The sequence below is a fragment of the Lepidothrix coronata genome, unplaced genomic scaffold (genome assembly GCF_001604755.1).
Source record: "Lepidothrix coronata isolate B3197 unplaced genomic scaffold, Lepidothrix_coronata-1.0 Scaffold5, whole genome shotgun sequence".
In the NCBI taxonomy this organism is placed as follows: Eukaryota; Metazoa; Chordata; class Aves; order Passeriformes; family Pipridae; genus Lepidothrix; species Lepidothrix coronata.
In genome coordinates, this window is record NW_016690185.1 from 11,674,108 (window position 1) to 11,735,055 (window position 60,948).

General features: G+C 38.8%; 1 protein-coding gene across 2 annotated transcripts; it reads right to left on the reverse strand.

Moving 5' to 3' along the window:
• Positions 1–22,372: 22,372 nt before the first annotated feature.
• On the reverse strand, positions 22,373–59,601 carry MED23 (mediator complex subunit 23). Of its 2 annotated transcripts, XM_017829214.1 has the most exons (30): positions 59,464–59,601; positions 57,889–57,920; positions 57,697–57,784; positions 56,788–56,912; positions 56,538–56,649; positions 55,670–55,768; positions 55,012–55,113; positions 54,187–54,256; positions 52,493–52,605; positions 51,320–51,415; positions 50,751–50,768; positions 44,154–44,354; positions 42,531–42,674; positions 40,922–41,067; positions 40,112–40,357; positions 39,790–39,932; positions 39,082–39,256; positions 37,617–37,780; positions 36,373–36,497; positions 35,690–35,895; positions 34,586–34,766; positions 32,312–32,482; positions 30,966–31,182; positions 29,901–30,137; positions 28,070–28,235; positions 27,023–27,095; positions 25,637–25,851; positions 24,983–25,103; positions 24,149–24,280; positions 22,373–23,486 (listed from the first exon to the last, which is right to left on the reverse strand). In XM_017829214.1, exons 1-30 carry the CDS (start codon positions 59,521–59,523, stop codon positions 23,313–23,315), a joined length of 4,152 nt encoding a protein of 1,383 aa, XP_017684703.1. In that variant the 5' UTR covers positions 59,524–59,601; the 3' UTR covers positions 22,373–23,312. The 2 variants fall into 2 exon arrangements, with proteins under 2 accessions (XP_017684703.1, XP_017684713.1); XM_017829224.1 differs by lacking the exon at positions 50,751–50,768.
• Positions 59,602–60,948: the final 1,347 nt, after the last annotated feature.

Here is a 60,948-nt window from a genome sequence, read left to right on the forward strand (position 1 = left end):
TAAGGAATTTAATGGCCTAGAGAGAAACCTGATTAAAAATTAAATATTACAATGTCCTGTTGTCTAGGAATACTTGTAGATGCAAAAACTTCACCTGGGTTCTTACACAGAGCTGTGCCTAAAAGTATGATACTACTGCCTTCTAAAAGGCTCATGAGGGCCACATGGATCTGAATGTTGAATCAGATATGAAAGCCTCAAGAGGCTTTCTAACCTCAGGAGAGGTTAGACCTAAAACATTCTTTCAACATCCTTGAATCATCACCCCTTGCAATGCTAAGTTATGGAAAACCTCAGCTAGAGGATGGGGAAAATTTTCAACTTTCAGTCTGGCAATTCGTAATATCTCAGTGCTGAGATTTAAATACATCTGGATTCACATAATGTGGTAGTTTAATACACAGGAGTTTTGAGATTTTATGCAAATAATTCGCATTTATGGCTGCTAAAATGCAGGACCCAATGCTAAGAAGAACAGGACAGCCCATAAAAACCCCAGCCACAAAAAGACCAAAATCCTAAATCACACCTTATTTTCAATCAAATCCCCATGCCTAATATTTCCCCTGCCAGCACAGAGTGAGTCAATACGAAATTCTTAATCCAGGGCTTCACACAGATTTTTGTCTTCTGAAATCTGGACCTAAAGTGCTGGACTCAAATCCCACTTTGGTTCACAGGAGTCTTTCTGCAGAGGTGCATGTGCACAGGAGCAGACCACCATCTCACAAGGGAATATAGGATTATATAGCAGGTACAACTTTTCTGTGCTTGTCTCAGAGGCTGCTATGCTTTCCTGTGGGTAGAGAGAGGAATCCCAGCAACTAGATTAAAAGTCATTATTCCCTTAAAATCGTATTTCTGAAAGAGACAGGTTACCTGGTACAAACAGAGGAGAGAAGTGGGTAGAAATGAGTAATGTCACAGTCTGGCTACCCACAACAAGGAACACTGCCTGCTATTAGGAAGCAGTGCGAAGCCTGGATGTGTAGGAGTCAAGTGCACTGTACTTTTTTAGAAAGCTTCTGAAGAAGAGAAGGCTCAAGGGAGATGTTATGGCTGTCTGCCACTGCCTGATCAGAGCATCTGAGAAGACAGAAGACATGACAAATTTCTTTTAGATATTAGTAAAATCTTCTTTGGCATGAGGATGGTCCAGTATTAGAACAGGGCCCAGGGAGGTTGGGGAACCTCCATCCTTGGAGACCTGATTAGATACAGTGCTGAGAAAGGTGATCTGGTTATACCTGCTTCAAGCAGGAAGTCAGAGTAGATGGGACTTTGGAAGACCCCTTCCCACCTAAATTATTCTGTGATTTTTCTGAATCTGTCTTTCAAGACACACAGAACCTGTCAGGAATAAGCCTTTGTTCTTTGGTCACACATTGTTATGATCCTTCTCTGAGTAATCTGATCTAGTGGAAGGTGTCATTGGAACTGGTTGATCTTTAAGATCCTGTCCAACCCAAGCCATTATATGATTCTATGATTCTTTGATATGTTGAACACACAAATAATTTTCAGTGTCCACACATACAAGTGGACAATCTAAACAATGTCAAGCTTTATTTTCTTTAAATATGTTCAGTGGAATTAATCACGAAAATTTATATTTCTGAACTTCTGCACAGTACTCCAGCAGATAATCTTGGGATGTTGATCCAGACTTTTGGAGGTAAAACAAAGTAAATTAAATTCCCAAGTCTGGATTTCCCAGATGGAGACTTGGACCCTGATATAGACCTCATTAATTGCAATACATGGGTTTATCATTGTTTTCAGTGGCTTTTTGTCTGAGGAATTTCTGGAGGTAATTTCCACAGAGGTATACTCAGGTTGGTGTTGGGACATCAGTACATTATGGATGAACCCCTGGTTATACTCCAGTGCCCATTCTCATTTACATGCATAGAAGCATAGGATTTTGCCTCTTTTGGCTGTTACTTGTAGGTTCTTGTTAGAAGCCTAAAGAAAATAAATTATACTGAGCATGATTAAACTGTCACACTTTTGAGGTCTGCTCATTGTCCATATGGGCACGCTGCAAAAGTTTGATATAGAAGTAGACATAGTACAGAGAAGGTTGGTGTTGATTTCACCCACAGCCTGTACCACGAAGGAACCTCTGCCCTTGAAAGTGGCTCTGGTGCTCGTGATTCAGGCTTATAAACTGTGCCTGAGCTCATGCAGATACACAAAGCTTCATGGTCTCATCTATTCCCATTCTAAATTAATAAAGCCTTAATTATAGGAGCAGAGGAGTGGAAACTATTTTTGAACAAATTAAAATACTCCGTCATGTGTTGTGTGCTTTTTTCTAAGCAATTGGGTTTTTTCCCTCCTCATTAATGCTTTTCACTGAGGATGCTAATGATTCACTCAGCAATGATGCCATTGCTTTTAGTTAATCAGTGCATTAGCAGTCACTGCCGGTGTCAAAATGAGACCAACCTCCTTGTCTCCCATTGAGTATAGTTCACACAGTGAATGTTAAGCAGTGAAAACATCCACAACAAAAGGTGTGCTTTTACCCAGCTACCTTTCTGTTGCAACCATCATACCAAACTCCCAGTGAAGTATTAATATTTGTTCTCCATAAAGAATAAATTCCTCTGCGTTTTCTTCTCATCTGCAGAGAGAAAGTTACACAGTTAGAAAGGAGTCAACCCTTCAGTAAAATGGAAAGAAAAGTTTTCAGCTGAATAATTTATCTAAAGATTATATAGGGCATGCAGTGAAACAGGCTACAACAGAAACGTTTGAGGAATCATCAATTTACATGGCAGTATTGTCAAACTTTGACAGTTGGACTAGGGATATAGAACTTGATACTTTCATGTTTTTACTACTGTTTAGGTATCCATTTTCACAATAATTTATGTTTTGTAAAGATGAGGAGAATATCGGTTTTAGATTACAAGAGGCTTGGATAACTCTCTGACAGAATATGGTGAGGGCAGTTGGCAGGTCTCACTGTCAAGATAGACAGAGGATGTGAAACAAAAATATGAAACAGTGAAGACCTGACTGAATTTTTGCCATTTGGTTCGCTTTTTATTATTTCTATAGGTAGATTGGCAAAAAACCATTCTCAGTATTGCTTATTACTGGTTCCTTTTTTCAGATTTTATTTTTTGTTTATGCTCTACTGCTGTATTTTGGACACTTTTTGCTGGACTTCTCATACATGTCTCCTCCCATTGAAATTCCCTTCTTTGACCCCAAGATGAGGCAGCCAGACAGATTGCCCATGGGTATGGACACTGAACTGGAGGATACAGAAACTTTTGAGAATTATTTTAATTTCAATCTCAATCATTATCTCTTCACAGAGCCAGTGGAAAGACTCTCACGAAATTCTTTAGTTATGAGATTCGGCTCTTACCAAACACCTACTTTGAAAATGATGAAGACAGAAACTCTTTATTTAGCTAATGTAACAAAAGTGTAGTGGAAATAGATCAACACTGCTGACTGTTTCTCCTGCAAGGAATGAAAAAGGTAGTTTAGCATCTCAGCTCAGGAAGAATTTGGGAACATCAACTAGAATTCCTCCTTTGACTGTTAGAACAATAACATAAAAGGTTTGTTCCTTACTTTGGCTTATGGTGATATGACTGCTGATAAATTCAAACTAGAAAATGCACCTCTAATTAACTCACTAGGTAGTTGCTTGTTACATAATTTGCCCCGTTTTGTGATTCAAACTACTCAAGGATAAAAATAAGGCAGTGTCTCACTTATATTTTTTTTGAAGCTGAATTGGTAGCATTGCTGCTGTTGTCCTAATTCTCCATGTCAAAAGCCAAACAAAGGCTCCTACTGAAAAGTTGTTTCATCATAGAGAATGCTGTATGATAAAATGTTTTCCCCAGGCAGGTTTAAGAGGGGCTGACCCTCAGATGTGGAAATGCACAGAAACCACTGTTAAAAAGTGAGTTTTGTGCAAACAAACTTGTTCAAATAAACTCGTCAGTGTCCTCTCAAGCTGCATAGATGGTAATTATTATTTAATCCAAGGGCACGTCACATGTTTTAATGGCCCATTAGCCAAAGGCAGGTCTGTGGGAACATGCTAGTGAGATGAATGGGAAGAGTGGCAGTCAAAGCGAAGGGAGTAGCCACGGGAAGATAATGGGATCCAGAGGGCCAGGAGACCCAAACCAAGCTCTTTTGGAGAGTTTCAGGAAGGATACGGAGGGAGAGTGAGTCAGGTGTTTAAATGCATGGATTTAGGTCACACGTGAAGAGTAGGGACTACCTGTCCTCCCCCACTCTTGGAAACAAACAGCTTTAATTACTCCAAAACAAATAGTAGCCTCTCAGATTAAAACAACCTAAACAAGTCAATAATTCATTCAGCTAAACTAAAATACGTTGTGCATAATTAAACTCCTTTCAATTTTGGTTGTTTGGTTGCTTTTTTTAAAGTTTTGCTTCCTTTCTATACTAAAACCTGTTGTTTTGAATGAAACATCAAACCATTGTAGTCCAACAGCATTTACATGAAGCACTTTGACATTTTCAAACCAATACTTTGTTTCCATGTCCCTTTTTTATTTTTTTTTTTACAGCCAAGGGATTTTACAGATCTATGTTGCGAATGGAAAGAATACAAGCAGAACTGACTCAGTTATATATGAGTTTTCTGAGGTGCATCTGGGGCTGTTTTCTGAGCTGCTAGTGTGCTGTAGCAGTGAGGGCTATATAAATGTGTATGGGTAATGTACAAATAGATTTAGAGAGGAACTGGACAAGATTCATTAACTATTACTATACAGGACCCTATGAACATCACTTTCAACAGCAAATTCTTAAATTGCAGATTATGAGTGATATTTACCAAATTATTGACATGCAATAATAAGTGTAGTGGGTGCCAGAGACATGAATATACAAAGCCACTGTGTTTTCTGCAGTGTAGGTTCGCCCTTCCTACACTGCCACTTGTGGCACAGTGCTTAAGCTGCCTCTCAGTGGCAGCTTGCAGCTGCAAGGAACAGCACCATGGGCAACCAGCACCAAACTCAGCTCTTTCTAAACCTCCCTGGGGTGGCCCCTCATCCCAGGTCCCCTGATGCCATCTCACCATGCTTGTCGTAGCTTGGTGAGACTGGTGGACATTGCCTCTCCCTCTGCCCGTGTCACTGGAAGACAAGTTTCTGCCTACTAACAGCCTGTTCAGCCTGAGAAATTATTTAGGCCGACGAGACAGTGCTCAGGTGAACAACAGACTAACCCAGAGCATTGCTAGCGCACTGCAAGGGTTGCTCTACTCACCTTGCTCTCCTGACCCTCAGCCAACACAGGGAAAGTCTCTGCATAGCAAGAAAACACAGCAATACATCTTACCTTCCTCTCTGGTTCATTTTAAAACGTACTGACAAAGAACCGTCCTCTGCTTTTCTTTTCTTTTCATTTTATTTCCTTGTGATTTTATGTCCTAATCAAAGTGCTTGTGAATCCCCCACTGTGCTATCACAGTGTTTTAGGGGTTGAAAAAATTATAAGTCTTTCCCCAGCTGAGAATTAATGAAGGAACCTCCCTGATCTTTATTGCTCAAATAAACCCAAGAAAAACAACTGATAAGTACAAAATCTTGCATGTGATATACTTTCTTATCTTTAATGTGGGATTTGCACTTGTGACACAATTTCACTGCTGTTCAATACATATGTCTGACTTTTCTCCTTTGTGGAGGAAAACTGTGGGGGGAGAACTGAGCTGCTTGAGGAAACTCTAAGGTTGAATTTGTAACTTTTGTGGGTTTTTTCTTTTATTTTTTCTTTTTTTTTCATAATTTTCTCATTTATTTAGTGCACAAAATTACAATTCTGCATATTGCCGAATACTTGCAACCCTTCTACTTTGCTAAAATCAATTCCACATTGTTTTGAAGCACTACCACATCAAGATTTATTATGGCTACATCACTACTTGGTGTAAAGGTGAACACCTAAGACTGCATGGGTGATCTTTGGAATATATGAAATGACTAAATTTTCATCTATAATTTGCTGGGAGTTTATATGACAGAGGTACAACACTTTGAAAGAGCACGCACACAGTTTCATTCTTAGGGAGGCAAAATCCAGTATGCCTGGAAGTCAGGAATTTTTACTGAAATGGCAGCATTATCATTCTGATGAAGATTATTATGCTACTATAAATACCTAGATTTAGTCCCCCCTCTTCAGGAAGCTATAAAAGATTCTTCTAAATTGCAATTTATTGAGCTTCAAGGATCTTAGCCAAAAGCATGAACAGCAGAGGACTATTTCACAGCTTTCTCATCAGGACAAGCGAAGCTCTTGAAGGGTACTGTGCAGACATCTCAAGGAAAGGGAAATGTTAATATCTGTAGATTTCTACATCTTTGAAGGTCTGGGGCTTTAGAGTACCTAATTTTGAAGAATAGTGGTGCCTAAAAATCCTGCTGAGAGGGATTAAAGCTCTGTTATATAAGTTAATGAGAACAGATGCAATAAGAAAGAGAGTTTCTGTCCCAGGGAACTCTAGACCTTGTACATGATGAGACACAATAGACAAACATGCTAAATATGTAGGGAATTTGGCCAATGTAAAATGATCATGTTTAGTATGAGCATCAGTTGCAGTTGAAAGACAGTTTAATATCTCACTTGTAAACTGAGGGGAGTAGTAAAGCTGAGTGTAATATTTCTGTGTGACTACTGGGACTTCTAAAGCATTGGTATGTTATCTATCTTCTTTCACACACTCCTGAACCTCCATACAAAGTTTGTATGAAATCACCCAAAGCTTTTTTCCCTCCACTTTCTGCTGATACAAACAGCTGCTGGTTTGGAAGCTGTAACTTTGGCAAGGCTCTACAGCACTATGCAAGCAAGCTCTTCTTATGAATGTTCAGAAAAGTAATGGAAATGTCTTTGTTATGAAAGGGAGAGAAAAAAAGGACCAAATGCTTATGTCTCTATCTGAAACTTCTTTTTTTACCCTCCTTTCTCTGTGGAAAAAAAAATCCACCTCCATCTTTGATGATCATTCTAAATTTTGACCTATTTGAGTTGTAGTAGATTTGGTACGGGGCACTTAAGCCATGATTTCAGATACTATAGATGTTGACCAAACAACTGAAAATTTTCTGTAACACACAGAAACCATGGCAGCACCTGACAGGGACAATGGTGACAGCACAGGAGCACAAGTTTGAGAACCTCTGCAGAAGTCAAAGAGGACAGTACCAGGCTCAAGGGAAAGGATGCACTTAGCAGTTATTTCACAATTTTTCCTGTTATTTCCTTATGGTCGTCACATGGCCCTAATTACCACTATGTATATATGAGTACTTTACAGTCTCCGTGGCCCGACTAGGAGGTAGGGAAGAAGTATTTGCCAAGTTTTAACAAATAATTTCAGAGCTTTGTCTAAAGTCATTTGGGAAGACTGTGTCAGAGAAGTTCTTCGAGGTACTTTTAGAATCAGAATCAGCTGGGTTGGAAGGGACCTCAGAGATCATCAAGTCCAACCCTTGATCCACTACTGCTGTGGTTACTAGACCATGGCACTAAGTGCCACATCCAGTCTCATCTTAAAAACCTCCAGGGACAGAGAATCCACCACTTCCCTGGGCAGCCCATTCCAACACCTGAGTACCCTCTCTGTAAACAATTTCTTCCTAATATCTAACCTAAACCTCCCCTGGCACAGCTTAAGACCATGCCCTCTTGTCTTACTGATAGTTGCCTGGGAGAAGAGACCAACCCCACCTGGCTACAACCTCCTTTCAGGCAGTTGGAGAGAGTGATGAGGTCTCCCCTGAGCCTCCTCTTCTCCAGGCTGAACAACCCCGGCTCCCTCAGCCTCTCCTCACAGGACTTGTGCTCGAGTCCCTTCAACAGCCTTGTTGCTTTTCTCTGGACCTGCTCCAGCGCCTCAATATCCTTCCTGAACCGAGGGGCCCAGAACTGGACCCAGTGCTCCAGGTGTGGCCTCACCAGCACTGAGTACAGGGGAAGAATCACTTCCCTGGACCTGTTGGCCACACTGCTCCTGATACAGGCCAGGATGACAGCGGCCTTCTTGGCCACCTGGGCACACTGCTGGCTCATGTTCAGCTTCCTGTCAATCCAAACTCCTGGTCCCTTTCTGCCTGGCTGCTCTCCAGCCACTCTGTGCCCAGCCCGTAGCACTGCATGGAGTTGTTGTGGCCGAAGTGCAGGACTTGGCACTTGGCCTTGTTGGAATCATCTCGTTGGAATCAGCCCAACTCTCCAGCCTGTCCAGGTCCCTCTGCAGAGCCCTCCTGCCTTCCAGCAGGTTGACACTCCCACCAGCTTCGTGTCATCTGCAAATTTGCTGATGATGGACTCAATCCCCTCATCTAAATCATCAATAAAGGTATTAAACAGAACTGGGCCCAACACTGATCCCTGGGGGACACCACTAGTGACCAGCTGCCAACTGGATGCAGCACCGTTCACCACCACTCTCTGGGCCCGGCCATCCAGCCAGTTCCTAACCCAGCACAGAGTGCCCCTGTGGGCTGCCAGCTTTTTCAGGAGTATGCTATGGGAGATGGTGTCAAAGGCTTTGCTGCAGTCCAGGTAGACACATCCACAGCCTTCCCCTCATCCACCAGGTGGGTCACCTGATCATAAAAGGAGATCAGGTTGGTCAGACCTTGCCCTTCCTAAACCCGTGCTGGCTGTGTCTGATCCCTTGTCCATCCTGTAGGTGCTGTGTGATTGCACTTAGGATGATCTGCTCCATAACCTTGCCAGGCACTGAGGTCAGGCTGATGGGCCTGTAGTTTCCCGGGTCCTCCTTCCAGCCCTTTTTGTGGATTGGAGTGACATTCGCCAACATCCAATCATCTGGGACCTCCCCAGTGAGCCAGGACTGTTGGTAGATGATGGAGAGAGGCTTGGCAAGCTCTTCCGCCAGTTCTCTCATCAGCCTTGGGTGGATCCCATCTGGTCCCATAGACTTGTGGGGATCCAAGTGGCTCAGGAGGTTGCTGTTTCCTCCTGGATTACAGGGGGCTATTCAGATTCTTATCTCTTTCTACAAGGTCCAGAAGCCAGCTGTCCTCAGGACAACCTGTCTTACTGCTGAAAACTGAGGTAAAGAAGGTGTTAAATACCTCAGCCTTTTCCTCATCTTTGATAACTATATTCCCACCCATGTCCAATAAACAATGGAGGTTTTCCTTGCCCCTCCTTTTGCTATTGATGTATCTGTAGAAGGACTTTTTGTTATCCTTCACAGAAGTGGCGAGATTAAGTTCAAGCTGTGCCTTCGTCTCTCTAATTTTCTTTCTACATGACCTAACTATATTCCTAAACTCTTCCTGAGTAGCCAGCCCTTTCTTCCATAATTGGTAGGCTCTCTTTTTTACCCTCATTTCCTTCAAAATCTGCCTGTTCAGCCAGACTGTTCATCTGCCCCATCGGCTTGCCTTTCGGCACACTGTGACAGCCTGCTCCTGTGCTTTCAAGACTTCCTTCTTGAAGCATGTCCATCCCTCCTGGACTCCTTTGTTTTCAAGGGTTGTTTCCAAGGGTACACTCTGAACTAGTCTTCTGAATAGGCCAAAATCTGCCCTCCAGAAGTCCAGTGTAGAGGTTTTATTGATGGCCCTCCTTGCATCCCTGAGTATTGAAAACTCTATTATTTCATGGTCACTGTGCCTCAGACGGCCTCTGGTCACCACATCTCCCACCAGCCCCTCTCTGTTTGTGAACAGGAGGTCTAGTGGGGCCCCATCCCTCGTAGGCTCATTTACCAGCTGGAGCAGGAAATTATCCTCTATACACTCTAGGAATCTCCTAGACTGCCTCTTCTCTGCTCTGTGGAGTTCCCAACAGACATCCAGCAGGTTAAAGTCACCCACGAGAACAAGGGCTGGCAAGTTTGAGACATCTGCCAGCTGCTTGTAGAATAATTCGTCACCCTCGTCATCCTGATTGGGTGGTCTATAACAGACTCCTACCAGGATGTCAGCCTTGTTGGCCTTGCCCCTGATTTTGATCCACAGGCACTCAACCTTATTGTCACTGACTTCAAGTTTCACAGAGTCAAGAGACTCTCATACAGAGCCACCCTCTCCTACCTTGCCTGTCCCTTCTGAAGAGCTTGTAGCCATCCATGGCAGCACTCCAGTCATGTGAGTCATCCCTCCACATTTCTGTGATGGCAAATGCATCATAGCTTTCCTGCTGCACGATGGCTTCCAGCTCCTCTTGTTTGTTACCCATACTGTGTGTGTTGGTGTACATACACTTCAGCTGGGCTGCTGATACCACTTCTAACTCAGGCTTTCCACCCTTAGGCTCATCTCTGGAGAACCTGGTTTCAATCACTACCCCCTTCAAATATAGTTTAAAGCCCTCCTGATCAGCCCCGCCAACTTATGGGTAGAGTCCTTTTGCCCTCCCTAGATAGATGAAGCCCATCTGATTTGAAGGAAATAGGTACCATGGAATTTGCCCCATGGTCAAAAAAACCAAAATTCTGCCAGTGGCACCAATCCCTTAGCCACCTACTGATGAGTTTTCCTACTCCTCTCCTCATTCATTCCTGCTACTGCAGGAACTGAGGCAAACACCACCTCTGCTCCTGTCCCATTAACTAATTGACCCAGTGCCTTGAAGTCCTTTTTAATTGCCCTGGCACTTCTTCCATTAATATCATTAATGTCATTAATGTCATCACTGCCAGCCTGGACTACCAACAGTGGATAATAATCTGAGGGCCGAATTAGCTCAGGGAGTCTCCTACTAATATCCCTCACCCAGGCCCCAGGAAGGCAGCAGACCTCCCTGTGGGATGGGTCTGGTTGACATATAGGGCCCTCAGTTCCCCTCAGAAGGGAGTCACCAACTACAACTACCCTTCTTTTTTTCTTTATAGCTGTGGTTGTAATCTGTCTGGTAGATGGGGTGCAACCAGGAGACCCTCCAGACAGATCTTCCTCTTGACTGTCCTCTATCTGATTCTCTGGGCCCAGGGCCTCATACCTGTTCTTTAAGGGCACTGTGGGAGGTGAAGGGAGTCAGGAAGGGATTCTTTTACCTGTCTGGTCAGAGACCTGTTCCACTCCCCCCCATCTACTTGGTTTGCTCCATCTGCCTGATGGCAGGAGGGGCAGGGATTCACCGTCTCCTGCTGGACTTCTTTTCGGGGGCAAGAGGGTGCGACTCCACAAGCCAATTTCCCTTTCACTTTCCCTAATGCTTCTTAGCCTCTCTACCTCTTCCTTGAGCTCTGCCAACAGGCACAGCAAATCATTCACCAGCTCGCATCGTACACAGATGCCACTCACACTGTCCTCTGGTACTAAAGCCAGGCTGAAACACTCTGTGCAGCCAGAGACCTGAACAGTTGTGTCCTTCTTGGGGGGTTCCATCTGTGCGGACACACCCCTTGTGATAACAGCAGCAGCAGCAGCGGCTTTTGCTTTTTTGGAAATCATTGCTGGCTTAAGGGTAGTTGCGGGGGGAAAAAAAAAAAGAAAAAGCTCACCCGAGAGAGATGCGAGGTGGCTGTGCCCCTCCTGCTGGCCCTGCCTGAGTGAACTGCCTCGCAAACTGCTGTGCCACGTCCCTGTTTGCCCACTCCTGTTTGCCGCGCTCTGGGTCGAAGAACAAATCTAGATTCTTGCAGTTCCTTCCTGTAACTCAGCCATGAGCCTTGATGGTTTGTCAGCATTTTATATTTTAATTTCTCAAATACTCCCCCACTCTGTAATGTTTCATCCTAATGCTTTTTAAATTCTGTCCTACTTTTCTGTCTTTTAGCTTGTCTAATTTCAGGGGAAAAGATAGAAAACTGATGCCAAGGAAACCTGTAAATCACTTTATATAATTTGTAACACTACTGAAAAATCTGTTTGGGATTTATGTCAGTAAGAATGAAATATGCCATTTGCAAGCTGCCTTTTATAATTTACTAAGCAAGCTGAAAATATTTGTTAAAACAAGCTTTGTTAGTGTGTCATTTACTGGAGTAGAAGAAATAGTTTGTTGACAGATCACAAAAATTAGATTTTTATGGTCCCCCATCCACTTCAAAGGGCTTTCTTTTCTCTGACAGAGGTGAGACAGGATGCCACTTAAGAAGCATTGCACATGCTCTAGAGGACCATCTCTGTTTTTATTTCATACAGCTATCCTTCCTGTATTTTCTTCCAGTTAGCTAAATACCATATGTTCCAACACCTTAATCTGAAAGAAATAGGTATATAGACACACAAGTTAAATGTTTAAGGGTCATGTGATGCACACCTGAAAAGCTTTAAATCAAACATTTGTGTCACATAACCTGCTTTGGGCGCTCACTCAATTGTGTTTGCCATCAGGCAAACCTGGTGGCTGGGGTGTCTGTGCCAGTCTGAGAAGGTGACCAAATCCCAGATCCAGATCCCAGTGAAGTGATATCAAGATTCCCCTGGACTTCACTGAAGTTTGACAGAGGATCTGAAGAAACACGCTGAGCACCTTCTCCGTTTCAAGACTTTTTTACATGAGCCAAAACACTGGGAAGGTGCCCAGAGCAAAGACTTTCCTAAGGGATAGATACAACACTAGAAAAGCCTCTTGTGCAGGACAGCTTAAACACACTGCATACAGTTTCCAATGTAAATAAGGCCCAGACCAGGATGTGTATATAGAAATCTGTTTCACAGCTTGCAGTGCTGCAGGTTCTGCTTGCACACTGGCTGGAAATGTTATCAAGCCAACATCTTCTTGAGTGTTGATTTCATACACTGAGAGAAAAAGAGAATATAATTAGAGCACCCTATTATTTTCATTTTGGCAGGAGCACTCATTTTGAAAAGAAAGAGGTGGCCCAAACTGCGTGTGAGAATGGTGAGACCACGATCAACACGCTCAGTAAAACTCTTTGCAGTCTGGGAGGTTGGACTGTTGCCATAGCTCTTGTGATAGCCCATTTCTTAGAAAGCTATGGAAAATAAAATTAAATAGTGACATTCCTTTGAAAGGTGGCAAATATCCTAATCCTACTCACATGTTATGGTGATTGAGAGGAAAAAAAACCTAAATAAATAATTTCTATAGAAGCTGCATGGCATATATGGTTCATTGCATTTTCCTGAATTCTCAAGGAATTTTTATACTTCCTCTGAAAATAATAATGAGAAATTATAGTTAATGTGCTTATTATTGTCTGGATTATTATAATTTCTCTTGCTCTCTTTTAAGGACAAAAAATCCTGTCTTCAACAAATGGTTACTTCCATTTGCAACATGGCTGCTTCACATGCTTGCAGAGGTGAGGAGTTCAGAGCTGGAAGAGGCTGAATCCAGTGGAATTTGTGGCTGGTGGCCACTGAGGTTCTGCGAAGGAAAGCAGTGATGACAGAAGTGAGAGTGGGAGCATGGTAAAGTGAAAGAAGTGGGATAATGCCAACATGGAGCCTGCGGAAAACCAAGAAACTGCATTGCAGTGGCTCATCCATGACAGGGCCCCACTTCGTGGGCTGGTCTGAAGTCTCTCCAGTTGTTCACTGCATGAGAGAGGAGAAAGTCAGGGGTGCAAGAGCTGAATGCGGGGGAGCCCAGGAAAGCAGGCATAAAAAATGTGTCGTGTCCCCGCTCTGCACAGCCCTCCCAGGGTGTGCTTGCCCAGTTGTGCCTCACGCCTGGGGCAGAGCTTCTTGCAAGTACTGGAGCACAGAAATTTTTCTCTGAAATGTAGCAATACTGTAGGGAACCATGAAAATCCTCTGGCCTTGCTTTTGTGTGCCTTTTCCTTCAGAAAATGCTGAGTAAAAAAAAAAAAAAAAGGTTTAAAAAACCCCAAGGAAATCTCAAAGGGAATTTGAAATAGTTCCCAGAGTGCAGAGGTGACAGAGTTGTTATCTGTCAAGGGTTATCCATCTTATTAAAGCAAATGCCTCAGCCTACAGTAAAATTAAGCTGCTGGGGGAAAAAAAAAAAAGAAAAAGAAAAAGAGAAAAAATGATTTGACCTAAATTATAAATAGCAACATGAATCACATTCTGTGAAAGCTTTCTTCCCTCAAAGATACTCTAGAGTGCTGCCCAGAATTGCATGTCATGGAGACGTGCATTTCTTAAAAATTACTGAAGAGGCATTTTAGTGATATGACAGACTGCAAAACAGTCTAAGAAAACAGTAAAACAACTACTAACTTGCAAGATATCACTTGCAAGGACAAGATACTTGATATCACTTGCAAGGACAAGAAAGCAGTAACTACTGCTGCTGGATTTGTGCTTTTGTTTTTCCTGTGGACAGAAAGAAAAACAAATTCCTCCTTACAGCAACTTCAATTCTGTTGCAGGTGTCATAATGAGTGCCAAGTCGAAGCCATGAGCCAGAGGAATGGGAGCTCCTCTTTCAAAAGTGATAAGCAAACAGCATCTCCAGCTTTTGTCAGACCAATCTAGAAACACTTTTGCTTAGAGCATGTGAGGCTGCAAATCATGAAGTTGCCACAGACTGTGACCTTTCTTCAAGGTTGTTCGTTCTTTTTGAGCAAAAACTCAGAGCTTTGTGGAAAATGTCTTAGCCACGTCTTTTTCTAGTGGGAGGAAAAGGAGTTTTCATAAATGTTTCTTTCAGAATTGACATTTGTTGTCTTTGTTTTGAACTTAACACGGTGGATGACTGGGGAAAATCAGAAGTTAATTTTGTCCACTGTTCAGGATGACTGAGCCCCTCAGCAGTGTCTCATCTCACCTCTCTCTTTTGGCTTATTTCTCCAAACCCCAAACCTTGCAGAGCTCAACCCCAGCTATTAAAATGTGTAAAACTGAATCTAAATATTGGAAGATGCCTTTTTTATTAAGAAAAAAGAGGATGTTAAAATGAAATTAATATGGTGGCTGTTCTCTCCCATCTGTAGTGTGGGAGTTTTATTTGTCCTAATGAGTAAAGAGAGTTTAAAATTCTCCAATCAAAGAGTGGAGATTGGCACACATCTACCTTAACATAATAAAATAAACTTATTTGAGGTTACCTCTTGAACTAGAGACAGCACATACAGTGATTTTGCCATTTAAATTTGAGGCCCATGGGACTCCAGACCATAAGGCAAGGTCTGGGTGCTGTTCAGGCTTCCCTCGGTCGCTCCATTCTAGAGGTGGAAGGCTCAGAAAAGCCTCTGTTGTGAGCTGTTGAAATTCAGCTTGACCTGCAATGTGCAAGGTCTCAGCACACTTTTCCCTGCACCTACAGCCAGGGCCCTCTGAGGAACAAGCAGAAAATGGTCCATCAGCCAGGAGGTAGCAGGAGAGGTGAAATCCTCTTCATCCTGTCCTGTCCTCAGAAGGGCTATGGTACTTTCAAGGCATCACAGGTTTTAATCTGAAATCATAGGTAGGAAAGAGACTGTAAGGACTCTGATTTCAGCTGTTCCTGGTGCTTGCACTCAACCTCTCTGAAAAAGGCATTTTGCTGGAAAAATCTGATTCTCCAGCTGAGCTCTCATAAGGAAAACAGGCACAAAGCCATCAAAGAAGAGGCGGTGACGTGGCTGATATGTGTGTGACCTGCACTTCCAAAGTGTGGGTGAATGGAGGCCTAGCAACCTGTTACCAGTGTGGGCTTGGTCCTTTGCAATTCAACCGGCAACAACAGCCTGTGCTGTGGCTTAGATCAGCACCACACACCCCATCTTCCTTTCCAACCTCACAGAGCTTTCCCCCATCCCCAATCTACTTCAAAAGCTACTAAGTAGCCCAAACATACCGGTTCTACACTTAGGACTTCATGCTGGTAGCCCTCCACGAGCACGTTCACCACAGGTTGCATCATGTTTACCACAAGCTGCATCTCCTGCAGCATGGAGGCCGGGAGATGCTCATGATGCTGATATTCCCCCAGGCCCTGGTTCTCACCCAGACTCTCCCATGACAGCTCCTAGACAGGATCCACTCTCAGAAGGGAAGTGTCATTTTTATTTTCACAGGGCAGTTCTGCAATTAAGGAGGAGGGAAGTCACTAGAGGCACAAACAAACAGAATAGGTAGGAAGGGAGAAGTGGAAGACAATGTTGCTGCTGAACTCTTTTTATCATGTAGTTTAACATGGCTTTCACTCACAGAATAATGCTAATTCTTCAGTGGTAGAGAGGATACATTCTGTCTTTCCCCTTTCTATCCATTGTCAAAGCACTGCTGCTGTTTAAGAGGCTACATGTCTGCTGACAGCAGATGACAATCTGTCTCTCATGCATGGAGTCAATCTACACTCCCCCTAGTCATTTCATCATCTTTTAAAGAAAGGCAACAGAAAAATAGGGATTTACTTCTGCAAGGGCCCTTCAAGGCTAGTTCAGCAAGGGTTTAATAATACAAAAAGGAACAGAAAAGATTAGCTACAGCCAGGACTCCTTTCTGCTAAATTATACCTTAGAAACAGCATCAAGAAAGGAAGGAGCCTATGACGATTTTCTTAGAGAATTCAACCTCACAGCCCTTCAGAGAACACTAACAGTTTTCCTTTCCCATGTTTATCTCATCCTCACTTCTTAAGGTTCTTCTCCATTTGCCAAACACCTCCATAAATTCATTCAAAGATATCATACATGCATCCTGCTTTTGCAGCACTCACAGGAAAACTGATATGCTAATAAGAAAACTCAACAAATTTTTTCTTCCTCGACTACAGAATTTTTCTCCTTCTGCACACCTTCATTTATAGGTTGTAAGTTCTTCAGTGCAAGGGACTGGTTCACTCAGGACCTGGTTTTGTGCTCTATACTTTGACATATTTATTAAATAAGGGCATGCCTCAGTTATAGCTGCAATGAGAATCAACACTGAATTTTTCAACTTCAATCATACAGATAATGCTATGCTGTCATTTCACAATGAACATGTCAGTTGTATTTTATACAACTTTCAGTGGAACTTTACTAATTTTAAACATACCTGCTGTTGATGCCATGACAAATACATTCTTCAAATTAGCGTGGAATAGGCCCCTGCAGGACTTGTATCTCAGTGCCAATGTTATACAGGACTGTCAGACTGCTTTCTCTCTGCTCATTTTTTGCTGTTTGTAGCCATCACTCATCTGTTTATAATGATGTCTCATAACTTACCAACACTCATATGTCCTCTCCGTGTTTATCTTGTTGTATTAAACATGTCAAAGAGATCACTAGGTATTATATCCCATCAGTACATGTTAAACTACATGATAAAAAGAGTTCAGCAGAGATGTACTGATGGGATATAATACCTAGTGATCTCTTGGACATGTTACCATGTGGATGGTAATCACACAACCCAGCATCCTGCACCCAGCTTGGCCAGCCAATCTTCCTTGACTCAAGGAGCAGTAAATGGGGAGTGGCAGGCTCCTTCCCAGAGGCCACTTCAGAGCAAGAACCAAAGCCTAGAGGCTTGAAGCCATCTCTCCTCTGGCTCCAGAAGGACCCCAACACTGCTTGCGCTCCCAATTGCTTCTTTAATGCAATACCAACCAAACAACCCGTTCAGTCTCATTCATGTGCCTTGTGCCTTATGTCCGGTACTGGAGAGGAAGAACAAATGCTCTAACAGCTAATCCAAGTGTGACGTTATCTGCAGCTTGTTTTATCCCACATTTTCCAGGGAATGCAATGCAAGCCTTAGCCTATCCCCTTCCAGCATCACAGATGGAACGACATTCCCTCCCAGGTCCCCAATATTATGGAGACATGCGTTAAGGAGAGATGTGTCCAAAATCCATACTCATGCAGACCATAAAAATATGAAGCATATGAAATTTGGTTCATACATGTGATGAAGAAATCTGAGAGCGACTATGCTCTTCTGGATGTGCAGGCTGATTTAACTTGGCTCAGCCCACAGCAAACGAGGATCACCTTGCATTTCTGGGCCTACAGTCCCACAGCTGTGTTTCAGTCCCCAGGTAGGTCCTACCTCTAATAAAAAGCAGCAGCTTTACCACAGAGAAATTATTTGGTTTTTTCCACATTTCTTTCTTGAATCCCATTGTCAGCCAACTGTAATTTGTTATTGCACGAGTGTTTTCTGCTTTCACTTTCCAAACACAAATATCACCCTCCCAAATCTTCAATAAACAAATCTGGCCCAAAGCTTTACATTAGTCTACAAAGCTCTTCTCATGAGTGAAAATCAACGGAGCCTCACCGTAAATCTGGAACATCAAACTTTCAATTTATTTCTAGAACAACAATATGATCAGAGCCCTGCACAATGTGCAAATTATATATCTAGGAACTATTTCATGTTGGGGTTTCTTCCTGTGCCTGCATGACCTCCCTCAGTCTCTCCTTCCTCATGCAGCTCTGCTTTATGCTTCAAAGGCATCTGGGTTCCTTAAGAATTTCTCATGCAGCACTGATGTGGGGGCAATTAGGTGCAAGGGCTTTTCAGCTTTTTAATTAAAAGTTAAACTATAAAGCAGCCTGGGCCTGCTTGGGGTTGTGGCAGAACTAAAAATCCTCTGCCTTTGATGGCTGACAGAAACCCACTGCGTTCCTCTCACCAGGACAGAGGATTCCCTCACATTTCAGCAGAAAAATATTAGAAGGTGCCCACTTACCTTTAAAACAACTCACTCCTATTAAATCTGACATCAGATGCACACCATCAAGTCATAGAAGGTTTCTGTGTGAAACACTAATGAGGTGAAGGACCAGACCTGGACAGCAATACAGTTCACGAAACCTTATACAGAACAGTCATACAGGAAAGAAAAAGAAAAAGGAAAAAAAGACACCCCACCAAAAAAAAAGAAAAAAGAAAAAAGAATCTTTCTTCTGATAGAAAAGATTAGAAGAAAGGATGCAGAAGCACAGTGGTATCTCTCTGATCATGGCTCACAGCAGATGTGCAAGCGAAGAGACAGGGGAGCTGGATGGGAACCTCTCCATGTTGGATTTCTGGATCCTAAACTAGACAAAGAAGTTCATGCCCTACTGCACTTGTATTTGCTGAAGGAAGAAATGCACAGGGAAAGCCAAAAACATTCACCGCCTTTTAGAGTAGCAGAAGGTACTGGTAGTTAAATCTCACGTAGACATTTTATTCAGCTATTCATTCATTATTGTAAGATTACTTACAACAAGTGTGGTGGGGGTAAACTCATCTTGTGGAGAGTCACAAGAAAGTTAATTCAACAGCCAAAGCAACCATTTACAATGATATTATCCATTGTTTGGTCCACCTTCAGAAAAGGCTGCACAATTTCAGGTACAGCCTGCCAAGCCACAAATATCCTTTTATGTCCTAAAAAGTCTTAATGCTAAAAATCATAAGGCCATCATCTATTGCCCTTTTTTTTTTTTTAGGTGATCAAGTATAAAAATCTGTCATCAAGTCTGGCTCTGGTAGCTGTTGCATTAATCAATGCTTTTAAAAAAAATAATCTGACACATTTTAAAAGACTAAAAATCTTTGTATTTGTTTGGAAGATTGTGCAAATCCCATAGCTCTGTGGAGTCCTCCAGTAAATTTATGAGGAAGACAAACAAAACATGTTTCAAACATCAAGGATAACAGTGTAATACGGCCTCTAAATTGTCAAATCTTGGATTGAAATGTTGGTAGTTCCAAGGAAGATCTGAGTGTTCAGTATGTTGCATTATACTCACAATCAACTGCAATCAGATTAAATTTTTTGAAGAAATCTCCCTCTGGTGGCTAAAAAAGAGAATTCAAATCTTCCCTAATCTAAATCTGGGTTTTTTTAGGTTTAGGAATCTACTGACTCAGTCAGTCATATTAGAAAAGACTGTTCAAATCTTACTTAATCAATATGCTACATGAGAGTCAGATGAGGTGAAGGAAGACTGGTATGATTGTGTCTATTCCATACTGGCTACCTATGATTTGGAATACAAAACAAAAAACCAAAAGCCAAAACCTAAACCTCAGATTTATGTTACCCCTCACTACTCACAACTACTTTGAGTTCCAGCGGACTGACAAACACAATATGGAATTTTAAAAACCAACCATATGACAGCCATAATCAACTACAAACACTTCTGAAATTACACTGGAATTTTGTTTTGCTGTGCTAGCACTTTAGAAAGTGAATTTGGTTAGCTGGGTTTTAAATGGCAAGACATTTAACTGAAAGCAAGAATTATTAAGGATTAATTTTTAGACTAGTATTGCTGAAGATGCAAATGTAGATTATTGCTAAAGAGACACCTTGTTCCAACTAGCGAGCACCTTCAGAAACCTGGTGAGTTTTGCAGAGAAAGAGTACATGCATGTTGAGAGGAAGAGACAGTCTTCCCTTTGCATTTTTTAACACGTAAAACATGTAAATCACTAATCCTACTAGGTAAGCAAGGGTCCTGATTCATAGCACTGTTAGTGGGATGTACATCCTTTAAGCTATAAGTCAAACTTCAAATGTAGTCCAGTATTGATGAAACACAGCTTTTTTGATGATTTGCCAGTGCCAGTTCACCTGAGGCAAATCCCATCCACACAGTGCCAGACTGGTGCACCAGAGTCAGGTTCTTAACATAACTGTACATTTGGCAAGGACACAAAGCGGAATGAGGGAGCTTTAAAGAATTCCAACAGCTCTCATAATTTGTTTCTGAAGACAGCTATTCAACTTCCCCAATACTGCCCGAAATCCCAGTGACTGAAAACAGGTGCTAGTTTGAATATTAAAAGGGATACTCTGGGTCCCACATAAAGCACCAAAATTATTTCAATATCAAATAAGACAATTCAGAAAGATGCTCAGTTAGAACACACATGCAGAACAGCCATGAAACACACTGTTTCTACACGCTTTTCTATTAATGTGCTCCAAAAACTGTTTAGGAAGAAAGGAATTCTCACTGTTGACAGAAATTTGCAGACCCACAACCATAATATTGCATCTCAGGTCTGCCCAGAAAGCCTATGGGAAGGCCTGTACAGAACAGTTCACTGGATTTTTGGAGATCAACTATGTTCATCTTGTTATCAAAATCAAGTCTAATGGCATTAGAGTGACTTGGCTCCAGAATGGAATATAGGACGTTCAAAACCAAACACAGAATCATAGAAGCATTCAGGGGTGAAAAGACCTTCAAGATCGAGTCCAACCTTTGACCAAGCACTTCTGTGTTCACCACTAAACCGTATCTCCAAGTGCCACATCCACATGCTTGTTGAACACTTCTAGAGGTGATTCAACGTCTTCCCTAGGCAGTGTATTTCAATGCATGAACAACCCTTCAGTGAAGGAATTTTTCCTAGTATCAAACCTAAACCTCCTCTGGCACAACTGGAGGCTATTTCCTCTTGTCCTTTCACTTGTTACTTGGGAGAAGAGACTGACCCCCACCTGGGTACAACCTCTTTTCAGGTGGTGTAGAGAGCAATAAGGTCTACCCTGAGCCTCCTTTTCTCCAGGTTAAACAACTCCAGCTCTCTCAGCCTCTCCTCATAGGACTTGTGCTCCAGACCCTCCACCAGCTCCATTGCCCTTCACTGGACATGTTCCAGCATGTCAATGTCTTCCTTGTAGTGAGGGGCCCAGAACTGAACACAGAATTCAAGGTGCAGCCTCACCAGTGCTGAGTACTACTGGCACTCTTGTATCCTAATATCCTACCGAGTGCTGCTGGCCACTTCATTTTTGATACAAGCCAGGATGCCATTGGCCTTCTCAGCCACCTGGGCACACTGATGGCTCATGTTCAGTTGGCTGTTGACCAGCACCCCCAGGCCCTTTTCTGTAGAGCATCTTTCCAGCCACTCCTCCCCAAGCCTGTAGCACTTGCATGGGGTTGCTGTGATCCAAGTGCAGGACCCCACACTCGGCCTTATTGAACTCATACCACTGGCTTCAGACCATCAATCCAGCATGTCCAGATCCTTCTGCAAAACCTTCCTGCCCTCCAGAAGATCAACACTCCAACCAAACTTGGTGTTGACAGCAAACTGACTGAGGGTGCCCTCGATCCACTTGTCCAGATTAGTGATAAAGATACCACGCAGGACTGGCCTCAGCACTGAGCCTGGGAACACCACTTGTGACCAGCTGCCAGGATACAGCAAACATAGGCAAATGTGTTTTCCTGTCAGACTACAAATTCATTAAAGAGCACTCACAGTTCCGCTACTCAAATACACTTGGCAGAATTTAGGATCCAATTACAATACAAATGACAGCAGAAAAAAAACCTTCCACCCATTAAATCAACAGCTCCTTTTTGTAACTTAATTTTTTACAGAGAGATATAAATCAGACCTGAGCTTACCAATCTGGACTCTATTTGTAACAGGTTAAAACTGACATTAATGTACAGCTGGCAGAGAACCTGGAACATGGAAGTATATTTGCTATGGTCAATACTTATTTTTAAGGTAATAGGTATGGAAAATAAATACGCTTAAAAATACTAAAATGGAATTTTAAAGTTTTTTTTTTATTAAAAATTTGTCCAAAAAGATGAGTATTTACAAAACACTGAGCCTTTCAATTCTGTTATCAAAACCTGCTGAGCCCAGTACACATAAACCTTACAGTAGAATATTATACAAATCCAAAATACAATAAGATCAATAAAATTCATCTGATTGACTTAATAAAAACTACACCGTCCTCCAAATAGGAAACATCAAATATGAACCAGTGCAGCTGGAACTGAATATGCAGACTTCCAATAGATTCATTAGAGACAGCCTCTGGGCTGTAACCTAACAGTCTAGTAACTGACACTAGATCAAATCCATTGCTTGTGTGTTTAATGTAATCTATATGTACAAAATTTACAAATATTTTCAAAGGTTCATTCCTAGTCTTTGTAAAGATGTTATAATTAACTCAATAAAATTGAGGCAATCTCTGTCTAGGAGTGTTTATGCATAAGGGCTTAAGTTGTCTGCCCAAAAGACAAAAAGAATTTAAATTCTTCTGTTAGACTAAAAAATAGAAAATAAGGCAGAACTCAAATTTTAAAAGGCCATTTTTTACTAGGCTACACACACTGAGTGTCCTTTCTTATTACAGGCAGAAAAAAGGAAAAATCCACATGACTCAATCTCAGATAGGGAGCAGGATATGGTAAACTCTTCAGAAGTCCATGTATTTGTTTGCAGAGAATTGTTACTCAATGATTTCAGAGAAAGGCAACAAAGACCTCATCTAGTATCTAGCATAAATAGCTAAGAAGACTGACATGCACAGTGATAGGCAGCTTCATGATGCAAAAGAAATCAAAGCAGAAATCTGCACATGGTTCTCTTTCCTTTTATAAAGCACATAAGATTTCAGATCAGATGAGGTTTCACCTTGGTCAGTAACAGAAGGAAGCCTTCACATCAAGGTCAGCCAAACACTTCATTTCACTGGGTTACTGGCAAAGCGACATTGACAGGCACTTGGCTGGGCTGTTGTGCTGGTGACCCATTACTGAGAGGTGGTTGTGCAACAGCAGCTGATTCCATTTTGCTGATGTGTGTTATGAAGCGTAACCGAAGTTTCAAAGCTGGTCTTAAATTACAAATTATTTTCTCAACCTGTTATATAAAAAAAAAAAGGCATTCGGTAAAAAACAGGAGTATTTTTATGTGTCACTACTGTACACAAACATCACATCAGCACAACAAAAAATGGGAAAATATATAGTAAATGGAGTTATTTACATTAATATTTTATTAATCATGTTAACTTTTGGACCTCTTCTGACAACTAACCTTAAAAAACCCCTCCCTGCTGTAACAGTTAGACACCAAAGCTCTGTAAAACAAGAACCACAATTGATTTTTCCCTGAATGTGGATGTGGATGCAGTCCTGCTTTTGTAACATGTGAAGATACATTAATTAATCAGAAATTACATAAAAACTTAGAAGATATAGAATGAAATGAGGAAATGTTATGAAACATCCAATAGCTTTATTTCTAGCGATTGCTTTAATAATAGTATTTAAAGCACCCTAAGGCTGTTATTTTAAATTTTGGACTACATAAATTAATCTTGGAATCTGAGATACCTAGTCTACTGCATTTGAAGCTTTTAAGTTAGTAGGAGTGCACCAACTTCCTAATTTGTCTATAGAGATCTAGTCAACTGTTAAGCAATTTGTTGTACTGTTACCTATGAAAACAATTTATAAAAAGGTTAAGTTACTATATGGGAAGAAAGATTAATAATGTATCAATATCTACTGTTTACTTACTTGGTCTTTCACACTATCACCTGTAAACATATACTTCATATGATACAAAAAATCACATATAGGATCCATGTAGTTCAGGTGGGAGCTGTACCGATCTGCATTCAGGAGCATTTCATAAAACGCCACTCCAATCTGTTTCCACGGACACAAAGAACAGCTCAAATGAAAATAATTTTTAAAATGCTTTAGAGTAGAAATACAGTTAAACAGTATAATAAATATGTACTGCTTTTCAGGTATCTACGATTCCTATCAATTCATTTTCTTACAAGGACAAATGGGCAGATCTAAGTCATCCCATTATGCTTAACTAAATGATTCCCAAGTTAAGCTTTTCTTTCTAAAAGAGTGTTTGCAATATGACACTTTTCAGGTCATCTGCCTACTGGCCAGCTCTATCTCTTTTCTCCTTCCCTACCCTTATTCACACTGACATGAATGTAAGAAACAGCTTATGTTCCTCCATCCTCACAATTCAGCTCTTGCACATTTCCTTCCAATGCACAGGGTTTTTAAAACAGGCAGTAAGTCTGATGCATATTTTGCATGCAGTTTGAGAGCCAAAGAAAGCACGTATTGCTTGATATTTTTTGGGCTGTATTTCTTTCCTCGTTTAAAAAAAAAAGTTCTAGGTGTTTTATCCAATAAGATTTCAGTTAACTGGGTAGGCTGAATACCAACTCAGCAATTCAGATTCTTGCAATTACTGTTTAATTCATAGATAATTTAATTGCAAATATTTATTAAAGATTTTGACCATATTCTGCTTTGTAATATAATTGCAAAGCTAAAATAATATGTACCATATAAAGCAGACCACAAGCTACTCTTTACCTCTATCATGCATCGTGTCCTCTCCTGCTGGAACCGTTGCAGAAAAGGACCAACAAGGTGGTAAACGTAGAGCAACTGGAACTCTGTTTTCACTATGGGTATCAATGATTCTGTGAGGAACCTGCAGTATGTCAAGACATTTACTACTTCAGCTTTTGCTTATTTTGGGTTTTTTTCTTCCTTCCCCTGCCCTAAATTCTAGCCAAAACATCACATTCTCTCTCACAGATTTAGGCCTTTATTTTAGAAAAAACATTGTAACTCCACAAATATTAGTTATTTCAAACATTAGTTATTTCAGGGATGCTCTAGAATTAAGAATAACATTTACTGTTACAGTGGATGCTTTGGGAATACGCTACAGTTAATACTTTCAGAAAAATTCAAATTAATAAAAACATAAAAGCTAATGAGGGCAAAAAAGGCTCATTAAAGACAGTCACACTTTATACGATAGCCTTGAAGCCCACAGACAACAGGAGTTATGTCAGTGGAAGACGGAGCTGGAAAAAACTTGTGACCCATCTGGAGAATTTCAGAGCTCTCCTGTACATATTTATCTGCTGGTGTAAGTGCTCTCAGGTAGAGCTTTGTCATCTACAATATGTACGGAATTCAAAAGACAAATTATTGATCAAATACCATTACACCTACTTAGGAATGAGAGAGAGCTGTCCAATGCTAGAATGATGCCAGACAGCATGTGCCAAGGCCAAAGTGTAGCTACAGCTCATCTCAGAATAAGACTGGTGACATGCCGTGAAGTCAAACAGCTGGAATGGGTAACCAACCCACTCTGTCTCTGATGTCAAGCTGGGACTGTTGATAACATTCACAATGCAATCATGGAGAACAATCCAGTATGGCTCCTGGGGGAAAAAAACCACAAAACAAAATAAAACAATGAAAAAAATCCCAAACAAACAAAAAAAACCACATGCACAAAAAAAAACCCACAAAAAACAAATAACCCAAACGAAAAAGTCAGAATTGCTTCTAAAAAGAACACTAAGAACACTATCTAAGATAATGTTTCCTCAGCTCTTTCTACTATTATTGCATCTCTAAAATGTGTACATATATAAATGTTATAAACAACATGGTAGTTTATAACCACATCTGACAAAGATGAAAATTGAAGCAGCACAGTACAGAAAGCATCTGTGTTAGCAGGTATGGCACATTCAAGAGTGTAGCACAATCAAGACACATCTAATGAATTTAATTGTTTAATCAGCTATTATAAAGGTCTCCAAAAGAAGCAAAGCAGAGGCAAAAAACCTTAATGGAAGGGGACTGAGAATTTTCTAGTCTTCTGAGTGCAGGCACAAACAGACCAAAAAACCAATATGAAAACAGGAATAACAAAAGGCAAAGACTATAGATGAAGATGCAAGGAGAGGGAACAGGAAGAATAAAAAAAAAATAATAAGGATTAAATCCATGCTGGCTTCTTTCCAAGAAGAGGAGCCATTTTATTGCAGAAGAGAAGTCACAAGGAAAGGCTAGTTGTGGCACATATAAGCAAGAGGTACACAAGATCCTGCAGTCTTGGTCAGGTATCAAGAGTCATGATATTCAGAAGATCAAAGTTGCTAATGATACACGAACTATAGTACTGCACACATTTCCTTTTGCAATCTTAGGCACATCTCATTTACATGGTTTAAGAACTACAGGATGTGAAAATGCAGGTATTAATAAAAAAATAGCTTGGCATCAGAATCCTTATATAGATTTTCTTATTACATTGCTCCAGTTCTCAATACTACACACACGGCATTTAGCTACATATTTAAATAGAAGTGATTTACTTCTTTTCATCCTAGCCCCAAAAATTAACATAAAAACCAAAAAAAATGGTCAATTTTTCCACGCTGGAGGAGTAGATGTTTCTCAAACACGCACACAGCCTTCTGACTAGCTCTTTGTGGAATCTACAGATGTTAGCTATAAGTTTTTACAACATATTCTAGGAAGATGATAAACCTTTCATGGAAGAAGATATTTTTTATTTTAAAATACAACATATTGACTCACTGGTAAGGCTGTGATAATTAGTCCAATTGCATTCATCCAAGCTGTGATGTTCTCTCTTGGTACCAGGGGCTGACTAGAGATAAAGAAAAAAGAAAACGAAAGCTCTGAAAATACACAATTGCAATTTGTGTTTCTTGTGCGTCTAAAGGCAAAGAGTATTTCTCTAGCTGAGAGACCTATAAAAACATAAACAGGTATTTAGAAAAGCTAGAAGATGATATAAATGCTACTGTGATGTTGTGTGCAAAACTTTGTTTGGGCACGTTTTGCATTAGTAGCAGGTTTCCTTCAAGGCCTACAATCTTTCTTCCTTAAGCTTTAGTGCTTAAGGTTTGTTTGTTCCTTTACTGACTCCTTCCCTCCACGTGTCCAAAACAGAGCTAACAATAAAATATTACTAAGCTGAATGAGGCCAAATCCGAATCATTTCAGTCTGTCATTGCTCAAAGGTGTCAACTGAAAGACTACAAGAATACTAGGTCCTTTCTTTCACTACAGTATTTTTCACAGTGGCTGAGCAAGAAACAGAGCTACGGGTCAAATTTAATGCATCATGGCAAAAGGTTAGCCTTGGCACACCACTGTTTCAAAGTACCTCTGATTTACATTAGCATCTGGAGGATTCAAAGTTCTGCCAATGCTTCTTGCCCCTTTCTTTGCATTCAAAGATACTGTGATGTTAACTGATGAAATGTCCTCCTTTCAGCATAGCTGAAAGAACAACACACTTTTTCCAGTCTCTGCTTCTGAACCCCAAGGATAAGACCTTCATCTGGGTGAGGTCTTCCCTCTAACTTTTATGGGCATCATGCCAAGTCAACTGTTCCTGAAGTACACACAATCCACTACAGCAATCTAACACATGATTTTTCTGCTTGACCCCTGTAGCCTTGTTTGTCATCCAAAAATGCTTTATACATATAAAACTTAACCTATGTACACTTAATTAACAATTTAAAAAAAAAAAAATTAGTATCATGGACTACCTTGGCAATCTCTAATTATGTATGATATATTGCAGGAAACTATTTCAGAGAGCCCACATACCTCTTCAGCACAACATTCAGTAGAGCATTGCCCACCTCCTTCCCTGGAACAGCCAGAGCCATAAGCTCAACACAGGTAACGTGCAGAGCGTGGGCAGCTGGGTTAGGAAACTCATTGAATCTCCAGTCACAATTTGGAAATGGACCAGGTGATTTGCCTGCCATAGGTGACAATGATTAAGGAAAAAAAACCTACCCAACACAGACTAGTATAAGCAGCACACTGATTAAAAAAAAAACCAAATGCATATACCACATACTAAATTGAACTGAAGGTTACTGAAATAAGTAGAACAACCGCACTTCATAAAAAATAAGAGATATAGAACAAAAGTATCAATATGAGATACTGATACTCAACCACTGAAGGACTGCATGAATACATAGCACACAAGGCCATGCAAAGGATAAAGTTCCCCAGTTAAGGGGTTGGAAAAAACAACACCAACCACCTCATTCACTCTCTGCTTCCAAGATGAAAAAATGAAAATATCAGGGATTTTCTATTCTGCATAATCAGAAACCATTAATTTGCCTCTCTGTAAGATCCTCTATCAGACTTCTTTATGTACTTTATGTAAAAGGACCACCTGCTTATCTCTGAAAATATTCCACTTTCCCAAACAAGACTTAGTTGAACTACATACAGAAGAGTCTCTAAACACGGTTAACATTTGCATAAAAGCAGAGGTTTATGTCATTTTAGCTTTCTTTGGAGAGACCAAATAAACTTCTTTCAAATTACATATCAAAGAAAGGGAAGTTCAGGAAAAGAAGTGAAGGAATACATAAAATCCTCAAAATTGGTCAACTCTTGTAAAGCTGCTCCAGAAAGAAGCCAAAGTCCAGGGAGATGCCAGTAGTGCTGTTCTCTAGTTTGCCAGCTATTCCCATAGAACTTAACATCAGCTCTAGTCATATAATGGCCAGTCTTCGCGAGCGAAGATTTGGGAAAGGTCATTAACCCTTCGAGCCTGCGCAGTGGATTTTTTAGGTGAGACCCAGCGTGCGCTGAACTGAGCCCACCCTTTAATCCTGAGGTTCATCTGCCGGGGCCAAGCAAGCTTGGACAGTGGCAGTGAGGGTCTCAGAACGTAGGTTTGTTTAGAGTGACCTTCTCTTAGATGGATTGCCACACAGGGCTGACGAGCTCCATCTGCCCGGGGGGCTGGGAATCGAACCCGGGTCGCAGCGGTGAGAGTCCTGCACCCTAACCACTAGACCACCATAATGGCAAAAATTAATAACAGGCAGCAATTAAGAAAACATAGGTTTGTGTTAAATAACTTCTAGCTTTTCCTTCTTAAAAAACAGATTCTCAGCAGTCTTTAACAGCACATATATCAAGCTTCAACAAGACACAGCTAGTTGTATACTATCTTAAATGTGTCACTGCTTCCAATATTTCATTCTTAGTAACACTGATAATGGCATTGGAAAACAGCAAGCTCATTTTAGGCAATTTTTTTAAATACTTATGCTTTGCACCAAGCTTATTTTTTTGTGGCAATTAGAAGTCAATTCAGAATGCATAAACATCAGTAATTGTATTTCCATGTGATGCTTTAAACAGTGAAATATTTATATAGTTGTACTGTACTTTGTTTTCCCCATATCTTTCAAGATGTTTACTAGGCCAACACAGTCCTTGTGTAGAATAATAAGGTACATGGAAGTAATCTAATATGAATTTAGACTGATATATGCAGCTAAATAATGACTCCAAGCTTTATTTCACATCTGAACAGACAGGAATTGAACTTTATATTTTGATGAAATGAAGCTACAAAAAATTGTCATAGCTGACTTAATGCAAACTTTCAGAAGGATATTGTCTACCAGTCTTCCAATGAGCTTGCAATAGTAAGTGTCATCAGGAACCCATGGATTTTCTTCTCGGGGATTCATAGCACATTTGAGGTAAGTATCACTTAGGCACCAGCCCAGCGGGCGATTATCTTTGAGAGAGCCAATTATGGCATGAACAAGTTTTCTCTTGAGGTTTGTGCGCTCTCTGAGATGCCCCTCATAATAGTGAAGAGTGTTGTACAGGTAAGTCACTGGTCGGTCTGCCAAGAAGAAAATGAAAACAGCAAAAACCAGAAACAATTTCTAGCATCACTCTATGTTTATGGTGGCAAATATAAAACTAAAACCAAGAGCTATACAAGACTAAGTATAGTATGTATTTAAGAGCAGCACATATGGAATTGATTCACATTCTTTATTTCAATATACTCTAAAAAACCGATCTTCCTTTGTCTTGTACATACTTTAATGTGTTTGCAGAACAAAAGAAATGGAACAAAGAAGATCAGTATTATTAACTGTTCACATCTTAATGATAATATTAATATATTTGTAAACAAACCAACTAAATCATCTCTTCATATAAAATAGGAAGGATTCAGGCATGAAGTCACAGTAAAGAAAGAACATTGTAAATTGTCTGAGCATAACATAGCAACAATATCTATAAAAAAAGACCTTATTATAACAGTGTAGTTATTAAAGCATTAAAAAAATCAGGTAAAGTTATTTGAATCTTAAGTAAGGATAGAGAGAGGAACTGCTTTTCAATTGTTTCGGTCTTGGTAACAGAAAGTTTGTTAGGACATCAGTCCAAGTACTTACTGCTAGAAGGGAATGAAAGGGAAAGGTGTGAAGGAAGCATAAATTAGCAAGAGGTACCTGATTTAAAGCAAGTTCACTGTTAGTAAGCTGAAATTCACTAAACAGGGAATATACCTCTCTGTGTAAATGTACACAGGATTTACAGAATATGAAAGGAATAAAACACTGCTGTGCTAGTACATGAAAATTATGAGTGAAAGAGATTAAGGAGAATAGAATGACTGCAACAAGAATATATCTGTGTGTATTCATGGATAACTTACCATGAAACTTGTATAAACCTCCCAGATGATCCAATAAAGTTTCTAGTGATTTAGACACTGGAAGCAATTCCAGAAATCTATGAATTACAATATCAAACACTGGCAGAAAGCGCAGGCATACATTTCCAAAATAAATTGGTAAGTACTGGGGCTGGATCTGAACTGGTGGATTGACTTGCTCTGCCAAGCCCTCGAAATAAAGTTTTTCAGGATATTTCTGGAGGGAAAGAAATCCAACAAAATCTAAATCTCTTTCCCTAGAAGCAATGGATTAAACATTCAGCATCTATATTGCTTTAAAAAAGACACTTCATAATCCTCTTCTTATCACATTTGAATTCAATGAGATTATTTCACTGTAAAGCTTACTGAAGAAAATTCAACTCTGACTGAAATCAGTTATTAGACTAGTAGATAACAACTTAAAAAAAAACCCAAAACGCAAAACAAAATTTCACCACCACTCAGAATGGGCATAAGAGAACACCAAGCATATCAAGACAAAACTGGAAGCAGCCAGCACTTAACTGTCCTTTGTCAAGTACTTCAAGAGGAAACCTGGGGGAAATCAGCACTACTGAAATTTTCTGCATCATATACTGAATTAGAACACCAGAAATAATATGCACGGAATAATTTCCCTGGGAATGAACTGGAGTGCACACAAATAACAGATGGGTACTACTGAGCTTATGACGTTTTACCTGTTAAAACACTGTATGGCTAAGGCAGAGGGCTAATACAGACCAAATAGCTTCTGGAGCAGAACTAGATGGCATGTGTTAAGTTACACGAGAGTTTGCTTGTATCTGTTCCATCTCAGTGTTCATTTTGTTTTTGACAGAACAGTCCATTGGTACATCCTTTTCTAGCCAGCAGAAGCCAGTACAGTTATAGCAGCATTAAAATCTCATCAATTTTCTTCCCTAACATATCAGGCTATCACGTTCTTGCCACACAAAAGATTGAAGAAGCTTTAATAATTAGAAGAAAACACAGGTTTAACTATTGGTATAGTCATGAAACACTAGAAAGAAATACCTTCTCCCTGATGCATAAAAACTCTGTTCTAAATGAATTTCAGTAAAACTAAGATTTTAAAATCATTTGAGTTAGATAAGCAAGAATGAACTTCCAAGCAATTCTTAAGCTGTTTCTTTCTTTGAATATTACTGTTTTATAATTTTAAAGTTATTACATATAGTAATTTATTATTTTCACACTAGCCTAAACAAATTACAGCTTACTAGGTAACTCCAAAAACTGATCAAGCTGACCTGTAAGTGATGCCTGATCTCACATCCACAGAAAGTATTACAATAAAAGAATGCTATTAATTTTGATACCTTGTGGTAACTCATGTGCTTTGTATGCCAGTCATTCTGCAGCCAGTGCTCTGGAGAATTCTCCTTCACAAAGTCACTCACTCTGTTTCTGAAATCATTAGGCTTCAATAAGAGTAATTGAATTATGAAGTAACAGACTTGAGCTTCATTTCCTTCATGACTACGCATAGCCTGAAAGAAAATGGATCAGATAATATGAAATTACAGTTGACACTGCTGTCTGCTTTATAGTGATGCCTTAAGCCCCTAATGGTTTTTATTTTTCTAATATTTGTAAAACTTATGAGTTTTATAAGTAGGTTTTAAAAGCAGAAACCCCTTCCTTCTTTGTCCCTTGTCCCTTTTCCCTTTCTCCAGTACCCTTGTTTATGCATTCCCTAACCCTCTTACCCCATTCTATGCTCCCCATATCAATCCTGCTTCTGAATACAGCAGAAGTGTTTAGTCTTTTGTCAAGGCAAGGCCTAGACAGTTGACAGAACAGCAATATCTGGGCCTAAACCACAGAATAGGTCAAGAATTAGGTAAATATGTACCCTTTGTGCTCTGATGAAGTTGAAGATGATGAAGTAAGTGGTCCCAAAAAGACCCCAGACCCAATTCTCAGGGGGAGGGCCCGGGGCGGACCAGAGAAAAGGCCACAGGGTGGGCACATCTGGGATTGGATGGATGGTGTTATAAAATGTAACCTCTCAGGCACGGGGTGCGCGCGTCGTATACCATCTACTGCCTTGGCAAATAAACCCTTTCTTATCTCACCCCTAATTAACTGCTCCGGAGATTTTTTCAGCACCTAAAATACACTGGCAACAATAGCCCCTAAACATTGCAGCAGTCACATTTCCTAGCCACACTAGGTACATCCACACACAAATTCACATTGAGCACATGGTCTTTCAACTCTATTTTTCAATAGGTTCAATCCTCATCCCATTATTCCACAGGCAGAAAGTCTTAAAACTCCCTAGTGATAGCATTTTCTCTAACAATTGTAGTTCTCTTTTATCTGCCAGTTCTCTTATTGAAAATAACCGATTAATGACAATGAAGTTGAGATTGCTTCAAACTTTTGGCCACTCTGATATGTTTGGACTTCAGTTTGAAAATCAAACTAGAATTCAAACAAACAGTTTTACATTAAGATGAGGTTTTAAATTATACATAAAGCATTATTACTGAATGAAAACCTAGTTATCTCTGGGCAAATACTGCTTTATTTTTAGAATAACATGAAAATATAGAGAACATAATTTCTCCCTTATGATGAAACAGGTTGAATTCTAAGCAAAGCATATACTAATGGCTACAAGATTTTCCATTCGTTTCTTAATCATGGCATGCCATATCCCTTTTATCTTTCTTCAGAAACCACAGGACCATAGAATCATTTAGGGTGGAAAAGACCTTTAAGATCATTGAGTCCAACCATTAACCCAGCACTGCCAAGCCCACCACTAAACCATCAGTGCCACATCTACAAGCCTTTTAAATACCTCCAGGGATGGTGACTCAACCACATCTCTGGGCAGCCTATCCCAATGTTTGACAGCCCTTTCAGTGGAGATATTTTTCCTAATATCCAATCTAAACCTCTCCTAGCACAACTTGATGCTGTTTCATCTTGTCCTATTGCTTGTCACTTGCAAGAAGACGCTGCCCCCTGCCTGGCTACAATCTCCTTTCAGGCAGTTGTAGAGAGCAATAAGGTCCCTTTTCCCCAGGCTAAACAGCCCCAGCTCCCCTCAGCTGCTCCTCATAAGACATGTGCTCCAGTCCCTTCACCACCTCCATTGCCCTTCTCTGGACTTGCTCCAGCACCTCAGTGTCTGTCTTGTAGTGAGTGGCTCAGAACTGCCTGTAGTGCTGCACGGGGTTGTTGTGACCCAAGAGCAGGACCTGGCACTTTGCCTTGCTGAAACCTCAGACAACTGGCCTCAGCCCACTGATCCAGCCTGTCCAGATCCCCCTGCAGAGCCCAAATAACTGCACAGCTCTGAGGTCAGAGACCCAAATCACTAATCACGGCACTTAGTAATACTAGTTCAATGGTCGCCACTAAATAACCAAGAAATGCTTTTCCTGAAGGCTCAGAGAACTACAAGACTTGGAATTTTACACTGCTTAAAGAAGTAATCTATTATTTTGCTTGATTATTGGTTTAGCAACTAGTATTTAAGACCAACGCATTTTTAAAAAGATTGCTCCTATGAAAGTGAATCAGAAAGCAGACTCTGCATGAAGAACTGTCATCTTATCTTCTGAATCAATACTTACCAAACACAGTATCAACCTATCCAGCGTTACAATATTGTATTTCCACACCATGTCATTGAGAATCTCGATGCATTTATTGAGCTGCTGGCCTCCTGCAGAGGTAGAGAATTCATACACCAAGAAATCTGCAAATGTTCTGACATGTGCCACCAGAGCTCTGGCCCCAATTCTTTCTAACACCCTAGCAGGGAAGACAAAGAAAGAAAAAAAAAAGGCAATAAGAAGTTGTTACAGTTATTAATATATTTTTAACTGGTCTACTTCATACACGTTAGTGGGTTTTAACACAGTTGTCTTATTAAAAAAAAAAGGCAAAACTCCCTCCCTTTACTAAATTAATTGAAGAAAACCCCAAAGCAAAGCAAAAAAACCCAAACAACAGAATTCCAAAGTCTGAATACTAATCAGGAGAAATGCTTCAAGTTCACCAATTTCATCTGCAGTATTCTGCCCAGAACCCATGCTTTACTTATGCAATTTTAGTTATACACCTCTTAGGACAATCTTCTGCAACAAAACTTCATTTTTCCACGGTATGCACTTTAATACAGCCATAGCATTATTACACTATTTCCTCAATGCACTGAAGAGTAACACAGGCTATCATAAACACTGTTTCAACAGACCTAACAAGGATTGAAAAGAAATAAATATCCTTTTTACAACTGGAACTGATGCTGTTACTACCAAGAACAAATAAAAAAAACATAGGATTACTACTTCCATAATGAATTTTCATCTTAATCCAACATTTGTTTTTTAAAAAAATACTTGGCCTTTATCCATGCATAAATTATAAATAAATGTGTTATATTTTGTTTACTATTTAAGATTGTGTGAAACACTGCTATTACAAGTTAACTGATTAGTTCAAACACGTCATATCCTTGTTTCTCACCAGGAAAAATATGCATTGCAGACCAATCTTAAACACTGCACAATTATTATAGTATGCTGGCTAGTACCTAGTTCCACTCTCTTTTTTCATGCTCTGCATGCTCTGAATTAATTTAAAAAAATCAAGCTGTTACTGCAGAAGGCCTGTCTCCTCAGAACTGGGAATGTTGCTGTAATAAATTGAAACAGCATGTCTTTAAAGCTCACCTGAAGCCAATTTGATTAATGTGGTCAGTGTCTAACAGCATCTTCCATAGGAGACAAAGAAAAAGCGGGGATGAACCTTGAGCAGAAAAGTGTGTGATTATGTCATTTTCATTGGTCATAGACTTCCACTTTCGGTATTCTTCTTCCACATTCTTCTTCAAGTTAAAACGGCTTTCCTGAGGTACATTATTCTGCTTGAAGAACACCTGAAAAAAGTAGGCTTTGCTGTGACTGAGAGCCTATAGAACAATATTTGAACAGGTAAACTTTTAAGAGTTCTTACTTTCTTACGAGTTATTTCCTTTTACAATACAACCTATTAGGTAGGGTTGTTATTTCACCGTGACATAACAGTGACTGTTTCATCACTAACATGACAAACTGCCATAGAAAAAAAGGCTTCTCCAACTTTTTATTTTATTTTTTTAATTTTTAAAGCATCTGATTTGCCTTGCACCAGAAGTATCAGTTGACCAAACTTAGCCTAAGAATACTCCAGGGGAAGCTAATGCTTTTCTGAAGAAATAGCAATGTCACAATCATGCTGCATTCTTCAGGGACTTGAGATTAATGCAGTCTAGACAGGGGAAGAATCCCACCAACTCACAAAAGGCAAAGGATGTTGTTAAGAGGGTAAGTTCACTGTGTTTCCAGTTGTAAAATCATCAGTTTTAAACTATTACCTGCAGAGGAGCTGGAAAACAGCTTAGTGTATGTGATGCCCAGTTATGTGGAGTAAAACTCATGATAGTCTGCAGTATGTCTTTGCACCAAGTTCCCTGAATTGAATCAGAACCTGTGAAAAAATCTAGAAAATGGATCAATGATATTAGAATTTCACAGAAAAAACATTTCTTATTGGTATTCCTTTTGTCATCATATGCATCAAGGCTTTGCTAGTTCAACTCAGTTTCCATTTTGTCCAACTTCTCCCAGCCCTTTTCTTTGACTCTTATTTACTCTACAGAACCATCTGGATATTACCTTTCTTATGCTATTAACAATAAGAAAATTATTTTTAGGTTTTGAGCTAGAAATAAAGCAATCATGATTTTAACATTTTATATTTAATTTCCTGTAATGGCAGTAAGATAAGTTTCTGCTGATTAACTGATTAGATTTTTTTTAAAAATCCTGAGGAAGATAATGATGATGAAGTTGTCAGATGAGATTTTATATTGCTTTAAAAAGGCTTCTCAGAAGCACCTGTCCCAATTAAGTAGAAATAAAACAGAAGCCTCATTCCTCCAACCCTTGTGTTGATTTCATTAAAGGTTCAGAAATGGTTAAAAAAAACCAAACAAAAAACCCACAAAGAAGTCCTTTTCCTTTCAAATCACCTCTACCAGTCTTTGTGAATCAGTTGTTCTAACTCTCCAGCGACTTTCTAGACTAGAATCATAAAAAAGGAGAGAAAACATACCCGTCAAAGCTAACAAAAACCTGATCCATGTCATTGCACATTGTTAAAACATTAAAACACACCACAGAAGCTTCCCCTTCTCCCTTCCCCAAGAAAGGAAACCCAAAACACACACTACTTTTTCTTAAATGTAAGCTGTAGAGGCTTCCACATGAGCAGTACAGTTGCTGTGAATATTCTATGTTTTTTTTTCTAAATGGCATGTATCAGTAGTCAATCCAAATATTTAAAATAATGAAGCTAAAAATAAGACAGTAAAAAAACCCCAAACCCTAGTCATATGGTACCTCTGTGTAAACTTTTAAACAATGTCTGATTTCACTACGGCTTTAATAACAGCTTCTTGTCTAAATAAAAGTAGCTAGAAGTTAAGATTACACTTCTTTCAAAACCAGAAGTGCATGGAATATGTTTTATGACTAGATCATTTCCATGATATTCTACTGAATAGTATTTTAGAGAAATGGCTTGACCACAGCTTTTACTTGGATGTACTGCTATTACCTGTCACATGTGTTGCCCTTGCTAGAGTTAAGATCAAAGCCCTGTTGAGTTCTTCTGATTCTCCTGAAAGAACTGTTTTGGGATCACTGAGGAACCGTGTGAACTGCGGTTGGACTTCCGAGCTGCCCAAAGCTGTGATTAGCCTTAGAGCAGTGCTCTCAACACTGAAAGAAGGAAACAGTCCAGTTAGCAAATAATGTTTCTACTACTGCTTCTAAGGTTCCAAAATCACCTATTTTTCCTCCATTTTCTGCTTCAAATAATACAAATCCAAAAAGATTTGTTTTGAAAATTATGTTCTTAATCGTTTTGAAAAGTTTGCTTCTTCTACTGTTTAATAAATTTGTAATCAACTATTTCAGTACTTTATTTTTAAATAAAGCACTCAAAAGTAGATTTAGTGAAAATTCCAGCTGCAGAGCCCCTGAAAAAGAGCCTGAAGTCTCTCCAATTTAGAGCCCCCTCACTGTTACCTTTTGCACATCTTCATCTAAAGAAGGGTACACAGATGAATAAATATATGCAAAGCCAGAATAAAAAGGCATGAATAATGCATAGGAAGCTTCAAAGCTAACTACCACCTTGAAGCAGACAGCACTAAATTGTCCTTATTAAAGAAATGAGGAAGTTGAGGAAGTACAGCTTTTGATTAGAAGTACTTTTATTTCCAGTGCTTTAGATGGAAGTACTTTTCACACCAGGTAGTTTGAAGTAATTGAAAAGACTTTTATAACATTGTGTCTTTGAAATACCAAAGCCATAGATAAGTTTATTCCATTTTTGTTGCATGCAGTGCTTATTAAAAGTGACTAACATCTGTATTTCAGATTAAGATGACTAAACAAGAGTGAGGTGAATAAAGAGAGCAAGACCTTGAATTTAAGGAGAAACTTGTTTTAATTTGTTTTCTTTATGCTTGATAAAGGATACGCAACTGGGCAATTTGAATTTGGACTAAGAAACTGAGAATCCTGGTCCAGTGGAAGGTGTCTCTGCCCATGGCAGAAGAATTGGAACTACATAATCTTTAAGGTCCCTTCCAACCTAAACCATTCTATGACTCTATGAATTCACTGTGTAATTAAGATTTTCTGGGTATGAACTGATAATAATGAAGTTGCTCTGTCTCACATACTCCTACAAGATTTATTGTACTCTGAGAGTGAATGGACACTATTTTCTACAACTTTTCTACAATAAACCCCAGATTCTACATAGAAACTGAGTCTCATACTCTTCAGCTTTGTTAACAGTAAGTTACTCTTAAAGCTTTTCCCTGGAATTATCTCCATAACCACTCCAGAGCTTCTCTAACCAGGTTTTCCATCTTTCGTGTATTTAAATTAGCCACTGTTTTATGCATTGTTTACGCTGATATAAGACACACACCTTGATGGAAGTACTCATGTCCCGTTTAAGCACAGTTCTCACGGGATTATGGCTAAATATGGCAAACGTCACTCACCACAGATGAAGCTGGTTCTGATTAGTCTGCGGCACAGCAGCCAAGGAATGAAGATGGCTGAGGAGCTGGACTCTGTAATGAGGCTGGATGTGATGCATCCGATAGCTAAACATTTCTAGCAGAGTATGCAAAATTCCCCATGCGTGAGATTTGAACACTGTTGGCAGGAGCTGACCTTATGAAAAAAATTTTGTTAAGTAAGTTTTAGAATGGATCACACTTTGAAATACAACTACAGAGTACACTGGTGTTATTAGGCTGCAAGGCACATATTTGATTTGAAAAATGTACTACCTCCAAAGAGCATGTGTGCAAGTGCTGTCTGAAGATGCTGTAAATGTATAGAGCTTAATAATTTTTTGAATTAACATATACAGCAGACATGCAAATTATTTTAATGAGGGCGATTAAGTATCCCGTGTATCTAATTAGGTAACTTTGCTTACAATTTTCCATTTAGCATGTTTTTGCACAATGCAGCATAACTAGGAAGGTCTTGACCATACAATAATGGCATAAATGGACAGCAGCACATTCATCTGAAATTTACTGCAGCACTAAGACAACTTTTACAATTTCTTTTATATTAAAATAATTTATATATGCTGCATCATTATATTTTCAGTTTTATTATGGTCTCTAGTTGCCATTAAAAGAAAATACTACTTAACAAAAGGAAGGGGGGAAAAAAAAGGTTTTCTTTCTTACTGATAAAGCCTTTGATGCCCAAGGATTCTATTTCCATATAAACCAAAAGGCGACTATAGGTTTCCACAAGAGCAGGAGCCAAGGCCACACTAGATTTTGCATGGGCCAACTTAATCACCCTTGTAGCTATGCTATGAATTAGACTGAGGAAAGAAAGAAAGTGTTTTTCAATCAAAAACATGGACTTGAAATTTAAGAAATTTATTAACTAATTAACAGATCCATACACAACATGTTCAGGCACAGGAAATCTTTCTCATGATAATTAGCCACAAACAGATTTATGGGTTTAAAAACAGAAAAAACTATCTGCATACTGTACCTCATTTTGGCATGAACTGTGAGTGAATCCAAGAGGTTCATTGGCAAGGGGGTAATAGACCCTGATGCCGTACAATTAGTCCCTGGAAGAGGTGTTCTCATGTTGCCATTTCCATAAATAGTCTCTACTAGTACACCCATTGGCAAAGTGAAACACTCTGAATTGGTTGAATAAGCATTGCACAACAAGGCAATTTTGTAGTCATTCATCTGTAAACTTTTATTCCTTAAACTCTGTTGCAAAAACCTGCGTACGGAAGAGGTTAAACATTAGGCAGAAAGAATGCACAGACATTCCAAAAATACCATCACAATAACCTCAGTCGAAAAAATCCATTATAAAATAGTAGAAAAAATCAAAATAGTTGTTAATTGCACCACATCAAAAGAACTACAGCTTATGCCACAGTTTCATTGTGTTACAACTTTTCTATATTAAACACCTCAGCAGATAAATACACTTTAAAAACCACCTTTCAAGACGAAAACTTAACCCAATGTACTGCTTATCCACACTTTCCAAACCACAGCATAACAAAACCAGTCAATTTACTTTCAGATTCTCCATTAGCAATAAAGACTTATTATTCTGCAATAAAATATATCATTTCCATTAGCTGGATGACAGCATTTCCCTTTTTATGAAATATTTTGAGTTTGAACTTTGTCTTTTTGAATGACTTTGAACTCATTCCTTTGATAACCTTTATACAGCATCCCATCACACAATACATTCTGAATACAGACTTGGAACTTCCTATTTCATTACGTCTAGGCACAAATCAAAACATAATAAAAAACCCGCACTCACTCGTGGTGAAGTTTGAGAGAATGAGGAATGGGAATCTGTAACTTGGAGTTGTCACTATGGGCCTTCCGATTCAAATGAATCCAAATGCAGGTCATTGCAAAAGCATGAGTTGACTGGGGTTTGTTAATATCAGGTACAGGAATACACTAAAGAAAGAACACATGAATGTGACAAATCACATGGATTAATGTGCAGAAAACCGACTTAGATAGACAGTATTCACAAGGTCACGTTTTTCTTTTTTTCTGACCTGCAGCACCATAAGGAACATTTTTAAAGAACGGATTCTACCCTCATCATTGTATGCAATTTTAAATCAAGAGCTCTGGAAGAGACCTGGACCTCAATAATTATTCTGAAAAACACTCAAACCAAACAAATTATCTACGACTTTGGCAAAAGGAAATTCATGCTTAGAGTATACAAATTCCACACATATATAGTTACAAAGTATGCGCTTTTCCTCTCAGCCTCACGCATACATTATTCTGAAATCAGTTATGCTATGTGCTTCCATAGTAGGTACTCAGTGGTTCACCAGTATTTTCTGAAAAATCTAAATTGTTCAGCATCACAGTTAATCCTTAAAGACTAATACATTTCTTATGAAAAGGTAGAAATACACCCCCAAATTAAAAGTTTTGGATACAGACTCAGGTATATTACTGCCACTGGAAAAGGCACTCTGGCTCTCTCCTTTTGCCAACACCAGCATTTCTTTCCCTTTGATACAGTTCCTACTGCACAAGCACCACTGGCTGCACAAGTGAGACCACCACTGCATAATCAACAGGACTGCAAGACAGATACTTGTAAGAGCAACAGCCATAGATAACATTTAAAGTGCTTGTGAAATTGAACCCTAAGAAATGCCCTAGTCACACAAAGACTTTAAACAAGTGTAACTCGGAGCCATCACTACAGCTAAAGTAAGTAGTCCCATCACTCTTCCCGTATTTTATGCTGACAAAAGCAACTGCAAGCTCCTGACACAAATTGTACCAAAGAATTTCTGTGAGTCAAAACTAATATATCGGGGAAAAAATTGTTACATATCAGTTTGATACACCACACATTCGTATTATCATAACCACTGACCCAAAGCAGAAAGCACTATGAAAAGAGTTAGCAATCACACTTCACAGTGCTATCATGATGAAAGTTTAAGAACTTCTAACTGTCCCTTCTAGAGGAATGTATAAAGCATGACTAGGATTGGATCTGTCCCAGCAGAGTGAATTTTAACTAACCACTCAGTTCTTTGCAACTGAAGGTGTCTTTCAGTGTACTATTCTGTTACAGCTCAGATGTAACAATAAAATTACACGTTTTTCCTTAATAGTCTCCTTAGTGCTTCAACAAACTCCTCAAAACTTTAGTCAAACCAAAGTCAAGGAAGAGAGGAGTCAACATAAGTTTTTTCTTGCCCCTAAAAACAAACATGTTCACATGGATAGGAAATCCAAGTAAATCCTAAATCCTAAAAAAATCATTTAATTATGAAGCATCTCTCTTCAACTATGCAGCACGTATGTGTTTTAAGAGTGACTCAAGAATGATAGTAATACTGACATAAAGGTCCCAGTTGAATTAAAAATTAGAGACTTACTTCTTTCTCAGGATACAGGAGATCAAAAAGCTTCATAACTGGGAGGAAGTCAGCCAGTGCATTCTTCTGGATGCTGCCAGAGATGAACTGGAGGAGCACCCACATTAAGTGGTCTCTCCCCTTAATGAGACCACGGCCTGCCAACTGTCAAAAACATTCAGTAACAGATAAATACTGCACACAGGAGAAAAATCACTGCAAAGATTCCTATAAAAGTACAAGGGCAGACTAAAACAGTTCCAGTAGATATCAGCGAGAATTTTATAGCAGGACTTCAGTAGAAATGTACATCATGTTTCCAGAAAGAAGAGAAACAGGTACATTAGTTGTAACACACAAACAGACTCTGAGAGAGGCAGAACAATTAATGGTAAGATTTAAAATGCATTTAACTCTTGAGGATCACTGCTTTAAAAAATTAGCAACACTTAAATACTATCTTAAATTGTCACCCTGCAGCCTTGTAGTGAAGTACAGTATTGTCATTAGCATCAGGCCACAGGTTTTATAAACTCTTTCTATAAAGGAAGTCTCTGAACCAGAACAACTTGGGCTTGCTTCATCTGCACTCATGGATTTTTTTGTGTGTGTGATTTAATTTACCTGTAACAGCAATTCTCTAACAACCAATACACTACTCTTATCTTGCTTGCTGTAGTGTTATATTAGATTTGTTCAATTGTTTTGTGTCATGACTATTGTTTTTATGGTTTATCAATAGTAATTACAGAAAAACAGCCCTGGTAAAATTAATTTTAGGGATAACAAAGAGAGCAGAGAACTACAATCCACCACCAGTAAAACATAGCATACAGAGTTACATTTTTATGTAACATGGAACTGAGGACAAATGAAGATGGAGCAATATGTGGTGCATGTTAGAAGCTGTATCTAAATAGCCACAAGTTAATCCTATAATGAGAAGAAAGAACACCCCCTTCCTACCATCAACAGCATACAGCTCTCTAAGCAAAGAGCTCAGGATGTTGCTGACTGACAAAGAGCTCAGGATGTTGCTGACTGACTGTAACCGCTCATTTCCCTTCTCAGGACTGGCATCACCACCCTTAGAACTCAGAGAGGCATTGAGCACCAGAGAAAAGGGCAAATACCAGTATCAGTTTTAATGGAATTATTATTATTATTATTATTATTATAATAACTTGGGAGTTTGATTGTCAGTATCATTGTAATTGGACAAATTACCTTTGATTAGATTGCTTTGAGTTGACTGAATAGACAAACAGCAAGTTCCCGCATTCATTTACATGGCATGTTTTTCAGTCCACAGACAGGGTGTTCATTGTTTTAAACTCAGTTGTAAACTAGATGCAACAGCACAGTACTTGGATCTTCTGAATTATGCCAGTTTATTCTAGTTATTTACACGTTTTGAATCCAAACACAATGCAACATCCTATATATGAATATACTAAATCCAGACCTAGCTCACAGCACCGTAACTTGAGAATCTGACTTATTCCTATACAGCACAATATTAAAAATTTAGTTAATTCTTGCACATAAGGTACTTCTTGCAGGGGTGTGCGACAATTTTTTAAAACATACTTGTTTCGTTTTTTAAATCCCTCTTACCACGTGTGAGCGATACAAACAATTTACCTTTTGATGGAGCGACAGGACCATATGGGGAAAACTTGCAAACTGAAAGAGCACAAAGAAAATGAGCTGGCTGGAGAGATGCTGCCACAGAAGCTGACTGGTTCCACCATCATCAAACTTCTCTTCAGTCTCAGATCGTTCCATGGCATACACCACAAGATCCACCAGCTGGTCCTCCAGCACAGGGCAACGTTGCTTGTGCTGTAAGGCAGAGATCAGATACAGTATTCCAAAAGCCTTGCCATTAACTCCAGAACTTGCACAGTTGAAGTTACAGTACAGTATTTTGAAAGAAGGCTGGGAAGCATGAGATGAAGTCTGAATTTAAGTTAAGGATAAGTCAGTGTATTAAAGCTGCACTATGTTACAGGTCACAATGACTTTTACATTTTATCATACATTACATAATTGCCTACTCAGTTCCAAAGCACAGCTCATCAATGCACAAATAACATCTGGGGATTTTGTGGATTTTTTTTAACAAAGTCAAGCAGAATGTTATTTCTTTGATCTTGCATTCACAGAAAACAAAGTCTTTTAATGCACAGGTAGAGGTTCTTTTGTTTGTTTTGGATTTTTTTGTTAGTTTTTTTTCCTTCCTTCTTTTCAAAAGTAGGGCTCACCACAAAGAAAAAGATGTATCACCTATATCACCAAATGCAGAGGAAATATCCCAATACCTGATGTAGGTATTTAATACTATTCTCTTTTTCACTCTCATTTTGGGCTCACCTATAGCCTACCAACTTGCAGCAGAATTAACATCTGGTCATTACCCGTATAATTAGATGTTGTCCTATTGACACAACGCCACAAGTTACAAGACAGCATCAAAAAGGCTTGAAAATTAATCAGTGGTATGTTCTACATACTATGAATAGAAATTACATCTCATAGTGATGAGCTCTTCGGATGTTTGACTGCCACAATCTTCACATTGAGCTACACAAACCCAGAAATAAAGATACACACCATCTCTGATAACTTCTAGTAACAATCAAGTAAGGAATGCATTACATATTCAGATACACATTAATACAGATGTATGTAAAAGAAGGCCCACTACCTGTGACGATTATAGATCTTCAGTTGAAAACCATCAAACATAATGTCATATGTTACAAGTTCTTTAATGCAACAACCTTTTCTTATTACTCTGCATTTGTATTGTTACACCCATACAATGTACTGTTACTAAGGGCAAAAACTTTTTGGGAATTAAACTTACTTGAGAAAGTGCTAGCACTTTGGAAATAATCTAACCTGTTTGTTTCAATGCAATCTGTATTCCAGAATGGTCACATTTATTTATTCATTTATTTGGGCTGATGCCTGTAACATAATGCAGCCTTAAAGAAAAAATTATTACTTTAATGATACAAAAGAAAAGGAGCTGAGCTGCTCAAACTCTAAACATGAAAATGCAGTATCCCTTTCTAGAGGTAAAAAGGTGTTTGTAAACAAGTTTTAAAATATCACCCAAATACTAATAAAACATTTTAGGGATGCCTTAGATGAGTTCTTTGACTTACTAGCCAGGCAGCCTAAAAAAACCCTTTTAACTAATAAAGATATAATAAAAGTAAAGAGAGATGCTGAAAGGAGATGCTTGTTCTACCTTCATTGATGGTAGTCTTTTGCTTTGAAAAAAAAAAAAAGATTCTCTTCAATTAAAGACAGAATGGAAGAATTGGAGAAGTCGTCAAAACACAGTGAACAGCATCCCCTATTGCATGCTCTTCGCCAGCTCAAAAGTGCAGAAAGCTACAATTCCAGCTGTGCTTTCTTGAAGCATGCTTAACACAAACCTCTAACTAGAACAGAAAGCATCAATTATACCTTTTCTTCCAGAACGCCACGTCATTATCACAGACCAACCATGGTACAGGTTTACACAGAGCAGTGTTATCACCATCAAGTCAGAATACTTCGGGTCTTTTGTAGTTCATTTTTTTTCCCCCTCCCAAAGCAACTAATTATGAAGCAGAGCAGGGTGCAACAGACAACACTAAAGACTAGTTTATAATCCAGCATGCAAAACTACTATGTACAGGGCTTGAAATTTAATAGTTTTCTAAGCACTGGGTTAATGTCCAAAAGCCTAATCATGTTAGGCTATACGAATTTAGAATAAAGTTATTGAAAGAATACAACAGGAAAAATAATACTGTTAAAAAGAGAGCCAGAATTTCCAGTAGGACTTTTCATTATTATTATAATTCTAAGATTGGGAAAAGTTTAAGAGCAAGAAAATTTAAAAAATTAATTCAATCTTTTATTCTGAAAATCTTACTTTTATTGCTTTAAGAACAATCTCCAGTAAGAAACATAGCAGTACTTCATGTTCTATCTTCATTAATTTAATTTTCTGGGAATTTTTTTTCTGTATTTTCAGTGAATATACATTTTTGCACAGATTTTGTATTTGTAATTTTAGAACACTCAGAAATAAAATACTGGCTGCACAGGAATTTGCAGGATTGGGTCCTTGTTTTATTAATTGCTCACAACTGAAAGAACATCTCAGTATATACTGAGATGAATAATACAGGTGAGAGCTGATTACCTTTATAAATAAGTAGGAATTCATGTTATGGTATGGCTTAAGTAAAACAAAAACAAGCAACAAAAAACCCCCAAACACAGTTCTGGATTGCATATGGAAAAATATAGCATTCAAAATCACTATGCTTTTCTCCTAAAGAGAAAATAATTCAATTTTTTATAATTTGGTTACACAAACACATATTCTCCATTTTGTCCTGAAAATAACATTTAAAAATCTGATGAATAACCTAATGGAAAAAAATTATTAAACCATAAAGAAATACAGTGGGGGGCAAAAACAGCTACCATGACACTTTAATTTCTTGAGACTAGCCCTCTGATGATGGAGTAGTGGTGGTACTTTAAGTGGATCAAAGCTTCTATTGGATGGTGGTTTGTTGTTCTTATGTGAGTTCGGATTTTTTCTTTTTTTTGTTTTTTTTGGGTGGGGTGGTGTCTAGGTGGGCAAGGTTAGCATTAGGTTCCTTCCTAAAAGAAAAGTATTTTAAGAAGTCGGTAAGGCTGGCTGACAGTTATGATAGTTTTTGAATATTTGAATATTTTAAACAAACAACATTTACTATACTTAAGAAATGGATTCAGAAGACCAAATCACAGAGACCAAGATCCCTACAATAGTAAATGGATAAATGATATCTCCAAAAGTCCAATTCAAAATGCCTGAAGTAGTTAATACAAGACAGAACGACTCCCACACTTCCATTTTCCAAGACTGCATTCTACAAAAACACAAAACCTTAAAGCTCATTCTTTGTATTATGCTTGATTCTATTTCTACCAAGTTTGGTAGCCATTCTCAAGTTTTCCTCATTAAAAAATGGAGTAAGTTTCAACAAGAAACTTGAGTGTTCTCAATGCACACCCCTACAGTCAGAAATATATAAAAATAATCACCCCCCCTTAAATTATTTGCCAGGTTAACATGGGTAATATTGGATAGTAAGATCCCAGCTATTTTAAACATAAAAGTGAAAGGAAAGTAAATTTTTGAATATTGCATTCTGTCATTCCTTTCACAATGCATGGACAGACAGGAAATAAACAACAGCTTCCCCAAGCTAATTATCCTGGTTTGTAGCTAGGAGAGAATACAATTACACATTCACCTGAACAGATTATGGCATAGATAATTTCCTACTCAAAGCTGCAGATCACCACTGCTGGTTGAAAAGGTGGCCAACCAAATATACTATTTAAAGAGCAAAATCATTTAATACAACTGCTGCTAATTAAAACTTTGTATAACATTACAGAAATAAGACACTTGAAAATTATCTTCTCTTTCAAATATTTCCCAAACCAGAGAAATCAAAGTAACAAAGCTTGTGACTGTTTAGAGGACTACAGTAAGATTGTAACTGCAATTATGCAAGCTAGAATGGCTTTTTATTCTTCATGTAAGTGTGTACATACAGAGAAAGTAAAGATATAAACAAAAACATCCAAAGTGACTTCATGTCCTTAAGACATTACTTAAATTCCATTTTAAGAACCAACTGTAGGATCCCTAAACTAAATCTCAATCTGGTATCAGTGCACTAAGATATTTTGAACTGTTAATCATTTTCAAAAAAATAGATAGTTACATAGTTCAAAAAACTTATTAAAAAGATAACTAAGAATCAGGAGTAACACTCCAGCTAGTAGCAGAATATAAATTGACATAGAATCACAGAATCGTTTAGATCGCTAAGATCAAGTCTAACTGCAAACCACGATAACAGACATGATAGAATACAGTTTAAATCTCTACTTCCTATAGACTAATTCAAACAGGTATACAAGAGTACGTACTATCCCACACAGAAGTACACAGTAGCAAAAACTCCAAGTCCCCAGACACCAAGAGAAGACACATTTTGAAGTCCATATTATTACATCTGGACTCATAGCCATACAATTGACAAGGGTATTAGAAAACCTCAGCCCACAAGAAAACTTAGAATCCTGAAAGGAACACGTGAATCTATAAATATATGAAATTTTACCTTCATTTTTTACCCTGCAAAGTTAACAGGACAGCTGGATTTGTATGTTTTTTACACAACAAGAGATGGCTTGAATGAACAGTTTTCTAACATAGATCTGCTTAGTTAAGACTGAACCACAAAATTTCGTTGTTCATCTTCAAGAATATTTGAGAACTAGGACAAATCTGGCTGAACCATACCTAGATTCTGATGCCAAAAGATTCAAATGAAGGCTCCAATCCTGCAACTGGATCTGTGTAAATAGTTGACAGGGCATACAAGCAACTTCACATAAATAATTAATGATCATAAATAAATAATGATCATTGCTTTGAGGTGTTTCTGTATTTATTTTGAAACAAACGTGGCACTATTTGCATTTCTATTATAGCAACAGTTCATTTCTGCAGGTTATTTCTCTAACAATAAAATACAAAAATTATTAACCATTTTACTGAAAGCATTGATATAGTTACACAATTTCTGAAAAGCATGCTACTATTTTTGTCAGGTGGCTACATTAACAAGCTTAGCTATAACATGAAGTTAATTTGTACCCAAAAGCAGTAAAATTTCAATGTTTTCCACAGTTTCAAGCAGAGTATATTAATGTTTAAATGGAACGTATTTCCTATTCTATACCACTACACCATTCACCTCTATATTTGTATTTTTAACTCACATATCTTCAACTCAACATATCTTCAACTCACAAATTTTCAACATCATTATGCTGGTGTAATCGTAGCAGCACAGCTATAGTTCATGTTCTGTCAGCATTTCCTTTATAAGCTACATTCTTCACATTTGTTCCTTGGCCATAAAAATTCACGCCAAGATGAAACTTTGTGTAGGAATTCCTATACTAGTAAACAAATTTTAAGGAGTATAGATTAATATGGTAAAGTAGAAGTTAAAACCCAGCATTTTTAACATAAATGTTTTTTGACCTGAAAGCACAGACCACCCATAGTTAAAAGAATAAAATGGGTTCAACATATTTTTTGTCTAGATCTTGTATAATTTACCAGCTACAGGACGGATAGAGGAATAGTTTGGTTTATTAACCCAATGCAGACACAGAAATAGACACACAAATACTACTCATTTAAACAGGAAACCTAGCAGCTCATTTTCAAGGTTTAACATTTCAGCTGCTTTAAGATTCTCATATATAACACAAAGTACTGTTTGCCAAGATGTAGGAATCTGCTCATTCAAAAACAGTCCCAATTCAGAAAAAGCACCAGTGTACTTCACTTACAATGGGAAATATACACAAGGTTTCAGGATCATGTAAATTTTATAGTCAAGTTACAAATCTGAAAGAAGTTTCTTAAATGGAAACACTGACACAACCTTCACTATAGTATTGCAAACAGCAACGCTATTTCATAAATCTTATTTTTTAAAGTAGGTGTGGAAATTTTTAGTGTAACAAGGGATAAACTGTAAATATAACACCAATAATTTCAAATTTCAAGCAGAAGCCCACTTCGTTGATTTGCTCAGGCGTTTTATTTATTTTAAACAAGTAGTCAAAATTTTAAGGAACTACTTTTTGTGTGGTATTCTGCACTACTTTTCTTTCACCTAGCTTGGGGAATATTATAATTGCCTGTTGGTAAGTTTTTTACAGAGGCTTCCTAATGATAAGAAAATTCCACTAGTAAACCTTTTTCTTTTTAAATTATGTATTTACAGCTTTATAATTTTACACTTAAGTCCAGTGGTTGTTTTTCCACCTGCTTAAGGAAAGAAATTTTGAACTAAGCATCTCTCCTCATCTGAAAATTCCAGCAAAGTAAAAAGTTATGACTGGTAAGAAAAACAGTAACAGTCCACTCCAACAAAAATTTGAGGATCAAAGGACCACTGACTGTCAGCTTTCTGCTACATCTCTCATATCTCTAGAGATCTGCAGTGAGAATCTGCCCTTGACTAATAGTCCTGCCAATTTCAAGCCCTGCCTGTACATGTATTCTCTAACTGGAATCAGTGGCTACAAAGCGGCCAGCGTATCGTTAGTCACAATACAACAGTAAGGTTGTGAACATACCTGAGCAATGTTCAAGGTCTAGAGCATTGGAGGATGGGCAGGACAAGACAGGACAGAACAAAAATAAAGGAAGAAAAAAAGAAAAGACAAAACAGTGACTATGAGGCCAGCCTCAAGGATCCCCAAGTCAGACTAAGCCCTCCCATTCTAAGGTAAAAAAAGAAAAAATGTTAACAAAACAAAACCCAGCTTTCAACTACTCTAGTACTATAACATGCCAATATAACAGAGTACAACAATGCTTTAAAAACTAATGAACAATAACCAGTCTCCTACTGTCTGTCAAAGGTGTACTTGAGGCTGGCCTTATAGGAAAAAAAAGCAATGCAAAAAAAAAATCATATTTTAAATCTCTACTTTTCAATTTAACATTCGTAAAGCAATATACAAATGATAGGAATAACAGGTCCAATTAACCTAATATGATCTCATAAAAAAATAAAAGTAAATTAAAAAAATCACTCTCTGTACCTAAACTGTTTTGCTTAGTTAGCTATAGCAAAGAAAAGAGAAAAAGAATAGTGCAGATTCTATGCAGAATTAAATCATGTTACAGCACAGTACAGTACCTGCTTATTCAGACCTAGCATATTGCAGACCATATCCCTTGAATACGGTTGTTCCAGCACATATCTCAACAAAGCAGTCTGTGGCTCAAACAGATCCTTTAAAAAGAAACAAGCAATCACATACAAACATATATTGCCTCAAAATTATGTTTAATACTGAGTTTATGTTTAACAGAATTAAACAATGTAAGAGTGAACGTTTAATTTATGCAGATATGTATTATCTGGCAAATTGTCTTGGTCTCTGATAACCAAAAGGAGGAAATAATCACAGCTCTTAAGAAGTGGCAGATTTTATGAGGACCAAGCACAAGTACATTGTTCACCCAATAAAAGGATAGAACAGCCTTGAACTCAAAGGAAACAAGGTAAGAAAACTGAGGAAACACATGACCAAAGTGCACAAAAATCACGCGTAGTGTGAAGAAATCAGATGTGGAACAACTGCTCACTTCATCTTTCAATAGCTGAATAACATTAAAGAAAAACATTATCTGAAGCTGGGTACAAAACAAACAGAAGGAGTGATTCCTCAAGCAACATGAAGTTGAAATATGGCACTCCTTGTCAAAGGAATGTTGAGGATGCTAAAAGCTTAAAGGGGCTCAAGAAGAGTCTGAACAAATATTTGGAAGATGAAGGTTAACTAAATACACAGAAATCACATCATTTTGTGTATTTCCTGAGACAGATAATTGCTGTAGATTATGAACACTATACATGTTAATAGAGACACTATCTTTATATCCTTCCTCAGACAGGATACAGGGAATGGGATGCTGGACAACGTGGATTTCTGTCCTGATTCTTTAGAGTTTTTAAGTTCTTTTAGTACACCACTATTTCACACTCAAGAGTTTTAAGTTCAAACAAGCTAACTTAAATATAAATTTGAATTGTAAAATTATCTTTTTTATGCAATGATGAAGAGCACAGAAAAGATGAAATTACCATTCCATTGTCTTCCACATAGCCACTGCTTAATTACTTTTCCAATCAACTCTGTGTTCTCACTTGCTCTCTCACACGCACACACCCACAAAGTACATTAAATTATGTCTCATGTTCTTCAGTATCCTGGGCAGCAGCTGAAATTCCCCTCCCCCCAAAAAATTATATAGAAGTTTCATATTTATTGAATATAACATATTTAAGAAGTTTAATAAGGCATACCTTATCATATGGTAAGAGACCTTTCAAAGGAAAACGAAGAGTTGTAGGATCCAGCTTCCATGAGTTACACATGGCACCTGAGTTATTTACCACAGGAAGGAGACTACAGCGACCTACATGCAAAGAAACATAAATTCTAAACCAATGAAACTGGCCTATTCCCTAGTCATTTTGATGCAAAAACTGGCCTCAGACACTTTTATGCTCTCGTTAAATTTCCACTGCTTAAAGCTTTTGACCATAGGATTGCTTCAGGCTGATTTTATTTATCTAACCAATTTTCAACTAGCAAAATATCTAAGGAGTAAAATCCCCATTTATTCAGATTAGGTACCTTAAAAATAAAAATATTTGCAAATACCAAGCTAAAAGTACCTTTTTAAGTTACCAGAAGACTGTTCCCTTGCCACTGCTTGACCTAGGGATTTGATTTCGGTACACTGACGCTTTCCACAAAGAAAATGCCATCATAAATCTAATTATATAATCTAGTCTTACAATTTCCCTTCATTCCCCCTGTGGGTAAGATTCTGTTCAGCAAACGAGTCAAATGTAGGGGTGTGTATTCCAATTACACTCAGTGGAAATCTAGTCAATTCAGTCAGCGTAGACCAATGTGATTCAGCTGATCACACATGAAGTGTTCTGTAAGCTAAATTTACACTTGTTAGTCAGTGTAGATTAGGCACCTGGGATTTAAATAAGGCACCAAGCACACCTGTATATCAGCATCTAAATTTAGGTGCTTCAATTTTGACTTTTGACAGTTCAAATTCCATGACTTCTATTATCCAAACTGGCCATACTATTACCAGATAAACCAAAAAGTAAATATTTATTTCTTCCCTTCAACCATAACTATACAACTCATTTACACATAACAATGCTTGGAAAAAGTTGTGTGCGATCCCCATGAGTCATATAAATAAAAGCTATGCCACACTTTCAATACAAGAATAACTACAAGCTTCTGAAACAAAATGCTTTGAAACATTAGAGATGAATTTACATTCTTAATCTCTACACTGAATAAGCTCAGCTGCAATAAAATCTAAGAAAGAAGGTAGCTGTTATTAAACTACTTCATTCTCAAAGAAAACATAAGACACTTCTATCTTCTGAAGAAAATGAAGCAAGCATCACAACTAAAACAGCAAATTTTGATCACCAGACTTCTAACAATAAATGAAGCTGAGCATTTCTTTCACAGAAAAGTAGAACCAGAACTTATATGAGCAAGGAAATGTTCACACAGAAGCCTGCAACAACAGAGTGAGGGCTGAGCAGCTACAAAAGGTGCAATGGAAGTTGAAGTCAGAAAACACCCCATGACTAACACACCAGTGGATATGTATTAACTCAAAATCCCTGAGCCAGAAAACCTACAATTTTCTTAACGTTTACAGTACTTAGAAAACATGACCATGTAACAAGTGGTTAACACTTAGTAGTTAACACTTCCATTACCAGGTTGTAGCAAAAAATTATTTTGATCTCATCAATACGAATTTTTCCCTTCAAAACAAAAACTGAAGGGAATCAAGCTTGAGAACTGACAAGAGTAAAGACATTTCATGAAACAAAAGACCTGAATCATTTGACTTAGATGATATATGTCACTAAGGGTTATAAGAAACAAAATAGTTCAAATAAATTAATTTATTTTAAAGTCATTAATTAAGTCATTCTCTTACCACAAATGGAATTTATCCTTGCTGTAGGTCTGAAGGTATCCACAAAATCCGATACTAAATTACCTAGTAACTGGGTGAGAAAAGGAGGAAAAAAATAAGAATTTAAGTTCCAGATAATGATAAGGAGCATTTAAGACTCAATACTTTACACATTCTAATAAAAATAAAGGAATCTACTAAAATAACTAGCTTCCTATAGATTTCAACAAGTCAGAAAAATCATTCAGAACCTAAAATTACAAAAGAAAAAATGTGACATTAGAAAGAAGGTGCAGGAAGCACTCTTCTCAACTTGCACTCAAGCAAGAGTTTATATAAGAACTGCTTCTCCTATGCAAACTATATTATTTCAATGCATAACACTTAGTAACAGATGATTTAAGGCAAGCTATAATTCCTGTTCATAATACACCTGTTTACCTCTGAATAACAACTCCATATAGACAACTGACACAGATTAGTACACTCTAGTTTAAATCTTGTCTCAAAAGTCAGTAATAATTTTCCCACTAATTCAAGGGAGTCCAGATTTTATCCTTTTTGTGACACCTATTTATTTTAACAGAATGCAAAATTAAAAACTGGATCAATATTACTTTTTTTTTTTTTGAAACAGTGAGCATTTTCATGGCATCAAATATTTTTGTATCACTGAATTTAAACACAGCTGCTTCTGCAATCATATCAAGCCTGCCACTTAATTTATATGACTAAACACAGAGCTTACTGTTGAATGCATGATTTTAAATCTCCATGAAAAAAATTAAAGTAATTTTGGTTTGTGTGCAACAAAACTCCAGATTACAGTATTTGATATATCATTACCCAATGAGGAAGTTTTCCTTCGGGGTACAGTTTTCTGATTTCAGTAACTGCAAAGTAGGCAGGTAACAAACATGCATTTCTTTCCAGAATGTAGGCTACCACCTATAAATGAAAAAATACATCAGTGTAAAAGACTTTGAATAAGGTAAATGAAGGTGTAGTCTGCCTACTAATCTGAGATAGTCCATTAAAACAGATAAAAGAATTAAAATACTTCTTCTGAAGTTGTATTCTGATAGTACTTCTGCAGTCTAAAACTTGGTTTTAATTGTATAAGCCTAAGTTAGACTGTCTAAATCTAAGTAAAACCATGCCTCTATGTCTACATACAAAGTACTGCCAACAATTACTATTTTTATTCACTAAGAAAAAAAATTAAGAAACTAATCTCAGTATTAAATCTCATACATCTCACCTTAAGCAAGTCAAACATTAAGCCTGACTCTCCTGTTAGGGATTTTAATGCTTATTTAGGATATTTACAAAAATTGCTTTGTTTCCTGCATAAAATGCATTTACAGTCAAGAATAAGGGCACAATGGCTCTTTCCCGTTTAAATGTACCAATGTTCAGAGCCATCCCACCTATTACAAACTCACTAGCAACAACAGAATGAGGCCTATCTTTTTCTGTAGTGATATAGTATTCAGATAGTTACCTCTCTTGCTGCTAAAAGCTGCTGTACAACAGCTGAGCTCACAGTGTTTGGAATTGTTAAGATTTTCTCTAGGATCACTTTCAACAGGTCTCGAACACCCTAAAAGAAAGCACATAAAATTACCATCCCCAGATATTCTTTATTTTTGACAGAAAGATTACACAATCAAAATGGTCAGACAATATTTTGACAGAATTAGACCTTTGTTGTTAAGTGTCAGAAGACAAATGGTTGCTAAGAATTTGAACACTAATGACATAAAACTGCTTTGGAATGTCTCAATCTTAGGATACCTCAGATGAGAAAGTAACTGTTGATATTTTGATGCGGATGCAGAGACATCCAACCTACAATGCCTTGTGCAGGCTGACCAGAGTGCTATGTTGCGTTTTATTTTCTAGCTTATTTTGCTCTAAGGCAATCAACAGTGCTGATGAGCTGATTCTCTGCAAGACATGCATGGTTTCCTACTCCTTCCACTGGAGTTGTACTCTGCCAAAGACTCAGCTTCTGCTATGTAGCAAGAGAAGTTAAGCAGATGACAAAATTTCAGCCTTAATGCTTGATAGTGTTACTTTCATATGTATACCACTTCTGCAACTGCATTAGGGTTATTTAGCCTGTAACTGAGAAAGGATGACAGGGGACTGTAATAGAGAAAAGAGTAGGAAGAGTTACATTGTAAATACAAAATTACCTCTTAAGGTAAAGCTCCACTATGAAAAAGCATTAAAAGTGGTCTCACTGAAATTTTTTTTCTCTTGTAAGCAAAGCAGACTTTGAAAGATTGGGTGTCTCTGACATAAAATAAAAACAAAGCTACAAACCAACATATTTTAGCACAGAGAAAGGAATGTGTGGAAGATACCTTGTAGTCTACACCTCCAATAATCTTCCGGACCAATTTAAACGTTAATGCCCACAACTGAGTCCTTTCCCATTCAAGTGTATCAGAGTTTATCAGAGATTCACAAACCATCCTAGCAGAAGATAATGCAAGAATGAACAAAAGATAATAAGCACATGTTTTCCAGAACTAATTGTACAATGTCATTGTAAAAATACCTCCAATATTACAATTTCCATCTATCTGATCAATTCATTCCAACATAACTTACCTGGGTGGCAAAAGCCCAGTTTCTACTGCCATTGCTAGGCAGTCATAAAGAAAAGAAATTCTTTTAGGACTATGCTGGCTATGAATAAATCTTACAATCCACTGGACGCACTGTTCATGGGACTCCTGAAAAAGCAGTAGAGGGAAGAAAGAATGTATTTACAGGTAGTGAAACAAACTACAAAATTCATATAGTATCCTACTATGAAGAAATGAAACTAACATAAGAACACGAGTACGAATTGGTGGAAGTGATCCACCAATAGTCCAACCTATAGTTTTTCCTACAAGTCTTTTGATCTTATTTTGAAGAAGTTCACTTGTCCAATAGAAGTTGTTCAGGTATCCAGTACAAGAAACATCTCCTAGTTTAACCACTGATTTCTACAGTCAACTTTGGTTTTTACATATAAGTTAGCACAGAATAAAGTAAGACAGAACTGTTCTATATTATTCTTCCCTTTTTAAAGTCATAAAAACAAAGTTGACCACGTCTCAAATGGAACAGTGATGGAACAGTGCCTGGAAGCAACTAGGTTTTGGAAGGTAATTTTTAAACATAAACATCTAGTTTCTTTTTTTTTTAATTTTTGCCTACTTATTCACTTCTACTAGAAATTCTGTAACAAATTACCTTTATCTGTTTATTTGTTACTGTTATACTTCCATTTGTTTATCTGTATTTGCACTGCACACTAACATCTGCTGAACAACTATATAACATTACAAATCTCAAAACTAATTTTTGTCTTGCAAAATCTTCCTATATTCTTTACTACACAATATCTGAAAGCAGATTCTGAATGACTGGACACAGACCTTACAGCTAAAGTGCCTGTCTACTAGACGAGGTATCTTTATATTAAAGAAAGTATATAAAGTACACATAAGCAACAAATAAAGCGTTAACCTGGGAAAGACTGCTCCAGAACTGCCTAAAAGCTCCCAGGCAGCTGATCAGTTTGGTTCTCTCATCTTCAGGAGTGTCCATAAACATACTAATGCAAATAAGAACATCAGTTATTAGCAGAACCCAACGAAACAAGTAGAAAAATATATCATTGCAGAAAATCTTGCACAAATAAACTAATATTACACTTACCCAGGAAAAGCTTCTTCAATTACTTCTGTTTTCTGTAAGAGAAAACCCCCGAGTGAGCTACTGTTAAAATATGTTTTTTAAAAGGTTTTCTAGGAGTATCACCCACCAGGACCTTATCAGCTATTGTCGCCCCAGTGTTTCCAACTGTGAAGTTCCCATATCTACCAAGAAGCCCATTCGTTTGAGCTCTACAAAACAGTGACTTAATGACCCAGTGACTTTGGTTCTTTAAGGGGAAGTCCTGTTTAATTAACATAATATCTTTCTATCATAAGGTCACTTGCCTAGAGGGCAAAGGGAAAGCAGTGGGCATACTTTTTATGGATAATGCTTTTTGTACTATCCCTCACAGCATCCTTCTGGACCAGCTGTTGAACTGTGGGGTGAGCGGGTTCACAGCACGCTGAGTGAAGAACTGGCTGGAGGGCAGAGCTCAAAGGATTGCATTGAGTGGGTCTGCATTTGGCTGGTGACAGGTCACTAGCAGTGTTCCTCTGGGCTCAGCTGTAGGGTCAGCCCTGTTCAATAAATTTATCAATTATATGGATGCAGGGGTTGAATGCACCATGAGCAAATTTTGTGATGATACTAAACTGAGAGGTATGTTGACTCTCTGAGGGACGAGAGGCCATACAGAAGGATGTGGCAATTGGTGGCATGGAATTTAAGAAGTGCCAGATTCTGCACCTGGGACAGAGTAATGTTGGACACAAGTATAAATCAGGAACGTATTGGCTGGAGATCAGCCCTTTGGAAAGAGATCTGGGGGTGCTATTTGACAGCTGGCTCAAATATTCCTCTGTGAGCCAGAGGGAGCCCAGGCAGCCAGGAGGGCAAACCCCAGTGTTTGCTGCTTACGAACACTGTTTTTAACCAGCTGGCCAAAGAGGTGATTATTCTGCTGTATTAATCCTTGGTGTGGCCTCACCTTGAGTAGTGTGAGCAGTTCTGGGGCCCGCAATTTAAGAAGGATGTGGAGGTCCTTGAATGAACCCAAAGCTAGTGAAAGGGCTGGAAGGACTGTCCTATGAGTAGAGGACTTTGGGCTAACTGTGCTTCATTTTGCAGGCACCACTGTGCAAATGTATTTCCACTATTTGTTCACCTTATGCTGGCTGAAGAAAAAGGTCTCTTCAAGACATTCATCTTCTCACAGTCTCCTTCAAAGCGCCTCCTTAAACTGCTTATTCTGCAGTAAACTCAGTGCACTGAATTTGGTGTTGGGTAAGCAACCGGTTTTATGCCCTTTTTATGCCCAGTCCTGCTCTGCGTCAGCTTTTATGTAACACTCAGCGAAGAGCGATTTCAGCCCCGAGAAAACCCCCTCCCCCCACGGATCCCTCGGGCCCCGGAGCCGCCGCTGGCACAGGGCCAAACGCGGCCGGGGAGGGCGGCGAGGCTTCACCGCACCAACTACGCCAGGAGAATCAGTGGCCCCTCTTCCCGCTGGTTTTCATCTCCTTCGAGATGTCTCCACTCCGCAGGGGCGCCCGGTGGGCCGCAGGGACCCAGACGAATCCCGGGCCTACCCACAACCCTGCGCCGCCGCTGGCGGCGCCCCGGGGAGGGACTCACCACCACCTCCTCGAAGATGCTCTGCAGCTGCGTCTCCATGGGCACCATGGGGATGGCCATGGGGCCGGCCGGGCCCCGCCGAGCCCTTTGTCAGTCGCAGAGAAAAGCGCCCGCCACCCCGACTCCCGCCCCCTCCGGAAGCTCCTCCCGGATCCTGCTCCCCGGGAAGCGGCTGCTCGGTACGGCCGTTCCGGGCGCCGCCGCCCGCCGCTGCCTGCCCGGCAACGGGGAAAAGCGGGAACAGAGGGCGAAGGGGGAAAGCAACAACCACTTAAAACTTGGGAGTGGTTTGGGTTTGGTTGATTTGTTTGTTTGTTTTTGTTTTGTTTTGTTTTGTTTTTTCTTTACGAAAATATTTTCTTAGGCTTCTTTGTTTTTTGAATAATCCTTTCTTACAATAATTTGGCAAAATACTGGTTCTGGTTCTTATGGCAATCATCCCTTGCATTATTGTGGGAATATAGTTTGCTGAAATTACTGTGGAGTCATTCATTCGCATAGTAAGTCATAGAACAAGCTGAAAATGCGTTTATCTGAAGACACCTAGGAATACATTATCACAGAATCGTGGAATTTGTCAGATTAAAAGGGACCACAGTAGATCATCCAGTCCAACCTCCCTGCTTAGGCTGGGTCATCCCAGAGCACATTACACAGGATTGTGTCCAGGCAACTTTTTAATATCTCCAGTGAGGGCGACTCCACAACCTCTCTGGGCAATCTGTTCCAGTGCTCGGTCACTTGCACAGTAAAGTTCTTCCTCATGTTTAAGTGTAACTTTCTTGCATCAGTTTCTGCCTGTTGCCTCTTGTTGTATTACTTGGCACCACCAAGCAGAGCCTGCCTCCATCCTCTTGACACCCTCCCTTCGGATACTTATAGACATTGATGAGGTCCTCTCTGTCTTCTCTCAAGGCTGAACAGGCCCAACTCTGTCAGTCTTTCCTCATAAGAGAGGTGCTCCAGTCCCCCAATCATCTTTGTTGCCCTCTGCTGGACCCACTCCAGGAACTCCACATCTCTCTTGTGCTGAGGAGCCCAGAACTGGACATAGTAAAATACAATAGTATTACACTTAAAAATTAGTATTACATTATGATCACAAAGTCATTAAGGTTGGAAAAGACCTCTAAGATATTCAAGTCCAGCCATTAATCCAGCACTGCCAAGCCCACCACTAAACCATGTCCCCAAGTGCTACATCTACACGTTTTTAGAACGCTTCCAAGGATGGCAATTCCACCACTTCCATGGGCAGTCAGTTCCAATACCTGACCACCCTTCCAGTGAAGAATTTTTTCCTAATATCAAATCTAAACCTCCTCTGGTGTTACTTGAGGCCATTTCCTCTTGTTTTACACCTTGGTACATGGGAGATGAGACTGACACCCACCTGTCTACAACCTCCTATAGGGTAGCTGCAGAGAGCATTATATTTATGAGGTGGTTTTTATACTAAAAATAAATGTAAAATGCCAAATCAAG

What these genes read in the sequence shown, in the direction of transcription:
- MED23 (XM_017829214.1), bottom strand. Translation starts at nt 59,523, where the DNA reads ATGGCCATCCCCATGGTGCCCATGGAGACGCAGCTGCAGAGCATCTTC. An exon ending in GTCTCTTACCATATGATAAG is followed by an intron (nt 51,416 to 52,492) that starts GTATGCCTTATT and finishes TTCTTTTTAAAG; the next exon opens with GATCTGTTTGAGCCACAGAC. An exon ending in ATAGGTTGATACTGTGTTTG is followed by an intron (nt 32,483 to 34,585) that starts GTAAGTATTGAT and finishes ATTTTCTTTCAG; the next exon opens with GCTATGCGTAGTCATGAAGG.